The sequence below is a fragment of a genome, unplaced genomic scaffold (genome assembly GCF_019419815.1).
Source record: "Pyrus x bretschneideri cultivar Hongxiangsu unplaced genomic scaffold, Pyrus_bretschneideri_v1 Contig29, whole genome shotgun sequence".
Classification (NCBI taxonomy): Eukaryota; Viridiplantae; Streptophyta; class Magnoliopsida; order Rosales; family Rosaceae; genus Pyrus; species Pyrus x bretschneideri.
Window position 1 is genome coordinate 366,496 of NW_025999601.1, and position 69,523 is coordinate 436,018.

At 38.1% G+C, this 69,523-nt stretch overlaps 10 protein-coding genes and 1 pseudogene across 13 annotated transcripts; 6 read left to right on the top strand and 5 right to left on the bottom strand.

Moving 5' to 3' along the window:
• Positions 1-1,117: 1,117 nt before the first annotated feature.
• On the top strand, positions 1,118-4,209 carry LOC103945660 (laccase-17). Its single transcript, XM_009356253.3, has 6 exons — positions 1,118-1,294; positions 1,504-1,655; positions 1,792-2,036; positions 2,200-2,328; positions 2,541-3,509; positions 3,846-4,209. The coding sequence occupies exons 1-6, from the start codon at positions 1,175-1,177 to the stop codon at positions 3,974-3,976; spliced, it is 1,746 nt and encodes a 581-aa protein (XP_009354528.2). The 5' UTR covers positions 1,118-1,174; the 3' UTR covers positions 3,977-4,209.
• A 3,250-nt stretch (positions 4,210-7,459) lies between these two features.
• Positions 7,460-8,227, top strand: LOC103945701 (calcium load-activated calcium channel-like; the record flags this gene model as incomplete). The annotated part of the gene is made up of 1 exon (XM_018647069.2): positions 7,460-8,227. A coding segment is annotated over one exon (510 nt), but the record flags the coding sequence as incomplete, so codon positions are not given.
• A 15,108-nt stretch (positions 8,228-23,335) lies between these two features.
• Positions 23,336-25,991, top strand: LOC103945657 (laccase-17-like). Its single transcript, XM_048588792.1, has 6 exons — positions 23,336-23,535; positions 23,658-23,809; positions 23,941-24,185; positions 24,302-24,430; positions 24,524-25,498; positions 25,626-25,991. The coding sequence occupies exons 1-6, from the start codon at positions 23,416-23,418 to the stop codon at positions 25,754-25,756; spliced, it is 1,752 nt and encodes a 583-aa protein (XP_048444749.1). The 5' UTR covers positions 23,336-23,415; the 3' UTR covers positions 25,757-25,991.
• Positions 25,992-27,773: 1,782 nt separating this feature from the next.
• LOC103945698 (laccase-17) lies at positions 27,774-31,001 on the top strand. Its single transcript, XM_048588793.1, has 6 exons — positions 27,774-27,953; positions 28,163-28,314; positions 28,451-28,695; positions 28,824-28,952; positions 29,146-30,114; positions 30,475-31,001. Exons 1-6 carry the CDS (start codon positions 27,834-27,836, stop codon positions 30,603-30,605), a joined length of 1,746 nt encoding a protein of 581 aa, XP_048444750.1. The 5' UTR covers positions 27,774-27,833; the 3' UTR covers positions 30,606-31,001.
• Positions 31,002-31,303: 302 nt separating this feature from the next.
• On the top strand, positions 31,304-35,232 carry LOC103945658 (chitinase 2-like). The gene has a single exon (XM_009356252.3). The coding sequence runs from the start codon at positions 31,974-31,976 to the stop codon at positions 32,889-32,891; it is 918 nt and encodes a 305-aa protein (XP_009354527.1). The 5' UTR covers positions 31,304-31,973; the 3' UTR covers positions 32,892-35,232.
• LOC103945656 (neurofilament medium polypeptide) lies at positions 32,955-36,177 on the bottom strand. 2 transcript variants are annotated; one of them, XM_009356249.3, is made up of 2 exons: positions 35,179-36,177; positions 32,955-34,571 (listed from the first exon to the last, which is right to left on the bottom strand). In XM_009356249.3, the coding sequence occupies exon 1, from the start codon at positions 36,098-36,100 to the stop codon at positions 35,279-35,281; it is 822 nt and encodes a 273-aa protein (XP_009354524.1). In that variant the 5' UTR covers positions 36,101-36,177; the 3' UTR covers positions 32,955-34,571; positions 35,179-35,278. The 2 variants fall into 2 exon arrangements, with proteins under 2 accessions (XP_009354524.1, XP_048444751.1); XM_048588794.1 differs by lacking the exon at positions 32,955-34,571 and adding an exon at positions 34,840-34,968 and having other exon boundaries at positions 35,179-36,176.
• Positions 36,178-36,782: 605 nt separating this feature from the next.
• Positions 36,783-38,057, bottom strand: LOC125479434 (annotated as a pseudogene).
• Positions 38,058-40,953: 2,896 nt separating this feature from the next.
• LOC103945654 (BTB/POZ domain-containing protein At5g60050) lies at positions 40,954-43,395 on the bottom strand. The gene is made up of 2 exons (XM_009356246.3): positions 42,567-43,395; positions 40,954-42,081 (listed from the first exon to the last, which is right to left on the bottom strand). Exons 1-2 carry the CDS (start codon positions 43,179-43,181, stop codon positions 41,125-41,127), a joined length of 1,572 nt encoding a protein of 523 aa, XP_009354521.1. The 5' UTR covers positions 43,182-43,395; the 3' UTR covers positions 40,954-41,124.
• Positions 43,396-46,709: 3,314 nt separating this feature from the next.
• Positions 46,710-58,924, bottom strand: LOC103945655 (phototropin-1). 3 transcript variants are annotated; one of them, XM_048588820.1, is made up of 24 exons: positions 58,643-58,924; positions 55,051-55,819; positions 53,788-53,970; positions 52,524-52,615; positions 51,610-51,889; positions 51,304-51,511; positions 51,132-51,202; positions 50,879-50,985; positions 50,743-50,792; positions 50,545-50,649; positions 50,373-50,432; positions 50,202-50,291; positions 49,668-49,744; positions 49,369-49,453; positions 49,155-49,235; positions 48,860-48,963; positions 48,604-48,653; positions 48,393-48,499; positions 48,178-48,300; positions 48,023-48,074; positions 47,727-47,839; positions 47,286-47,426; positions 47,086-47,193; positions 46,710-46,994 (listed from the first exon to the last, which is right to left on the bottom strand). In XM_048588820.1, exons 2-23 carry the CDS (start codon positions 55,815-55,817, stop codon positions 47,089-47,091), a joined length of 3,051 nt encoding a protein of 1,016 aa, XP_048444777.1. In that variant the 5' UTR covers positions 55,818-55,819; positions 58,643-58,924; the 3' UTR covers positions 46,710-46,994; positions 47,086-47,088. The 3 variants fall into 3 exon arrangements, with proteins under 3 accessions (XP_048444777.1, XP_048444778.1, XP_048444776.1); XM_048588821.1 differs by lacking the exon at positions 58,643-58,924 and adding an exon at positions 58,204-58,476; XM_048588819.1 differs by lacking the exon at positions 58,643-58,924 and adding an exon at positions 55,919-56,066.
• Positions 58,925-62,508: 3,584 nt separating this feature from the next.
• On the top strand, positions 62,509-64,555 carry LOC103945695. The gene is made up of 2 exons (XM_048588707.1): positions 62,509-63,441; positions 63,816-64,555. The coding sequence occupies exons 1-2, from the start codon at positions 62,509-62,511 to the stop codon at positions 64,392-64,394; spliced, it is 1,512 nt and encodes a 503-aa protein (XP_048444664.1). The 3' UTR covers positions 64,395-64,555.
• A 307-nt stretch (positions 64,556-64,862) lies between these two features.
• LOC103945694 lies at positions 64,863-66,394 on the bottom strand. The gene is made up of 2 exons (XM_009356293.3): positions 66,032-66,394; positions 64,863-65,290 (listed from the first exon to the last, which is right to left on the bottom strand). Exons 1-2 carry the CDS (start codon positions 66,309-66,311, stop codon positions 65,106-65,108), a joined length of 465 nt encoding a protein of 154 aa, XP_009354568.2. The 5' UTR covers positions 66,312-66,394; the 3' UTR covers positions 64,863-65,105.
• Positions 66,395-69,523: the final 3,129 nt, after the last annotated feature.

Genomic DNA, 69,523 nt, shown 5'->3' on the forward strand with positions numbered 1-69,523 from the left:
ATTTCGCCACACGTGAAGGGGCGAGTTGAGATTATGAATCCCACATAGGAGAGAGAAGAGACGTTGCATGTACTTATAAGTAATTAGGCTAATCTCCATTTTCCAAATACTAAAGATGCATTACAAAGACACTAAATAAATTAAGAACATTCAAAATGACACCTTGAAAGTTCTCAATCCAATGTATTGTATCTAGTTATTTTCAAGTCTATCTAATTTTTAAAGTGAATTCCTAACAAATTTAGCCTAAATTCCATGAAATTCAGAAGCCCCTCGTCTAAAAGAATGGTTAAAGTCATTTTATGAATAATATAAAGGTTATTAAGAGTTCATGACATTTAGTTTATACTTTATAGACAAAGAAAGATGGCCAAATCAGGATATATAATTGGTGCAACAGAAGTAAGCTCAATCTTTAATTGCATCCTTACGATATGAAATACTCAAAAGTGTAATCACAGTTACTAGCACTACAGTTTAGTTATATATTTTTCTTTTACTTTTAAGTAGAATGTCTTTAGTTTTCGTTTACTTATCCGGATGATTCACGCGATCACTTTGTTTATCAACCCTGAACCCTTCTTACTATAATAAGAATCCCGGACACAAATTGCTGACACTTAAAGCGACATGCAAGTTGCCAATAAATTTCACATAACATATATTCATCATTAGTTCCCTTACGACTTGTGTGTACATGCATGCAAAGAAGAGTTGTTTATGCGTGTTACCTTTCGTGACAGAATCATAGTTGTTGCTAAGCCTGGAAAGTAATTAATATTAAGTTGGTCAAAATCACGTCCATTTATGCAGAGGGACGTGGAAATACTTAGGAAAGGTTAGACTTGAAAACAAAGGAGAGAGGTCAACAGAAATATTTGATTGTCTTTGACACCACTCTAAAGTTGTTCTAACAACCGTATATGCATATCCCTGTAATATAATAGCTAATTCATCAAGCTCTTCTGCTACAATTTCCTGTATCCTCCAGAAAAGTAATATACTATATTTCTAATTTCTATGACCACACACCTACTCGACCAAACACTACTCTTCCCTCTCCTCTATATATACACACCCAAAATCTTTCCTTGAACACGCACTCGATTGTAGCAGCTTCTCACTTTCTTGCAGAAAAAGGAGAGAGAGATCTAGAGAGAGAGAGAGAGAGTGAATGGGTGTTCATCTTCTTTCAACACCACCATTTCTTAGGCTCTTTCTCTTCTCCTTCATAACGTTTTGTGTTATTCCTCAGCAAGCTCTTGCTGGCATAACCAGAAACTACAAGTTTCAAGTATGTGGAAATGCATATATATGTCATAACATATATACTAGCTAGTTGTACATATATATGTGAACACACGCACCCACAAGGGAGTATACTCTTGTCAAACATGTTAAGCTTGTCACATACATGAAGTTAGAGTCCTTGCATGCATGCATGCAACCATTTCTTCCTTTCCTTTTATGTTCTTATGTTTATCCTTTTAAATGATTTTACAGATCAAACTACGAAACGTGACAAGATTGTGTCACACAAAGACCATAATAACAGTGAACGGGCAATTTCCTGGCCCTAGAATCATTGCTAGAGAGGGTGATCAACTCCTAATTAAAGTGGTTAACCACGTCCAAAACAACATCTCTATCCACTGGTAATCATCAACTACAACTTCATAAGCAATATAGAAACTAATCATTTTTTGTTTAAAATTTACACCCAATCACCATGCATAATTAATCTAAATAAATATTGACTAATAATGTTAATTAATTTCTTTAAATTGCCAGGCATGGTATTCGACAACTTCGATCGGGGTGGGCCGATGGCCCTGCATATGTGACCCAATGTCCCATACAAACGGGCAACAGTTATGTCTACAATTTCACCATTACTGGGCAAAGAGGCACTCTTTTTTGGCATGCTCACATTTCATGGCTCAGATCAACTGTTTATGGTCCCTTGATCATACTTCCCAAGCGCGGTGTGCCTTACCCTTTCACTAAACCCTACAAGGAGGTTCCAATTATTTTTGGTAGTTAACATTTAACTATATGTGTGTGTGTGTGTGTGTGTGTGTGTATTTACGTAACAGAAGTCTACCAGTTGGTACTAATTCTAATTTCAAATATATTTTCTGCCTATAATATTGCATATAATTGCCAATAAAAGCTATATAATTTATACCTAAAATACAGGTGAGTGGTGGAATGCAGACCCTGAAGCCATAATTAGCCAGGCCTTGCAAACAGGTGGAGGTCCAAATGTCTCTGATGCTTATACCATCAATGGACTCCCAGGGCCCCTATACAATTGTTCTGCCAAAGGTATCAAAATATGGAGCGGAAGTCATATAAATTGTTGATTGTCGTTGATAATGTGTCAATATCAATGTAACCAACAAAAAATATCAACATGTTATCGATATAGTATCAAAAGTATCCAGGGTGCTTCCATTCAATAGTATAGAACATGTCATGCACGGAAAATTTATGTTACTTTCATCTCAATTGTTTTGTACTGTGGCTCTTTTCTACAGACGCATTCAAGCTGAAGGTTCAACCCGGCAAGACCTATCTTCTCCGGCTAATCAACGCAGCACTCAACGATGAGCTTTTCTTCAGTATTGCAAATCACACCCTCAAAGTAGTAGAAGCCGACGCTGTTTATGTCAAACCCTTTGAGACTAGCACAATTCTCATTGCCCCCGGCCAAACCACAAATGTTCTTCTCAAGACCAAACCCAACTTCCCAAACGCCACATTTTTCATGACTGCTAGGCCATATGTGACTGGCCAAGGCACATTTGACAACTCTACAGTTGCTGGCATTCTAGAGTACGAATCGCCCTCCAAAACCAAAAACCTAACAACGAAGAGACTTCCGCTCTTCAAACCAAAGCTCCCCGCCCTGAATGACACATCATTCGCAACCAAATTCGGCAACAAACTCCGTAGCTTGAACACCCAACAATTCCCAGCTAATGTCCCCCAAAAAGTTGATAAGAACTTTTTCTTCACCATAGGCCTTGGAACCAACCCTTGTAGCCAAAACAACCAAACATGCCAAGGACCCAATGGGACAATGTTTGCAGCCTCAATTAACAACATTTCTTTTGCAATGCCAAACACTGCCTTACTCCAATCCCACTTTTCTGGCCAATCAAGTGGAGTCTACAGTCCTGACTTCCCAGCCAATCCCATAGTCCCATTTAACTATACAGGGATCCCACCAAATGATACTATGGTGAGCAATGGGACAAAGCTGGTAGTGCTGCCATTTAATTCTAGGGTGGAGCTGGTGATGCAGGACACTAGCATTCTTGGTGCTGAGAGCCATCCTCTGCACCTTCATGGGTTCAATTTCTTTGTTGTGGGTCAAGGGTTTGGGAACTTTGACCGCAATAAGGACCCTAAAATGTTCAACTTGGTTGACCCTGTTGAGAGGAACACTGTGGGTGTGCCCTCTGGTGGGTGGGTTGCTATCCGTTTTCTTGCCGATAATCCAGGTAACTAATTGAAATGACAAAAAAAGTAATTATTAAAATCAATAACTATGTACTATCACAGTAATAATCACATCTCTCTTATGAGAGAAATTCATGTGTCCAACACTCTGGACTACAAGACAGTCCAATCAAGTAACCTCTAAAGATTTTACACCGTTCACTTTGGTGCCCTAATCGGGCATCTAGGAACAAGAATTTTCTCATGGTCATAGAAGTAAGACTTACGTAAAGACAGAAATATAGTTACTAATGTGATTAGTAACGGTGATAAATCATATTTTCCTATTGTTGATTTTGTTGATTATGATTGTTAATGTATCGTGTGTCAATACACAGGTGTGTGGTTTATGCATTGCCACCTGGAGATCCACACAAGCTGGGGCTTGAAGATGGGCTGGGTAGTCTTGGATGGCAAGCTTCCCAATCAAAAACTGCTCCCTCCCCCTGCAGATCTTCCCAAATGCTGAATATTTTCAACCCATTCTTCTGACCGAAACTTGCCCAAATAATTTTGTGACCCATTAATATTTGTTTATTCTTTGGTACCTTTTTGCATTTTAATTACTTTCCCAAATCAAATTGTTTGAGTGTGATTGCATTTTTCCTAAGAATAGCTGAAGGGAGCAAAAGAGTGAGACAATTACTTGAACACTCTAATTATATTATTAATGTACAATGCCTCTCAATGTTCAATAGTATTTACCAGCAGATTCTTGCTGTTCTTTTTCATTTCTTGGAATATAAGAAACAAAAACAGAAAAGGACTGGCCTGCATTATTTTAAATCCACACTTTTGGTAACAAACAAGGAGTGTTGAATTGTTCGGCTAAGGCGTGTCGTTGCACAAAGTTCAGATTTCCTAGTATACAGAAGAAACCAACCAAACCGAGATAAAGCATACCTATGCACGCAGCCGCAGGGAAAAAGAAACCCGAAAGTTACATAGCCGCCCAAGAAGACGGGATCCTATCTTTAGCTTAAGCGTCTGGAAGTTAATCCACTCTAATGAAAACAAGAACAGCATGGTTTTCTTCTAGGTGTGCAGTAGCATGTCACCATGGAATACTGATCGCGGATTGAATGGATGGCATGTTACGTCTGCATATTCAAATTCCAGCACCCAATCAACAGCTGTATTCACAATTTGACATCGTAACACCTACGATTAACGAGAAAAAAAACTAATTTTTTTCAAGTTAATGGAGCCCTGCAAATGAAGTAGAACTTATTGTTTCACATAATTGATTAACAAGGGTTTCCACTTTCCAGTTAATGGAGCTAGCCCTACAAATGATTGATCAGAAGCAGACAAGCAATTGTGTCGAAATCGCTTTCATAAGGGTTTCATGTTAATGGAGCCCTACAATTAACTAATCGATCAGCAGTAGACATGCACTCACGTCAAATAGATGATAGCTCTATGCAATAAGCAGTGTCACTATATTCCTTACCAAATATATACCTAAGAATCCAAACACTAGGATATGTTTGTAATACGACATTCCGCATAGGTTCTTAATTACTTAATTAACCAATTCAACACTTTGTATCCAAATGATACAAGTTGAATTCTTAATAAACAAAAATGATATCTATGACGTATCTGTTGGTTCGTGACATCCGCCAAGAAATCATATATTCTTGTCAACATACTTGATGGGGAATCAAATGAATTTGCGAAGCAGTAACATTATCCTTCAAAAGGTGGCTAGCATGTCAATTTGCTACCTCTTTGTCTTTTCCAGATTCTTTAGTTGCTTTTTGGGATGCCTACGTACATAAGCCCTTTTCCCAACAGTTGCACAACACAATCTCTGGATATTTGAGGGTCTCTCTACTATTTTGACTATTTGGAAAGCTCGAAATAAGTTTATTTTTGAGGGTCACCCAATCTATTTCTATCGTCTATGCATGCCTATCAATTTTGGGATCATTCATGGTGGGAAGTTTATTCCTGGTTATTATCAAGGTTTTGACACTCGTATAATTTCTTCTTTGAGGATCCAGCCTATTCCCCCTTGCAAGGCGCCAACTATTCTTCCTCTACTTTGGTCTTCTCCTTAGTTTCCTTGGATTAAACTTAATACAGATGATTTGTCCAAAGGAAATCCCGGTCGTATAGCTTGTGGAGGAGTTTTAAAGGATTGTCATAGTCAATTTCTTGGTGGCTTCTGCCAAGGGATTGGTCATCGCAACTCTTTCTTTGCAGAATTATCAGCAATTATTTTTAGTGTAGAGTTTGCATATCAGTGAGGTTAGCATTGCCTTTGGTTGAAAAGTGACTCTTCTAGTGTTCTTTTTGCTCTCCAATCAATTGATTTTGATCCTCCTTGGCATCTTCGTACGCAATGGTCTATTTGTTTGGATCGCATTCGGAAGATGACTTTCTACGCCTCTCACATATATTCTGGAGGAAATGTTGTTGCGGACAATTTTGCTAACATGGGCTTGTCTTCTCCAACTTTAGTATGGCATGATTCCCCTCCATTGGTGGCTCGTGCTTCTTTGTTTTTAGACTATGCTAGCTTTCTTGACTACCGCTTCTCAAATTAATCTACATATCGTGGTATAGGTTTAACTCATTTTTTTTTTTCTTAACCTTGTGATGTTGCTTAATCTTTTTTGCAGGTTTAGACTTTTACGTTTGGTTTTAGAGGGGTTAGGTTTCATGTCCCCCCCTTCTTTTCCTTGTATCTTTATTGTTTACGTTTCTAGAAGGGTAAGGTTTATGTCCCCCCCTTCTTTTTCATGTACTTTTTATCCATTTTTTTCTTGTATTATGAGGGGTTAGGTTTATGTCCTCCTTGACTAGGTGTAACTTCTTTTTTGTTATCAATAAAATTCCCCTCGTACCGTCGAGGTTTCATAAAAAAAAAAATTCTAAATAGGAATTTGAGCGCCAAGTATTTTACTTTTTGCGTTTTTTGTACTTAGTGACAATTATAACTATGTGCAGACGTGTTTCCTTAAGATGGGACCAAGAAAAATTCTAACTTATTACAATATGGAGTTTATTCAAATACATAACTGTTCCCAAGTTGAGACCAAAACTTTTATGACTTTAAGAAGGTTATTTCATTATTTATAATAAATTGTTACTTCAAAAGAGGTTTTCCTGTATTTCTTTACCACCAAAAGAAGAATTTAATGAGATACATAAGAATTGATCCATCCTTTTTACCTTTTAGTACATAGACAAAATCAATACGTTGTATTGGTATTCAAGATCACTGCATCGCTTCTTTGTCTTGATCAAAAGTTGCACACAGCTCTAGACTTTCTGAGTTCTGACATAAATTGCAAGTCTGAGTAGTTCTATTCATTTCTACTTTGTGGCTTTCAAAAAGAGAAACTAAAGGCAAAAGTAATTCGATTCACTTGCATGTGGTGTACTAGGATTAAACTCATGAATTTTATCGGACTTAAACAGAATTTTCTAGTACATATATGAATATGATTCACACGTACTCTTGGATTTTTCACAGCTTGATCGGGCAAAAAGAAGTCCCATGAGTACTTTTATCTTGATTAGCATGCATGCGTGTAAATCTTGGTCCAGCATTGATTATCGAGGACTAAATGTAAGAGATGCTTCAAAATAAATCACAGCATATACTACCTGACCTAGAACTAGTTGCTAAAACTTAAAAGCCAAATAATGTGTGATTGTTACTTCTGTTCTACTTGTGTAAAATTGAAAGGAAATTTCTAGTATGTTCCAGCCTCCAGGATATTCTATATTTTAAAAATTTTAACCGTTAAAATTTTGATGAAAAAATATAGAACAAAAGCAGGTTAAAAAAATCAGCTTATTTGAAAAATATCTCAAATCAGTTTTATTTCAAAATTTAAAATGAAAAAAAAGCCAAAAATCTGAAGCCGAAAAAAGCAACTTAAAAAAACCAGCTTATTTGAAAAACAGAGATGAACGGTAAATTCTCTCACTCTCGCAAGTCCCTCCGCTCCAGGCGATCTCATGGGTTCTCATCTACCGCACCAACTCCTACAAGTCCCTCCGCTCCTCCATCGACAAAGCCGCCAAGAAGCTCGAGACCATGAAGACCGACTCCTCCTCCGCCGCCAAAATTACCAAAAAGTCCAAGACCAAGAAGATCGACCGCGTCGGGAGCAGCCTCAAGGAATCCAGCTGCGATTTGTCGCTCTTCAAGTTCAAGTCCGGCACCGTCGTTGCCCTCGTCCTCTTCGTCGTCTTCGGACTGCTTAACTCGCTGTTCGAGGGGAAGGCGGTGGCGAAATTACCCTTCAAACCCTTTGGGTTGGTGATGAAGATGAGCCACAGAGGGCTGCAAGGGGAGGATGCGACAGACTGTTCAATGGTGTTTTTGTATTTTCTGTGCTCGACCAGTATTCGGACCAATTTGCAGAAGTTCTTGGGCTTTTCGCCGTCGAGAGGCACCAGTTCCGGGTTGTTCCCCATACCGGACCCGAAAACCAATTGACAGGTTCACTGCTCAGTACTCCACTCACTGCCTACTGGGTTTGTTCTAAATTTTAGTTTTTTTTTTTTTTTTTTTTTTAAATTATTGTTAGGCTGTGATTTGTTATTGTTGTTCTTTAATTAGTGTTCTAATTCTCTAATGACAATTAAGATTTGCTTTTGTAATCATCATTGGGTCTCCAAAAGGGGACGAATTTTACTCTTTGTTATCAATTATCGTGTATTATTTACCAAAATAATCAAACTTTTTGTTTAGTAATTCAGTTGTGAACAATTGTATGCACTCGAAGATGCTTAAAATGCCACAACATTGAACTGAATTATTATTATTTTTTTTTCTGAACTATGTGGCAATGGTGGAAAAGGCTTTGTTGTTGTTGTTGTTTGTATGTGGCAATGGTTATGAGTAATCAAACTAAGTAATGTCAATGGTTTGATCATGCCGAAGTTGCGGTAATGCAATTTATTTGAGTCTCCGTCTGTTTCTTTCTGCTGTTAGCTTTCTCTTAGGCTCAGCTTCTGCGAGTTCTGTTCTAGTACTGCCTTGTATGCTAAATAAGTTGTTTTGTTGAACTTTTATCAACAATTCATTTCATATATACTGACATCAAAACCTCTGCAGCATTGTAACCAATGACCATTACAGTAGTTTTGTTTTTCGAATAACCAAGTTATTCAAAGAGATACAGAGACACACACAAACACACATATGCATGTCTTTGTAAATTGTATATGTTTGTGTACCATTGTGCATAAAGTGTGGGTTGTTGGTTAAGGTTGGTTCTATTTGCACCCTGTCTAGATATTTATGAAAGCAGAATGTTGGTGTGAGTTTGAATCTATGTAGTGTCATATATGCTATTTTGTTTTACTTTGCATAAAACCATGTATATGTTGCGAAAAGTCGCGTTTGTCTTTAGAAGTAAACTAATCAAACCTTGTTATCGAGTTAAAGGACTCTTCTGTTCCTTATAAACAGAAGTGCTTTATCACAGTCTCATTGTTGATAAGAGTTTCACGGCAGGATAATTACTTTTCTTTTTCTTTTTCCGGTTAATACTATGGTGCTGTTGGGATATTAACCTTGTTATCGAGTTAAGGGAACATATAAAGGTAAAGGTGAAAGATATCATTTTCCAAATTTTTGTAGGGATGCCGAACCAACGGGTCATAAAGAGGTATTCAACCACATGCATTATTCTCTTAGGAGCATCATTGAACGAACTTTTGGGGTATGGAAGAAAAGATGGGCAGTTTTAAGGGATACGCCTAATTACCCATTCAATAAGCAAGTGAAGATTGTCATTGCTTCAATGGCTCTTCATAACTACATACGGAGGTATTCTGAACGTGATCGTCATTATGATGAACCTAGGGACTTTTGTGAAGAGAGCAATAGTAGTGATGATGATGAAGAATACCAAAATTATCAAGTTGAAGGATCACATAAGATAGAAGCATTAAGAAATAAAATAGCGGCAAGTTTGATGAATGCATCTAATTAGACTACTTTCAAGTACATTAACAATATTGTACTAATGAATCCTAGATATTCAGTCTAAAATATTTCAATTGAAGTAGTTTGGTATACTAATTAATATTTAAGATAAAGTTTATAAATATTTTTCTTTTAAAAATAAAGTATATTTAGTAATTCACCTTTATTTGTTAAGAAAATTAAATTAATGACATATCTAGTATTATATCCTTTTTGGTTATTTCACATAATCACAGTTGTTTTACATAAAAGTTTACCAAACATTATAATACTGTTTTTTTTTCTTTTTCCAAAAGCACTTTTACAAAATAAAAAGTTTACTAAACACTTTGCTGTTTATTCTCACAGCATAGCAGAAATAGTTGTTTTCCAAAGCACATCAATATCAAACCAGCCCTTAAATTAGTGTCATGTAAGCCATTTCGTTACTATTTAAAATCAGTATATCACTATTTTATCCTTATTTTGAAAACTATTGTTTATGATAAGGGGATAACAAAGTAAAAAGCAAAGACATGATTGGTATTTTCAGAGAGAGATTAGCAAGCTATCTACTCTTAATAATATTGTTAATCGTTATCTAATTACTTATACTCTAATGCATTGAAGTAGTTAACTATGCTTTTAAAATGGGATCAGACAATGGAGATTAAAATGTAAAGTTGGTTGTCGGTTGAAACTGTGTTCGTGGTTAGGGCCGATCCATGCCTAAGACGAGCAAGGCCTGGTAATTGAGCTACACTCTATTAAAGGGCCTCATGTTCTAATATTACCAGTGTTGGTAAACAATGACTAGTTCTATCATTCTAAAACATTCTAAAATAATTTGCAATATATGTTTGGTACTAAGTTAAATGGTGAAGATTTTTTTGGTTTCATTAAACAAAACGAAAAAAAAAAAAAAAACCGATTTCAAATTGGGTTAATTTTGCTCCCTGCGAGGAAATATAGAGGGTATAGCCAGGAACATTTTCTCTTTGAAACTCATCTTTTGCAGGGAATTACACTTTCTTCATCAAATTGTTAAGATTTTTAGGTTTTTTGTAAGGCCATCTCCAACGATGGCTGGCTAGAGGGCTCGTTTTAGCCCTCTAGTCCTCCAAGATATTAATATTTTAATGAACAATATATGGCCATATTTGTTTCCGTCCCCAACCGAGGGCCAAAGGGCCAGAGGGCTCATTTTAGCTCTATCACAAAAAACCGTCTCCAACCGAGGGCCATAGGGCCAAACATAATTTATTATTTAAAAACTACAACTTAAATGTTGTTTAAGTTTCATGTTGTTAAATGTTTTTTTTAACAAATATGAAAAACTAGAAATATTTTTAATAATTTGTTAAATGTTGTTAAAAACTACAAATTTTGTAAAATAAAAGTTATAGGAAAAAATAGAATTAAAAAAAATGAAAAAATAGAAGTTATAGGAAAATTTTCATAAATAAAAAATAATAATAAAACTGTAAAAAAAAAATTCAAATCAATCCTGTCGGTTAAAACCGACATAAATACATTCATATTATTTAGTATAACCGACAGTAATACATTTATACTAAATATGTATTCCTGTCAGTTTTAACCGACAGGATTGATTTGAATTCTGGCCAGCCTCGGGCTGGCTGGCTGGCTACATGCAGCCATCCCTCCAGCCCTCTTCGATTCCGTGGGGCCTTCTCAGATTCCACAGCCCTCTGGCCTAGTCCTCAGTTGGAGACAATTTTCGGGCTATTTTCAGCCTTCTGGATCCTTCAGTTGGAGATGGCCTAATATCCAGAATCAACTTTTGGTGAGAAAATAGTGAACTTTAAGCGAGGAAATATTTGACGCAAAAAGTTTCCACCAACGAGGAAGTTATTTCTCGCATTAGACTTTTCCTGACGGGCTTACTACTAGGACCTGACGAGAAAAATTATGTAATTTCTTAGTAAAAATGTTTAGGGACGAAATGGGGAGCGAGGAATTTCTTTCTTGTTGCACAGTTATTTTGTTGTTGTTGCAAATAAAATTATTTATATTAGTGGCAATTGACCCTAATGTCAATGCTATACATTATACCCAACTTCTTTTATCTCACAAATATGGGTTAATTCTTCAACTTTGTTGATATAGTATAAGAACAAAAAAGTTGGGGGAAAAAGTTTGATATACATGTAACTAATGATTAATTATATCATGGCATTCGTCCCAATTTTTTCATCACTGGCTTTTTTGGAAACTTTTTGCAAACACTTTCCTCTTGTGCTTGATCCCAAATGGAGTGACCTCTTTATCATCACACACATCCAAACCATGCCAAACATGGCGTGGCAAGTACTTGTGGAAGTAGAAGTAATTCGAGCTGAGATGGGAGTGAGACCCCTCCAAAACATGGATTTGTGCAAAACCAGGTCTCCAATCATCAGTTCCGGACAGTTTTAGATAGAGGTAGCAGACGGGCGAATCGACGCATCGACCCTTCACTTGGAACTCATCCACCACGCAGGCTTGAAATGGTTTTCTAGGGACATCGTCAAGGAGGTCAGGCTCTATTGGATCCAGCCTTCTTATGTGCTTGGGGTTTAGGTAGTGGTGAACCACAATGTCGTTAGAGTTTGTGTCGCCAAATCTCAGGCTTATGTGGTTTGAGGTTCCGGCACCTTTTATGCATGTTGTTTCAATAGTAATTATAACTGCGTACGTACAGTTTTCCTATATAATGTCAAAAGTGAGATTTTTATTTCATCTAGCTAGGTGTTATCAATTAAATGTGGTACAAATATTTTTGAGAAATTGGCTAAAATGATAATCACAAATCAAATAAATTATTAAACTGATCAAAATTAAATATCGACGATATAAAAATTAAATATTGACGACGTATCAAAAAATTGATCATATCAGCAATTAAGAATCGAACATAGATCATTTTCCCAATTTCTGATGTAATTTATTGTATGCAAAATAGTAATTAGAATGCAAACTGATTGACTAGCAAGTTTTCAATGTTAACATACTAGAAAAACAATTGCATTTGATGGGTTAAGAAATAGCCTATATGTCCAGCAAGTGCAAAACAATAATTAGAATCCAATGCTAATCACAAAAAATAATAACAAACCAATTTTACATTAATTTTCAATTCTAAGCTTGTGCGTGTGTGTGTGTATATGCATGCATGTTGCATCTTCATCACCTTGTTTATTCTCGGCGCGACACTTTCACCTCCGGCCAATAAAGCAATCAGAAGCACACAGCATATTAAGAACGATGGTCTGCAATTCTTTGTTGCCATATGTTGTCCTTCTAGTATGCTAAAACAAATTAAATCATTGGCTAGTAAACGTATTAATATCAGCTCTCTTAATGTATATGTATGCAATTTATAGAGACCACTCCAACGCTTCGTATTATTTGATTGGCAAGCTAAGAAAGGCATATTCTTAAGCCGTATGTGTGATCCACTATACCATATTTCATGTTTATGTGTACATTTAGACGTATGAATCAGGTTTCCTTGACTTCTACTTATACTATTTGCTTTTTTATCGAGGTTGATTACCTGGCTATTAGAGGAAAGCTTCTTTCTATTAGTGCTAATCTCCTTTGTGTATAGGATTTTTTGGACAGACATTGTTAGGGCCCACTCCATAATGTATATTTACAATTCAACTTCAACGTCTATTTTTTAGGTATTTTCTCAAATGTCATCTCTACCAAAAAAAACTCAAATCCGAAATTATATGACTGTTAGGTTAAATAGTACTCATTTTAATTTTTTTTTTTTTTTGTACAACCGTATCCATCTATTTTCTTCACTACAAATGAATGTTGTAGTAGTTTTGGATTTGTTTAACTTTTTGTAGAAGAAATCCATGAATGATGAATTGAAATATAAATGTTCAGATCTTCGAAAAAAAGTCACAAAATGAGAACCACAAGAAAGCTTGTCAAAAAATGTGTATCCCCCATCCTAATTACCCTTGATTCCATACTTGATTAACCTAGGATGCCTTTTATTTTATTTTATTTTTTTTTTTTTTTTTACTTCCTCGATTGCTTTCTTTAATGCATGTAATGGAGCCTTAATTTCTAAACTCAACTTCTATTCACAACCAACTTTTATCTCCTCACATAACAAAATTGAAGAATTTTAACCAAGAGCAGAGTCACCCTTGGGCTAGGTGGGCTTCATCGCTAAGTGAAAATTATCCCACCCCACCGAACTAAAAGTCCACCGAACTAAAAGTTGTCTACTCTACCTTTACAACTCCTTACACTACAAGAAAAGTGAGCAACAATTAGCCTAATCAGTAAGTATTTTCGTATCTATTATTGGGGTGACAATATTGTTGCCAATGGAAAAAAATTGACAAAAAGCCAAAAAGTAGGAAAGAGCTATGCAACAATGATGACTAATATATTACCATATATATTTAACGTTTATTACCATTTTTTCATTGGCAACATCATTGCTACCCAAGAAACAACTACTAAAATATTTACTCTTCTCACCAAGCCATGTTTTCAAAATTACCCCTTATATAATAAACTCAATTTTAACCTTCTATTATCCTTCATCTCACAATAAATTCGAAATCAAACTTAGCATCCATCACCCAACAATGACGAAACCTTCAACAATCATCACCATGCATCTAAGCTCATCAAGAAATAACATTATTTAATCCATACTCTTAGGTTTTGAGATTGGATTATGTTGTGACTAAAATTAAATATCTGAATGGTTATATAACATTTGGGGTTGAAATATTGAAATTTTCTAGTTTCGAATTAGAAACCCATGACTGGTTGCTCAAAATCTTCAGCCAATGTCTGCCGAACGTTCTTCTTGATCTTTGTTAGGGTCTTTAGGGAGCAATGTCTTCCAAAAACAAATTGAAAATATATGTTCGGTAATTTATATGAAACCTTCCTATATGTGCTCGTAGGCTGGTTTGCGAACAAAACACTAACCCATAAATTTTTAGAAGTGCAAAAGAACATATAATACTTGGAATTTTTTTGGGTATACCTCCTTTGGAGCTCCCCAAACGACGTCTTAGTTATTCATTCTTTGAAAGTTTTCATTAATACAAAAAGTGAGGTGGTAGAGGAAGCTGTGTTTAAGGATTTGAAGAGAAGTCTTCTCTCAAAAATTATCTCCCTCTGGTAAGAGTCTTTCTCTCAGACTGAGAGTGTTTCTCATCCTTGTGTGAGTGACTGGATCTTTCTTCTCCGTTTAGTCGTTGGCCCTAGCAGGGCCTAGGTCAGTGGCAGTACTCCCTTTTTCTTCCTTTTTTCTCTTCTTTTTCTTCCTTTTTCCGTGTTGCCGTCTGTTTCCGACCTTCGTTTCTTCCTCCTCTTGCCTTGGATCTAACGGAACCTTGGCCTTCGTTAGGCGTTCTAGGTGGCGGAGCCCCGACTCGATTTCAAGCAAAACGTTCACTTAAGGCAGGGAGGATTTAGGCGGCCGCCTAGGCACTCGTTAGGCGTTCTAGGCGGTGCTAGGCGGCAATCAAGGCGGCTGCAAATCCCAAACTCACTGCAACTCTCGCAACATATCTATAACTTCCGATGTCATAAGTAGAAGCAGAGCCTCGACGAGCTTTTGTAGCTTGCCGTCTATAAGCAGATGAGGGAAGAGAGAGTGTTAGAACCAGGTGTAAAAGCAAAGAGCTTGACAGAAACAAAGCATGACAACTTCAATATGCAGGGAGAATATTTCTTATTAAATCAGAAAGCAATCACAGCTATTAAATAGCTTTACAAAAACGAATTGAATGGGAAATAACAACCACGACTTTACAGCCCTAGAATCGTGGGAAAGACTAAGTCCACAAAATAAAAGATAACATGTCCCTTAAAGCTAGGGATTATTATGCATGGCCTTCAACCACTACGACCTCGAAACAAGGAAAACCTAACCCTATCAGCTAGGAGATCTTAACAACTTTAACATCCTCCCTTAAACTGAATGCTATCAGAATTCAGTTTATCCCTGGACATTCACAGATACCCATGAGATCACGCATCTTCACGAACACTTCGAGTCTTAGTGGCTTTGTCAGGATATCTGCAATTTGCTCCTGAGTTGAACACTGCACTAATTCAACAACTTCATTTTTGACGAGATTTCGAAGAAAATGAAATCGTACATCAATATGTTTGCTTCGCCCATGCATGACTAGATTCTTTGACAATTTAATTGCTGAAACATTATCACAATGAATCACCGTTGGTTTGTACTGACCATGATTGAGCTGCTCCAAGATTCTTCTTAACCAAACAGCTTGACAAGCACTAGATGCTGTAGCAATGAACTCAGCCTCGGTAGTTGAGAGAGTGACTACTGGTTGTTTCTTTGAAGACCAAGAAACTGCTCCTGAACTCAGAGTGAAAACATAACCAGATGTGCTCTTTCTATCATCTTGATCATCGGCATAATCGCTATCTGTGTAGCCAACTAGTTCTTCAGTTCCTCCCTTTTTGTAGAACACTCCAAAACCAAATGTACCCTTCACATATCGTAGTACCCTTTTCGCTGTTTGCAGATGTGTTTCTGTAGGTTGTTCCATATATCTGCTGATCAAACTCACGACAAACATTAGATCAGGACGAGTGGCAGTCAAATACATGAGACTTCCTACTATTTGTTTGTAGTATGTCCCATCCACTCTTACTCCATCTTTATCCTTGGTTAATTTGGAACCAGGGACAATCGGGTTGTACACCGAATTGCATTGATCCATACTGAACCTCTCCAGAACCTCCTGAGCATACCTCCGTTGATTGATAAAGATACCATCCTCCCTTTGCAAAACTTCAATTCCAAGGAAATACCTCATCTTTCCAAGATCAGTCATATCAAATTCATCCATCATGGATTGTTTAAAGCTTTCAAACATGGTTTTATCATTACCAGTGAATATAAGGTCATCAACATAAAGGCATATAATCAATAATTTACCTTCATCGCCCCTTTTAATGAACAAGGTGTGCTCATAAGGGCATTTCTCAAAGCCTTCCCGATCAAAGTAAGCTTCTATTCGGCTGTACCAAGCTCGAGGGGCTTGTTTGAGCCCATACAGCGCCTTCTTCAGTCGATATACCTTAGCTTCATGTCCCTGTTGTTCATAGCCCGGAGGTTGATCCACGAACACTTCCTCATCTATTTCCCCATGCAGAAATGCGGATTTAACGTCTAGTTGGTAGATGTTCCAGCTCTTGCATGCAGCAAGTGATATGACTGCTCGAATGGTATCCAAACGAGCTACTGGTGTAAACACCTCGGCATAATCTACTCCATACTTTTGACTATACCCTTTCGCGACCAGTCGAGCCTTATATTTGTCTACTTCACCTTTTTCATTGAGCTTCGTTTTGAAAACCCATTTGACTCCGATCGTTTTCACTCCAGGTGGAAGTTCAACGAGTTCCCATGTGTTGTTCTTCACGATAGCTTTGATTTCTACATCCATGGCCTGTCTTCATTTGTCACTCTTTACTGCTTCCTCATACGTTATGGGAGCACTATCAGAAAATAGGGCAAGATGCACCATATCGCCAAGTTCTTCATCAGAGAGACCCTGACCACTTTCATAATCCTGCATCCATGTTGGTGGTCTTCGACTTCGTCTAGCATGAAGAGGATTCCCATCAACTGAAGGCTCTCCTTCTTCGAATGAGTCACTTAGAACCGACCTCATGCTTCCTTGTTCATCACTTTCTTCGTCAAGGCTTGCATTTGTACCGTGTTCTTCTTCTTCCTCCCATTCCAGATCCGCTAAGATAGTTTCCTTGTGACTGTCATCCCAGTTCCACCTTTGATCTTCTTCAAACACCACGTCTCGACTTACAATTATTTTTTGAGCAACGGGATCAAATAATATGTAGGCTTTAGACTCTTCACTTACTCCAAGTAGTATACATTTCAAGCTTTTGGCATCAAGCTTGACTCTCTTGCTATCAGGTATATGGATATAGGAAATGCATCCAAAAACCCTAAAGTGACTTACTGAAGGCTTGTGACCACTCCAGGCTTCTTCGGGAGTCTTGCTCCTTACAGCAAGTGTTGGACTTCTATTCAAAACGTGCACTGTCCAGTTCACTGCTTCAGGCCAGAATTTCTTTAGAATTTGTTTCTCTGACAGCATGCTACGCACCAAATTCATAATGGTACGATTCTTTCTCTCCGCGACCCCGTTCTGTTGGGGGTGTATATGCAGCTGTTAGTTGCCGTTGAATGCCATTCTTATCACAAAAGTGAGTGAATTCTTGTGAAGTAAACTCCCCTCCGCGATCAGTTCGAAGGTTCCTTACGAATGCACCAGTTTCTTTCTCAACCCTAGCTTTGTAAGACTTAAAGCTTGCAAATGCTTCTGATTTTTCAACCAAGAAATAAACCCAAATTTTTCTGCTAAAATCATCGATAAAGGTTATGAGATACCTTTTTTTGCTGTTTGATATTGGATTTATCGGCCCACATATGTCTGCATGTACAAGTTGAAGTACTCCGGATGCCCTCCATATGCTTTCCTTTGGAAAAGGATCGCGATGTTGTTTTCCAATTAAACAGTCTTCACAAACATTCAAGGGAGCCTTCAACTGAGGCAATCCATGCACCATATTCTTCTGTTGAATTACCTTGAGACCAGTCCAACTGAGATGACCATAACGACGATGCCAGAGTTGCGTTTAATCTACAGTGATCGTGGAGAAACAGCTTTCCTCCTTTGGTGGACATCGACCAATCACAGGAAACATTCTATTGCATGCCATCTCGGTCTCCATTAGTAAGCCTCTTTCAGGATGGTAGATCTTGCATTTCTTGTGTTGCATGACGACCGCGAGACCCTTCTCTTGAAACTGTCTGATGCTCAGTAGGTTGCTCTTCAACTCGGGTACAAAGAAAACTTCAGTAATCACCTGCACGATCCCACCATTCACCTCCATGCGAATGTTGCCCTTTCCTTGCACAGAGAGACTTGTATCATTACCCAGCTTCACTGTTTCCCTGAAGTTATTGTCGAACTGGGAAAATAACTCTCTTTTCCCACACATGTGATTGCTACATCCCGAGTCAAGAAACCACAAGTATTCCCTTCCAACATCAGTGCCATCTACATACGCCATTAAAAGCATCTCTTCACTGGTCTCGACAAAGTTGGCTTTTGTATCTCTTGCTCCTTTGGGACACTCCCACTGAAAATGACCTAACTCGTGACAATTGTAACATTCTAGGGTAGATTTATCAAACCTACCCCTTCCTCTTCCTCTTCCTTGGTACGAACCTCTTCCATCACTTCTTCCTCCTTGCTGTGGGCCGTGAGTGATCTGAAGGGCTTGTTCTTCCACAGTGTGGCGACTGATCCGTTGTTCGTGCACCAACAGACTACTTTGAAGCTCATCTATGGATAAGGTATCCACATCATTCGATTCTTCGATCGAACACACCACATAGTCATACTTGGAAGTCATGGATCGCAGAATCTTCTCAATAATCACCACATCTTCCATCTTTTCGCCATGAATTCTCATCATATTGGCTGTGGTGAGGGTTCTCCCAAAGTAATCATTCACTGATTCCCCGTCTTTCATGTGCAGCACTTCAAACTCTTTGCGAAGAGCTTGAAGTTGTGCACGCTTGACTCGTGCTGTCCCTTGATACTTCTGCTTCAAGGAATCCCAGATATCCTTCGCTGTATCCTTTTTAAGTATCGTCTCCAGAATGGCGCGATCAATGGCTTGGAACAGATAGTTTTTGGCCTTCAGATCCTTCAGCCTTTGGTCTTCAATCCCCTTCTTCTGTCCCTCAGTGAGATTTGTCCCATCTGTTACTGCAGAGATCCCAGTTTCTATCAAATTCCAGTATTCTTTTGAACGCTGAAAATTCTCCATAAGCATACTTCAGTGATCGTAATGACCATCAAATCGTGGGATTGCCGGCTGCACAAAACTGCTCTCGCTTGTCATGTTTTTCCTTCTTGCTGATTGCTGTGGTACAAACTAATGGTCAGGCCCCGTGATGGGGCTCTGATACCAAATGTTAGAACCAGGTGTAAAAGCAAAGAGCTTGACAGAAACAAAGCACGACAACTTCAATATGCAGGGAGAATATTTCTTATTAAATCAGAAAGCAATCACAGCTATTAAATAGCTTTACAAAAACGAATTGAATGGGAAATAACAACCACGACTTTACAGCCCTAGAATCGTGGGAAAGACAGTCCACAAAATAAAAGATAACACGTCCCTTAAAGCTAGGGATTATTATGCATGGCCTTCAACCACTACGACCTCGAAACAAGGAAAACCTAACCTATCAGCTAGGAGATCTTAACAACTTTAACAGAGAGTACGGATAGAGAGAGAGAGCCTCGACGGCGCGAGTTGCAGTCTTGCAAATTTAGTTTTGAGCTTTTGAAAGGCTAATGAAGAAGAAGAAATGAAAGGATTTAATGGGAATGGTATTTTCACTTTCCAATGGGTCAAAACGTGGTTTTGATTGGGCCCCACCTTGGGGAATGTGAGAGAGGTGGAGTGGAACCCGGTTTTGAAACCACCCACTGGCACAGTGCATGGTCTTGTTATTTGTTGGGGAGTGTGGGAAAGGTGGAGTGGAACCGGTTTCTAATTTTGAAACCACCCATTGGCACACTGCATGGTCTTGTTCTCTTTTAAAATGTTGAAGATATAAATAAATACATATCTATACTATATATTATGTTATATATAAATGTTATGTGAATTATTTAAATAATGGCTTTTTTTCTTTAGACTATCATATTATATACATAAAATAAGTAATTATATAGTCATATAATATATAATAAATCTAAATCAGTCTAGTCTGCCTAGGCGTTAGGCTCTAGCTCACTACCTAGCTAGCGCCTAATATTTTTTAAAACCATGATCTACACTAAGAGGGAGGAGGTGGGTTTAGCCTAACAATGGGCTAGAATCGAACCTAATATCTCTCACTTACAAGTGAAGAGGAATACCACTAGATCGTGGTATTAAATGGCAATTGCTATATTTTAATATAGTTGGTTAATTGTAGTGATAATGAGATCAAGAAACTAATTAGTTAAGAACAAAAGCCCCTGTCTAATGGTATGTGTCTTGATAATGTTAGGTCTGACTCATAAGACATAAGCCTTATGAGCTTATTTTTTCTATTAGTTAGGTGTGGGTTTCCCATGATTGAGTAATCGTACCTCTGAAAAGTTTATTTTCTGTTGTGTCGTCTTTTTGTTTTGTTGTGGTACGTTGTTTATTTGCCTAGCAAAGGATTATGAGGACATCTTCGTGATGTCTCATAGCAGAGCTTCTTTGTCGAAGGAGTATCAGAAAGTGATGCAAGGTTTTGTCCTCATGAGAATTACTTTCCGTTTGGTTAAATGTGGTTATATGAGGTAGATTTTGTATTGCTTTTATGTTGTGTTTATAATCATAAAATTGTATTCTAAATAGATGATGTTTTTCATTTTATATGATTAATAAAATACTTATTACCTTGAAATTAAGAACAAATTAAATATCTGGATAAATAAACCTAAAACCTTTAGTAGGTGCAACAGCAGGCGGTTAGCTCTAGTCACGACGATATATATCAACAGGAGCAGTATATACAATGAAATCTTACCATCCACTTTCGAATTCGATCACGACATGCAGTGCATGCGTAGATAGCTTTGCTTAAGACAAATCACGTCAAATGAGGTTTCCGTATTGATACTATTCATCCATGAGATAATGATTTAAAGAACGAATATTAAGAACGACAGCTTCATATAGCAATGTTTTAATCTGCTTAATTTGTCATTACGATTAAGCAGTCTAAGTGAGAAAGTTGCATTGCATGTGGAATACATGAGGTCTAAAACTTGCTTTTGAATAAATTAACCTATAGAATATTGTCCACGATATAACAAAGTTATTTATGTCACATCCTGGTCCGGGTTCTTACCACATTTCAGGTTCGACTCTACCGTAGCACTATATTGTTCCACTTTGGGTCTCGACCACGTTCTCACGGTTTTGTTTCTGGGAACTTACACGAGAACTTCTTAATGAGTCACCCATTCTGTGATTGCTCTCACGCGAACTCGCTTAACTTTGGAGTTCCGATGAACTCCGAAGCAAGTAAGTTCCCAAATAACCTCGTGCTAGGTAAATATGAGAATATACATATCAAGCTTATAGGATATATTCCCCTGAACGATGTGGATGTTACAATTTAGACTACGAAATTCTAAAAAGTAAATGACAAAAATTACCCCGGGAGAATAAAGAGGGAGAAGAGGGGGGCGTGGGGGTGGTTGGATTTTTTTTTTATTTTTTATTATTCTACTCTCTCTCTCTCTCTCTCTCTCTCTCTCTCTACTCTTCTGTGTTTCTCACTGGTTTATTTTTCGTCAAGCTCCTTGGAACTCAACTTTAGGGTCACTTCTGACATATTAGGGGGCATATGCGAATTTAGCAAAAAGATCCTTCTTATTTAGAAAACATAATTTTTTGAACAATATATTCATACAAAATTCAACAATCAAAATTTAAATTTAATTGAAATCTGCATCTCACTCTTACTAATTGAATCTAATTGCTATGATTTAGGGTCCATCCATGAAAAAAAGGAGCACAATTGAAAGAGAGATGCAGAAATACATTTGTGTTTGTGGAAAAAAAAAAGTAAGACACAAGTTAGTTTTTTTTGCTAGAGAAAAGTGGAAGAAACTAATATACAAGTTCTTTTGTTGCTAGAGAAAAGTGGAAAATTAATATATTAAGTATAGACTCCACTTAACCAATTGTAATATAGATAAAAATTATAATGATGATTTTTCTTTTCAGTCAAAAAGTTTTTTTATTAGAAAATTCACACATATGTAATATATAGAAGGATAAAAAATTTTGGGGGCCCTCATAAATTCAAGTCCCTATGCCACATCACCTTTTACACATCCCAACGCCGCCTCTCGACTTCAATCCCACTTTCTCTCATAAAACTAGATTTTTACCAATTTGCCCCATAAAATTCAATATTCGTTTTACTTTGGTAGGATTTTGTCTATTCCGTTAAGTATCTTTTAAGTTTGCTTAGGTGGCTTCGACACTGCTTATGGGCATTGCACATCTTTTCTTTGCTAGAAAATTCTCCTATGGTGTAATGTAAATAAAAACCGAAATTAACTTTTTTGCTATGTCTTTTGGTGATGGATACCACTAACCAAAAGGAAAAAATTAAGTAGGATCCATGTTGTAAATGTAAAATGAGATGTAAATATGGTTTTGCATCTCAAATTTGCCATTCCCTATTGAAGATGCTGAATATATATAATACAAAAGAATTTACATAATGTGCGAACTCATAATACAGTAGCTCACAATCATTATATGAATATGTGTCATTCAAGCTCACGTAAACTTAAGAAAACTCGATGAAAAATTAGGAGAACCCGTATTTGAAATTGGAAATATCTACTTTTTTGTTTTCTCCTAGGACAGTTTCACTATTTAGCCAAACTTGCAAATTAAGTAAACTTATTTCTGTATGGCTTATTGCATCTGCAAGTACAGATGCCATCTGCTAATTAATAGATGCATCAATCGCCAAAATAATAATATATTTGTTGGTAAGCTTAATAATATTTTAGTAGATAAAAATCACGTCCATTTTTGAGTTCATCAGAAGATGAAGAGACGTGGAATACTTGGGAAAGAATCGACTTAAAAGGAAAGGAGGTCAACAGAAATTGATTGTCTTTGACACCACTCTATATATAAAGTTGTTCTAGCAATTGCATCCTACAAATATTAAAATATATACCAAAACTCATGAAGCTCTTCACCTCTCTATTTATAAACAACCCTAAACCTTCATTCAACACACACTCCATTGCAGCAGCTTCAGTTTCATCCAAACCCTACATATCTCTCACTTTCTTCCGCCCAAAAAAGGAGAGAGCAAAATGGGTGTTTCTCTTTTGTCATCACCAGCATTTCTTAGACTCTTTCTCTTATCTCTCATTACGTTGTGTCTCATTCCTCAGCATGTTTTTGCAAGCATAACGAGGCACTACAAGTTTGATGTATGTCTATACGTACAAGATATTCTTTTGTCAAACAATTTGACAATTATAGGTTCTTGTTTGAATGTGTTTACACACACCCCTCGGGATTCTTATTGTCTGTCCTTTGTATGATTTTATAGATCAAGCAGAAGAATGTGACAAGACTCTGCCACACAAAGAGCATTGTAACGGTAAACGGGCAGTTTCCGGGGCCTCAAATTGTTGCTCGGGAAGGTGATCGCGTCCTTATTAAAGTCGTTAATCATGTTCAGAACAACGTCTCTATCCACTGGTATTTAATAGTACGGCTATAATTAACTTAGAACAAGTTCGGAAAGAAAGTATATGTGCTAGCTTAAATTTGTTGCCATGCATTTTGAATTTTGATAAAAATGGAGGTTACTTAACCATTTAAACCACCAGGCACGGCATTCGCCAACTTCGATCGGGGTGGGCTGACGGGCCTGCATATGTGACCCAATGTCCCATACAATCAGGCAACAGCTATGTCTACAACTTCACCGTCACAGGGCAAAGAGGCACTCTTTTCTGGCATGCTCATATTTCATGGCTTAGATCAACTGTTTATGGTCCCTTGATCATACTTCCCAAGCGCGGTGTACCTTACCCATTCGCCAAGCCCTACAAGGAGGTTCCAATCATCTTCGGTAATGCTTCATATCTGCATAAGACTACTCACCAAATGTAACGTACTAATAAGCATATATAAAAATTTATGTCTTATCAATTATATGCTAACAAAAGCTATACAATGTGAATACAGGAGAGTGGTGGAATGCAGACCCTGAGGCAGTTATTAGCCAGGCCTTGCAAACAGGTGGAGGACCAAATGTCTCCGATGCTTATACTTTCAATGGACTCCCAGGGCCCTTGTACAACTGTTCTGCCAAAGGTATCAAATTAAGGAAAACTGAAATTATATGATAATTTCGTGATTTATAACTTGCATAAATAACTTTGTATATATATGGCGGTCTTTATGCAGATGCGTTCAAGCTAAAGGTTCAATCTGGGAAGACCTACCTTCTCCGGCTAATCAATGCGGCACTCAATGACGAGCTCTTCTTCAGCATAGCGAACCACACCCTCAAAGTGGTAGAAGCCGACGCCATTTATGTCAAGCCCTTTGACACTGATACGGTTCTGATTGCCCCAGGGCAGACTACAAATGTTCTGCTCAAGACCAAACCCCATTTCCCCAGTGCCACATTTTTTATGACTGCCAGGCCGTACGTGACTGGACTAGGAACCTTTGACAACTCTACTGTTGCTGGTATTTTAGAGTATGAATCAACCTCTAAAGCCCTCCACACTCAACTCCCAATGAAGAAGCTTCCGCTCTTCAAACCCATTCTTCCTGCTCTAAACGACACATCGTTTGCAACAAAGTTCAGCAACAAACTCCGTAGCTTAGCCAACGCAGAATTCCCTGCTAATGTCCCCCAAAAGGTTGACAGACACTTTTTCTTCACAATAGGCCTTGGAACCAGCCCCTGCAGCAGCAATAACCAAACCTGCCAGGGACCTAATGGAACAATGTTTGCGGCTTCAGTTAATAACGTTTCTTTTGCAATGCCAACCACTGCTCTACTTCAAGCCCACTTCTCCGGGCAATCAAATGGGGTTTACAGCCCTGACTTCCCAAGCAGTCCTATAATCCCATTTAACTATACAGGCACCCCACCTAATGATACTATGGTGGGCAATGGTACAAAGCTAATGGTACTTCCATATAACACTAGTGTGGAGGTGGTCATGCAGGACACAAGCATTCTGGGCGCCGAAAGCCACCCTCTTCATCTGCATGGATTTAATTTCTTTGTTGTTGGCCAAGGGTTCGGGAACTTTGACCGGAATAAAGACCCTGCAAACTTCAATTTGGTTGACCCTGTTGAAAGAAATACCGTGGGTGTGCCCTCTGGTGGATGGGTTGCCGTACGACTCCTAGCAGATAACCCCGGTGAGTAAATTAATAAAGTGCAGTAGTTGAATTTAGCGTTGCAACTCTGACTATAAGATGTAACATATAGAATTTAATCAAAGCTATTTCGCCTAATATACTTATGTGATAAAAAATGTACTTGCAGGTGTATGGTTCATGCATTGCCATTTGGAGATCCACACTAGTTGGGGCTTGAAGATGGCTTGGCTGGTCCTAGATGGAAAGCTTCCCAACCAAAAGTTGCTTCCTCCCCCGGCGGATCTTCCCACATGTTAATGTTTGACTCATTCCAAGCTACATTTTTTGGACGAGAAACTGCTGTCATTATTTGTAACCCTTCTTTTATTACTGACAACTTTAATTTTTTCATGTATTATCTGATCAATTATGTTTCAATAATTCTTGTACTGATTCCTATGGAGTTGAGGGGAGAAAAAGGTTGAGGGGACACACTGTAAAAGTATCAAATATTCTAATGTGAGAGGCTGAATATGAAAGTATTGATTCTGTATGATTTTCGCGTCTTAGATGGTAATTGTGTTTAATTTTTCCGTCTTTATATTTCAACCAAGTAGACAACCAATTAAACTAAGGGTTGAAGTTTCATCCGACAAAAATCTGCAAACAAAGGGTTTATATTTTCGTAATAACAACCCCGAATTTATAGAAAACAAAATTAACTCATTTTCGTGCTGTATCTCTAGCATGCACTACAATGTAGGTGTCTAACCAAAGAAAGAACAGAAGAAATGAAGCACCAATCCACCAGAAACAATGGCGCTGCCAAACTAAATCGTTCCTAATATATTTAAAGTAAACGCATTTACATTGAATTCAATTTGTTGGCAGAAGAACTTAAATATTTTTATAGACCAATTTAATTAATGTATAGATAGTGCACAAGATTACAGAAACAAAATCATTGAGAATTCTTGTAAACGAAGAAATCGGTCAAGCATACCTAGGCATCAAGTGTTGAGATTATAAACCCCACATTGGGAAAAAGAGAATTTGCATGTGCTTATAATTAATTAGACTATTTCCCATATTGCCAATTGGTTTTTATGGTGGAACCTCAACTTTCTTCATGGTATCATAGCAAGTTGTTATATGTGTGAAGCCCAACGGCCACATATGCTCCATGTCATCTAATTTGTGTTGTTCACGTGTTAGACTTAAAATTTCGCCAAACGTGAGGGGGCGAGTTGAGATTATGAATCCCACATAGGAAAGAGAAAAGATGTTGCATGTACTTATAAGTAATTAGACTAATCTCCATTTTCCAAATACTAAAGATGCATTACAAAGACACTAAATAAATTAAGAACATTCAAAATGACACCTTGAAAGTTCTCAATCCAATGTATTGTATCTAGTTATTTTCAAGTCTATCTAATTTTTATAGTGAATTCCTAACAAATTTAGCCTAAATTCCATGAAATTCAGAAGCCCCTCATCTAAAACAATGGTTAAAGTTATTTTATGAATAATATAAAGGTTATTAAGAGTTCATGACATTTAGTTTATACTTTATAGACAAAGAAAGATGGTCAAATAAGGATATATAACCCGTGCAATAGAAGTAAGCTCAATCTTTAATCACATCCTTATGATATGAAACATTCAAAAGTGTAATCACAGTTACTAGCACAGTTATATATTTTTCTTTTACTTTTAAGTAGAATGTCTTTAGTTTTCGTTTGCTTATCCGGATGATTCACGCGATCACTTTGTTTATCAACCCTAAACCCTTCTTACTATAATAAGAAGCCCGGACACAAATTGCTGACACTTAAAGCGACATGCAAGTTGCCAATAAATTTCACATAACATATATTCATCATTAGTTCCCTTACGACTTGTGTATACATGCATGCAAAGAAGAGTTGTTTATGCGTGTTACCTTTCGTGACAGACTCGTAGTTGTTGCTAAGCCTGGAAAGTAATATTAAGTAGGTCAAAATCACGTCCATTTATGCAGAGGGACGTGGAAATACTTAGGAAAGGTTGGACTTGAAAAGAAAGGAGAGAGGTCAACAGAAATATTTGATTGTCTTTGACACCACTCTAAAGTTGTTCTAACAACCGTATACGCATATCCCTGTAATATAATAGCTAATTCATCAAGCTCTTCAGCTACAATTTCCTGTATCCTACAGAAAAGTAATATACTATATTTCTAATTTCTATGACCATGCACCTACTCGACCAAACACTACTCATCCCTCTCCTCTATATATACACACCCAAAATCTTTCCTTGAACACGCACTCGATTGTAGCAGCTTCTCACTTTCTTGCAGAAAAAGGAGAGAGAGAGAGAGAGAGAGAGAGAGAGAGAGAAAGAGTGTAAAATGGGTGTTCATCTTCTTTCAACACCACCATTTCTTAGGCTCTTTCTCTTCTCCTTCATAACGTTTTGTGTTATTCCTCAACATGCTCTTGCTGGCATAACCAGACACTACAAGTTTCAAGTATGTGCAAATGCATATATATGTCATAACAAATATACTAGCTAGTTGTACATATATATGTAAACACACGCACCCACAAGGGAGTATACTCTTGTCAAACATGTTAAGCTTGTCACATACATGAAGTTTGAGTCCTTGCATGCACGCATGCAACCATTTCTTCCTTTCCTTTTATGTTCTTATGTTTATCCTTTTAAATGATTTTACAGATCAAACTGCGGAACGTGACAAGATTGTGTCACACAAAGAGCATAATAACAGTGAATGGGCAGTTTCCTGGCCCTAGAATCATTGCTAGAGAGGGTGATCAACTCCTAATTAAAGTGGCTAACCACGTCCAAAACAACATTTCTATCCACTGGTAGTCATCAACTACAACTTCATAAGCAATATAGAAACTAATCATTTTTTGTTCATATTTTACACCCAATTACCATGCATAATTAATCTAAATAAATACTGATTAATAATGTTAATTAATTTCTTTAAATTGCTAGGCATGGTATTCGACAACTTCGATCAGGGTGGGCCGATGGCCCTGCATATGTGACCCAATGTCCCATACAAACAGGCAACAGTTACGTCTACAATTTCACCATTACTGGGCAAAGAGGCACTCTTTTCTGGCATGCTCACATTTCATGGCTCAGATCAACTGTTTATGGTCCCTTGATCATACTTCCCAAGCGCGGTGTGCCTTACCCTTTCACTAAACCCTACAAGGAGGTTCCAATTATTTTTGGTAATTAACATTTAACTATATGTGTGTGTGTGTGTGTTGGTACTAATTCTAATTTCAAATATATTTTCTGCCTATAATATTGCATATAATTGCCAATAAAAGCTATATAATTTATATCTGAAATACAGGTGAGTGGTGGAATGCAGACCCTGAAGCCATAATTAGCCAGGCCTTGCAAACAGGTGGAGGTCCAAATGTCTCTGATGCTTATACCATCAATGGACTCCCAGGGCCCCTTTACAATTGTTCTGCCAAAGGTATCAAAATATGGAACGGAAGTCATATAAATCGTTGATTGTCGTTGATAATGTGTCAATATCAATGTAACCAACAAAAAGTATCAACATGTTATCGATATAGTATCAAAAGTATCCATGGTGCATCCATTCAATATTATAGAACATGTTACTTTCATCTCAATTGTTTTGTACGTGTGGCTCTTTTCTACAGATGCATTCAAGCTGAAGGTTCATCCCGGCAAGACCTACCTTCTCCGGCTAATCAACGCAGCACTCAACGATGAGCTTTTCTTCAGTATTGCAAATCACACCCTCAAAGTAGTAGAAGCCGACGCTGTTTATGTCAAACCCTTTGAGACTCACACAATTCTCATTGCCCCCGGCCAAACCACAAATGTTCTTCTCAAGACCAAACCCAACTTCCCAAACGCCACATTTTTCATGACTGCTAGGCCATATGTGACTGGCCAAGGCACATTTGACAACTCTACAGTTGCTGGCATTCTAGAGTACGAATCGCCCTCCAAAACCAAAAACCTAACAACGAAGAGACTTCCGCTCTTCAAACCAAACCTCCCCGCCCTGAACGACACATCATTCGCAACCAAATTCGCCAACAAACTCCGTAGCTTGAACACCCAACAATTCCCAGCTAATGTCCCCCAAAAAGTTGATAAGAACTTTTTCTTCACCATAGGCCTTGGAACCAACCCTTGTAGCCCAAACAACCAAACATGCCAAGGACCCAATGGGACAATGTTTGCAGCCTCAATTAACAACATTTCTTTTGCAATGCCAAACACTGCCTTACTCCAATCCCACTTTTCTGGCCAATCAAGTGGAGTCTACAGTCCTGACTTCCCAGCCAATCCCATAGTCCCATTTAACTATACAGGGACCCCACCAAATGATACTATGGTGAGCAATGGGACAAAGCTGGTAGTGCTACCATTTAATTCTAGGGTGGAGCTGGTGATGCAGGACACTAGCATTCTTGGTGCTGAGAGCCATCCTCTGCACCTTCATGGGTTCAATTTCTTTGTTGTGGGTCAAGGGTTTGGGAACTTTGACCGGAATAAGGACCCTAAAATGTTCAACCTGGTTGACCCTGTTGAGAGGAACACTGTGGGTGTGCCCTCTGGTGGGTGGGTTGCTATCCGTTTTCTTGCCGATAATCCAGGTAACTAATTGAAATGACCTAAAAAGTAATTATCAAAATCAATAACTATGTACTATCACACTAATGATCACATCTCTCTTATGAGAGAAATTCATGTGTCCGACACTCTGGACTACAAGGCAGTCCGATCAACTAACCCCTAAGATTTTACACCATTTACTTCGGTGTCCTAATCGGGCATCTAGGAACAAGAATTTTCTCATGGTCATGGAAGTAAGACTTACGTAAAGACGAAAATATAGTTACTAATGTGATTAGTAATGGTGAATGTGCCAATAACAACTCGCAAAGACATATCATATTTTCCTATTGTTGATTTTGTTGATTATGATTGTTAATGTATCATGTGTCAATACACAGGTGTGTGGTTTATGCATTGCCACCTGGAGATCCACACAAGCTGGGGCTTGAAGATGGGCTGGGTAGTCTTGGATGGCAAGCTTCCCAATCAAAAACTGCTCCCTCCCCCTGCAGATCTTCCCAAATGCTGAATATTTTCAACCCATTCTTCTGACCGTAACTTGCCCGAATAGTTTTGCGACCCATTAATATTTGTTTATTCTTTGGTACCTTTTTGCATTTTAATTACTTGCCCAAATTAAATTGTTTGAGCGTGATTGCATTTTTCTTAAGAATAGCTGAAGGGAGCAAAAGAGTGAGACAATTACAACACTCTAATTATATTATTAATGTACAATGCCTCTCAATATTCAATAATATTTAACAGCAGATTCTTGCTGTTCCTTTTCATTTCTTGGAATATAAGAAACAAACACAGAAAAGGACTGGCCTGCATTATTTTAAATCCACACTTTTGGTAACAAACAAGAAGTGTAATTGAATTGTTCGGCTAAGGCGTGTCGTTGCACAATGTTCAGATTTCCTAGTATACAGAAGAAACCAACCAAACCCGGATAAATCATACCTATGCACGCAGCCGCGGGGGAAAAGACACCTGAAAGTTACGTAGCCGCCCAAGAAGACGGGATCCTATCTTTAGCTTAAGCGTCTGGAAGTTACTCCACTCTAATGAAAACAAGAACAGCATGGTTTTCTTCTAGGTGTGCAGTAGCAGGTCACGATAGAAGACTGATCGTGGATTGAATGGATGGCATGTTACGTCTGCATATTCAAATTCCAGCACATAATCAACAGCTGTATTCACAATTTGACATCATAACACCTACGATTAACGAGAAAAAAACTAATTTTGTCAAGTTAATGGAGCCCTGCAAATGAAGTAGAACTTATTGTTTCACATAGTTGATTAACAAGGGTTTCCACTTTCCAGTTAATGGAGCCCTGCAAATGATTGATCAGAAGTAGACAAGCAATTGTGTCGAAATAGCCTTCATAAGGGTTTCATGTTAATGGAGGCCTACAATTAACTAATCGATCAGTAGTAGACATGCATTCACGTCAAATAGATGATAGCTCTATGCAATAAGCAGTCTCACTATATTCCTTACCAAGTATATACCTAAGAATCCAAACACTAGGATATGTTTGTAATACGACATTCCGCATAGGTTCTTAATTACTTAATGAACCAATTCAACACTTTGTATCCAAATGATACAAGTTGAATTCTTAATAAACAAAAATGATATCTATTATGTATCTGTTGTTTCGTGACATCCGCCAAGAAATCATATATTCTTGTCAACATACTGGATGGGGAATCAAATGAATTTGCGATGCAGTAACATTATCCTTCAAAATAATGAGACACCAACACCAAAACAAAAATATTGTAAACATAAGTAATTCCATCTGAGGCTCACCTGTATAAGTACCTCCAAACGAGGCCGCACAATTGGCCCCAGAAGTACAAAACTTTCACAGTTCCACTTGTAGCCATGATTTCACTTAAGCTCCTACCGTTCCTTTTTCTTCAAATGTTTCTCACAGCAGCGTCAATGATCAAAGCAGCCCCAGCAAACCCAAAGCTCTTCAGAGAATACATAGGAGCTGAGAACAAAGGTGTCACTTTCACAGAAGTACCCGTTGATTCCAAAGTTGAGTTTCACTTCATCCTCTCCTTTGCTATTGATTATACAACACAATCCATTAATCCTTCTCCCACCAACGGAGACTTCAATGTCTTCTGGGACACAGAGAACCTCACCCCTGCCAATGTTTCCGCCATTAAGGCCCGTCATCCAAATGCTAAAGTAGCTCTGAGTCTTGGAGGTGATACCGCTGGCAACAAAAATGCGTCCTTCAATCCTAAATCAATCAATTCTTGGGTTAGAAATGCTGTCTACTCACTAACTCAGATAATCAGAAAATATCATTTGGATGGAATTGATATTGACTACGAACACTTCCAGACAGATCCCAATACATTTGCCGAATGCATTGGGCGACTGTTGTTCTCCCTTAAGCAAAACAATATTGTGTCCTTCACATCAATAGCACCATATGATGATGACTCGGTGCAGCGAAATTACCTGGCATTGTGGAGGAAGTACGGGCATCTCATTGACTACGTTAACTTTCAGTTCTATGCCTACGACAATCGCACGACTACAACTCAGTTTTTGAAATATTTCGAGATGCAGAGCTCAAATTACAAAGGTGGCAAGATTCTAGTGAGCTTTGGAACAGATAATAGCGGGGGTTTGTCACCTGAACACGGCTTCTTTGCGGCTTGTACTAAGCTTAACAGCGAGGGCAAACTTCATGGCATTTTCATTTGGTCTGCAGATGACTCCAAGAAGGATCATTTTCGTTATGAGAAGCAATCACAAGCCTTTCTATCTGGTGTAAATTGATCTGTACTTTTTTTTTTCTTTCCCTTGTATTTGTTGTTATTTTATTCCTAATTGGAAAGAAGAAAATAAAGAGTCCCTCTTTATTAAGGTTGTTGCCCAGTCAATCCCTCTCTATACGATGAATGTTTCCTCCTACCAAAGTTTTTCTGCGACGATTTGAACCGGCTTGTGGCCAAATTTTGGTGAACAAGCTTGTGGCCAAATGTTTCCTCCTACCAAAGTTTTTCTTTCCCTTAATCCCTCTTTATTAAGGGGAGATAAAGTGAGAATTTGGGAAGATAGATGGCTCCCAATTCCCTCTCGGTCCCAGATTTTTTCCCCGAAACCGCCTCACTGTGACTTAATTCTTGTAGAAGACCTTATTGATGAGTCTAAAAATCGGAACATTCCGCTCCTGAGCCATCTCTTCTCGGATGTGGACGTTCAAAGCATTCTGTCCCTTTCCCTGAGCTTCCGCTTGCCGAATGACAAATTCATATGGCACTATGACAGGAAAGGTATCTTCTCAGTCAAGAGTGCGTATCATGTCACCCGGGACTGGATTCAATCTTGAAGGGAGGCGCTTCATCCTCCTCTGCTAATTCTTCCGGTGAGGCTTGGAAGAAACTATGGGCTGCTAGGGTGCCTCCTAAGGTTAAGACTGGGGTTTGGAGGATTGGATTGGATATCATCCCGACATGAATCAATCTCCATAGAAAGAGGATTCAAAACGGATATGGTATGTGTTCTCTGTGGAGCGTATGGCGAATCCACGAACCATCTAATGTGGGATTGCATTTTCAAAATGTATGATATCCCCCGTGTACTTCGTGATCTTCCTCTGTTTTAGATTGCTCAGCTCTCTGGGCTGTCGAACATAATCAATCAAATTTTGAGATTTGTTTGATGTTCATGTGAGCTATTTGGAATGCAAGGAACGACCATTTGTGGAACGATGTAGTGACTCCACCTGACCTTGTCACTCCCGATGTCATTGTTGGTGGCAGGAATTAAACAGAGTGGCTTTTACCCCCACCCAAAGAACCGGGGCTCATACACAGTTGCATTTTCGTTGGTCTCGTCCTTCTACTTCCTTCCTCAAGGTTAATGTTGATGGTGCATGGAATGAACAACTCAAACAGGGGGGTGTTGGGAGTATTATCAGGGATGATCAGGGCTCTTTTGTGGCAGCTGCTGCGAAAAGCTTGAACATGTGTATTCTCCTCTTCAGGCTGAGGCGTTGGCTGCCAGAGATGGCCTCTTGCTGGCGACACAAAGGGGTCTTCAAAATTTTATTTTGTGGCAACCCTGTTGATACTATCTTAATGAAGCTATTGATCTTTTCTCAAGAAAAAAAAAAATCAGAAACAGAGGGAATTCAAATATACATGGTATACCAAAAATACATATACATCTAAAGAGTCATTACCGAGGAGTAAGGATTCTACAGTTTCTGCAGCATTTAGTGTTGAACTGGTACTGTGTACCCTTCTTTTTTGTTTTCAATTACATGAATAAACATTGATATATTAAGGCAAATAGGAAGAACGAAATCTTGGCAAAGGAGAAAGCAAGATGGTGGGGGCGATATTGTTAAATAAGAGGAAACACGAACACGGAAGAGTTGATACACAGATATCATACCTGGTAGTGCTCTTATATAACGGGTTACCACGGTATCTGATAGGATTATGCGTTATTCTGTTCAAACTTCAAAAAGTTATAAGCCTTGAGGAAACAAGTTGACAGACTATTATAAATGAACTGATCCAAGAAGAATAAAAAGATGCCCAACATTAGAATATGCTGGTGGAGAACCGTATGCATATGCAGGGCCTTGGATCATTATATACAAGAGCAAAGGAAATACCAAATACCCATCAAAGAAAAAAAGAACAGGGATAAAAAAAAACATAAATGGAAAACGTGTATTTATGCAAAGAATGTAATGTATGGAATCCCCAACAAGTGAAAGAAGCATCCTTTATTTGTTGGAAATATGAGTAACCACAGTTTTCCCAATTGATTAAAACATCATCCAACGGCGCTTTCTAGGCCTTTTTTTTTCACCTTCGAAGGCCAGTATTTAATTAGCCATCTACAAAATTGCAAGTGATAGAATCAGTGTTCTTTGAAATAATCATAACGCTTGACATACAAAACCGAATGCAGAAAACACAAACGGAGATAACACCCGTATTAAGAATCAAAATCGATATGGCATTATCAAAGTTTTCATTGCAATCAATAATATCACCTGGCATTGGTAATTAGCACTACATAGAAAACAGTATCCCCACAAAATTACCCTGAACGTGCAGAGCAGCAGACCCTCATGGAATTGAAATCTCCACCGAATCCCAGAAAACTCAAAACCGACAGCAATGAACAATTGTGTCATTGTCTTCTCAAATTTTCCTCCTCTTCTTCTTTTTCTTATCCCCTTGTTCTTCCGAAGCATCAGAACCTCCATCTTCTAATACCCCACTCTTCCGCTTCTTACTCTCCTCCTTCTTTGCCTCTCCGCTCCCCGTTTTAGCCCCGCCGTGTCCCTTCTTAATTTGAACCCTGTTTTCACCGGAATTGCTAACATTGTCCCTCTTTTTCTTCTTCCTATTTTGTGTATCAACTGAATCAGCCGGCTCTCTCCTTTCAACACCCCCATTTGCCCTCTCTGCAATTTTAGCCCCAGCATCTCCCTTGTCAATCTGCCCTCCATTTTCATTAGAATTACCATCAGTGTCCTTCTTCTTCTTCTTCTTCCTAGGCACCTCTACTGAATCAGATGCCTCTTTCTTTTCACCACCGTCCCCTCCCCTCTCTGCAATTCCACCTCCATCTTCCCCAAAATTACGAACTTCACCCTTCTTCCTCTCCTCCTTCTTCCCCTCGGCATCCACTACCTGTCGCTGCGTTTTCGGCTTGAACTCGAGCCCATGACTCACTTCACTCACACCGGCACTCTGAGCTGGATTCTCTCCGACGGTCTCTGCGTCGTCGTTTTCGGTCTCCGACCTGTGCCGCCGCGATTTCTTCCGTTCCGACCTCGGCGATTTGAGCTCCTTGTGCAGCTGCTTCAGCTCCTTGAACGATGTCAAGGTGCGTCGGAGGTAGACGCTAAACTCTTGCGACGCGCCGGTGTCGCTGGTGACGAAGGAGGACAGAGTGGAGGTCGCCTTGGAGAGAGAGATTGACTTCGACGAGACGACGATCCCTGAGACCGTTTTCATGGTTAGGATTTCTAGGGTTTTAGGGAGAAAGGGGGCGAGGTTTTATCCAGGGTTTTCAATTTAGGGACGCATGGTTTAAATAAAACACGTTTATTTATTTATTTGCCTTGAAAATTTTGAAATGCTTATATTAATCACTTCAAGCTAGCAAGTGTCCATTTACGACACTGATAGAAAAATTTTGTGTCCTTACATGATACCGTGGGTTCAAACGCTGTCGGTTCATTTCATTATAATAAAAAATTAAAAAATTCACTTCTAGTTTTTTACAAGAATTCCACATACTATTTTTGCTTTTATTGTTATATCAGAAGTTACACCACATATTACTTGACATAAAATGGATAGGGAGCTTTAGATACAGAGATAAAAAAAATTTACTATATTTAAGGAACTCCATTAGTTTTTAAACATTTCAATGAGAAATAAAAACATAAAAACAACTAAAGTTCAGCACAAAAACATGAAAATAATGTTTTAAAATACTAACAATACCCCTAAGGCTTTAGGGCTATTAATATAACCCAGTCTTCACAACTCGTACAAAATTAACATGTGTCATAAGCTCAACTTATTCTCGACTATTTATGCATAATCAGTTCAACCCTTCATTGACTATTTTGCAGAATCAATTCAATCAATTCTCGATCATTTTTGCAAAATCAGTTCAACCCGTCCTCGACTATTTCTGCAGAATCAGTTCAACATGCCCTTAACTATTTTGCAAAATCAGTTCAATCAATTCTCGATCATTTTTACAGAATTCGTTCAACTAGTCTTTGACTATTTTTGCAAAATCAGTTCAATCAGTCCTCGATCATTTTTGTAGCTCAGTTCAACCCGTCTTCGACCATTTTTACTGAATCAGTTTAACCCGTCTTCGACCATTTTTGCAAAATCATTTCAATCCGTCTTCTACAATTTTTGCAGTATTAGTTCAATTCGTCCTCGACTATTTTTGCAGAATCAGTTCAACCCGTCTTCGACTATTTTTGTAGAATCAGTTCAACTCGTCTTTGACCATTTTTGCAAAATCTGTTCCATTAATCCTTCATCATTTTTGTAGAATCAGTTTAACTCGTCGTCGACCATTTTTGCAAAATCAATTCAACCCGTCCTCGACATTTTTTGCAAAATCAGTTTTACCCGTCCTCGACCATTTTTGAAGAATCAATTCAACCCGTCTTCGATCATCTTCTAATACCCCACTCTTCCTCTTCCTCTTCTTACTATCTTCTTTCTTTGCTTCTTCGCTCCCCGTTTTAGCCCCGCCATGTCCCTTCTTAATTTGAACCCTATTTTCACTGGAATTGCTAACATTGTCCCTCTTTTTCTTCTTCTTATTTTGCGTATCAACTGAATCAGCCAGCTCTCTCCTTTCAACACCCACATTTGCCCTCCCTGCAATTTTAACCCAACATCTCCTTTGTCAATTCGCCATCCATTTTCATTAGAATTACCATCATTGTCCCTCTTCTTCTTCTTCTTCTTCCTAGGCACCTTTACTGAATCAGATGCCTCTTTCTTTTCACCACCGTCCCATCCCTCTCGCAATTCCACCTCCATCTTCCCCAAAATTACGAACCTCACCCTTCTTCCTCTCCTTCTTCTTCCTTTCGACATCCACTACCTGTCGCTGCGTTTTCGGCTTAAACTCGAGCCCATGACTCACTTCACTCTCACCGGCACTCTGCGCTGGATTCTCTCCAACAGTCTCTGCATCGTTGTTTTCGGTCTCCGACCTGTGCCGCCGCAATTGCTTCCGTTTCAACCTCGACGATTTGAGCTCCTTGTGCAGTAACTTCAGCTCCTTGAACGATGTCAAGGTGCGTCAGAGGTAGACGTTGAACTTTTGCAACGCGTCGGTGTCGCTAGTGATGAAGGAGGACAAAATGGAGGTCGCTTTGGAGAGAGATATTGGCTTCGATGAGACAACGATCCCTGAGACCGTTTTCATGGTTAGGATTTCTAGGGTTAGGGAGAAAGAGGGCGAGGTTTGATCTAGGGTTTAGCACTTTAGGGACGCATGGTTTAAATAAAACACGTTTATTTATTGATTTGCCATGAAATTTTTGAAATTCTTATATTAATCACTTCAAGTTTGCAAGGGCCATTCAAGTTAGCAAGTGGTCATTTATCATAGTGGTGGAAATGTGTTGTGCCCTTAAATGACAGCGTGGGTTGTAACCCCGTCTATGGGTAAGTTAACATTTAACTTACTAACGTTATAGTTTCACTAAAAAAAAAATCACTTAGAGTTCTTTACAAGAATTCCGCATACTATTTTTGCTTTTACTGTTATATCGGGAGTTATGTGTCATAAGCTCAACTCATCCTCAATTATTTCTACAGAATCAGTTTAACCCGTCTTTGACTATTTTGCAAAATCAATTCAATCAGTTCTCGATCATTTTTGCAGAATTAGTTCTACTCGTCCTCGACTATTTCTGCAGAATCAGTTCAACCCGTCCTTCACTATTTTGCAAAATCAGTTCAATCAATTCTCGACCATTTTTGCATAATCAATTCAACACTCTTTGACTATTTTTGCAGAATCAGTTCAATTAGTCATTGATCATTTTTGTAGCTCAATTTAACTCGTCTTCGACCATTTTTGCAAAATCAGTTTAACCCGTCTTTGACCATTTTTGCAAAATCAATTCAATTTGTCTACTACAATTTTTGCAGTATCAGTTCAATCCATCCTTGACTATTTTTGCAGAATCAATTCAACCCGTCTTCGACCATTTTTGTGGAATTAGTTCAATCAGTCATCGACCATTTTTGTAGAATCTGTTCAATCAGTCATTCATCATTTTTGTAGAATTAGTTTAACTCTTCGTCGACCATTTTTGCAAAATTAGTTCAACCCGTCGTCAACCTTTTTTGTAGAATCAGTTCAACTTGTCATCGACCATTTTTGTAAATCAGTTTAACCCACCCTTAACTTTTTTTTTTTTTTTTTTTTTTGCATAATCAGTTCAACCCGTCTTTGACCATTATTTTTCTAGATTTTCCTAGCCTGAGTCGATGGACTTGGCTTTTCCATTATTTTTTTTTTAAAGATTTTCCTAGCCTAAGGGAAGAACAATTCTTCACGAATTAACTGAAGGCGCAATCACACATTACACGATCTCGCAAACAATATTATACATATTATTCCAAAATTAACACATTATATACAAATCAAAATTTAATACTATATTTGAAAATGCGAAGGCAGATGGGTTTCATACTACATCAGAAGCTACAAACAGAATCAATCTAATCGAAACATAAAGGCAACAAGTATACACGAGAATTAATTCAAAATTACAAAAAGGATAAGTAACTTGCTAAAAATGTGTGTGGGAGAGGGAGATCAATAGGCAATAGACTTGGGCCACCAGTTAGCAGATGATCAAGAGATGTGGCATGTTACGGCCAATGTGATCAACAAATCATTGGGCTGCCAGCTGACAGATTTATTGTATTAAGAAACCAACAAAACCAAGAGACCCTGAAACGCGCTCGTTTGAGATCTTTAGTTATATCCCGCAGAGCCACAAGAGTTGTATAAATACCTGGCTCATATTGTTCAATCCATTCTGCCTCAACTGTATTATCATTAGCAGGCAATGGAAAATTCTTAGATCTCGCAAAATTATCTCCATCTTGAAATGGCCAGAATTCCTTACCATCAAAATTTTCAGACACACTACTTTTGTCCTTCTAAAATGATCCACCACCATTAGGTAATTTATCTGGGGATTTTATCATCCCATTGGAGGTCAGAAGCTCCGACTCTGCTACACATTTGTTTCATTCGTTCCAAGTGGATCCTTGGGTGAATGAGTGGGCCCTGATTTCCATTTGTTGTGGAAGAATTAATTCCCAAGGATGAGATCGAGTAAGAATTAACCCTTGGAGCAAGTCTTAAATTTTGGCTCCTAAACTTACCTTATTTCACTCCAACTCTTGCCCTAAAATTTGATTTTGGATTAAAACTCAAAATTGGCCCAAATATCAACCAACTTTTAGGTTCTAACCCCACTGATGCGACTGAACGCGAGAGGCCACCCACATGAGATTTAATGCGCCTATTTGAGTCTCACGCCCCCATCTTTTTCAAACCAAACATGCTGGATCCCATGCACATGGGCATGTCTACAAAATAAAAGGGTTTGTCGGCAAGAATTGAGAGCCTAACAACTCTTTGATTTAATCCAATGGTTTGGATCTTTGGACCGTTGACTAATCCAACGGTCCAAATTCAACTTTAATTTTTTTTAGTTTTATATTTATAAATTTATTGAATCCAACGGTTGAGATCTAATATGATCAAATTCAATGATTAAAAAAAAAATATTTTAAGACCCCAATTTAAATCCAACAATTAAAATAATTTTAAAATTTTATTTAATTCAAACTTCATTAAAAAACTCTACAAATACTTATATATTTGTTCAAACATCCATCCAAAATTCACTTTTTTCGTACAATTCTTCCAATTTTTCTCTCTACCATCTTACAAAAACATTTGTATCATGTGTTTCATATTCTTTTATGCATTTCATATTCTTTCATAGTGTCTAATGAGTTTCATAGTGTCGGTTTAGTGGTTTTTCAATATTTATCGAAATTTAAATATTTTTAGGTTAAAATGTTCATAAAATTAATTTAGGATAGTCTACATAATTTATTTATTTAAAAAAAAAATTAATTGAAAAAATAGTTTAAATTCATTCTTTAATAATCTGGAGCATGAACTTTGCCTACCAGAGATGGGTACCTGTATAATTTGTATGTAACATTTCCATAGCATTGATCTTCAAAATTGACATCTCTCTGTAAATTCTAGCTGCTCAGAGAAATAATGTTGAGAAACCGTAAAAAAATGTTTCCATATCAGACATTTGCAGGTCACAGTGCCTAGAGTTGTGTAGTTTTCGTTCGTGAGCGCCAACAAAAACTATGCGATAAAAACTGGTACGGAATACAAAAGTATTGCTTTTATGTACGTGTACATTGTATGTCGATTTTATTCAGCTTGGATAGTCACAAACAGTTATTTGCAACTGAGTATTTTCCTGCTCCGATACGTGTTTGATAAAAGCTCTTCTCCACCAAACCTCGAATGCCTTCTGAATGTTGGGGCAATCGTCTCCCTTGTTTAGAAACCGATCGAACCAATTAAGCAAAATTGTCTGCTGCTGCTGCAATGGCAGTGTGAGAATTGTCTGGCTTATTCCCTCTTCAACCAGTTTCTTATCAATAGATCTCGAAGAAGCCCTCCTCATCCATCCGAAATCTTCATACAGAGCTTCCAGCCATGTCGATAGCAACAAGTATCTTGTTTCTTTCGGCACAAGCAAATTCCTGCTCCCAATTGCAACGCATAGCTGAGCAGTGATCTTGCTGATTTCGTGCCTGTACATGGTTGGAATCTTCGAATGCAGGTCCACAAGCTCCTTCTGATCCGCCCATAACTTGACAAACTCCTCGGCCATTTTCTTGTCCACCAGAATACCAACAATCCACTGCATGTTATCAGCCTCTCTCGCTATCTCTGCCATCAAAACCCCACGGTCCCGCCTGCCGTCATCCGCAGATGTAGCTTCAGATAAGCACAGGACAAGAGAACTCAGACATCTGTGGCAAAGATGATAAAGAGTTTCTTTAGAGACATCAATCCTATTGCTGTCACTGCCTGCATCCTCTCTGAGCAACCGAGAAATGAGCGTCTTCATTTCCCTCCGAGCTCTATCATCTTTTGCTTGAAGAACGCCGGTCAGCAGTCTCATGAAAATGCCATCAGCTCTTGCAGAAGTGGACAATTCAGACGAAACTCTGAGCAGAACTTCACTGGCTAAGTCTTCATGAAGCTGGAGCTCACTGAGTTGCGATACAACTTTCTCCTCTTCTTCCTCGGACCACGGAACAGCTTCCAAATACTCCAAGCATGAGGCAATCCCCTCATCATACATTATAGCAGCAGATACCTGCAACAAACAAAAATTTCACAAATATTCATCGTCACAAACTCGACAAACGATAAACAAATACAGAGACCGTGACTCCTAGTTATTGAATATTCGATTCTTTTTTCAAATTTTCATATAGATTTTAGAAAATACAGATTCGGGCTGTTGATTTTAAAAGATAAACAACTAGGAAAACAAAAATGCAGCTTTGCACAAGAAATTGCAAATTTAAAATGGGATTTCTGGAATTAAAAAAATAATTAACGACACATCAAAGACGTGTACAATACAAGAATTAGGATTCCTAATTTCGATAAGTTTTTATTTGCGCTATTTTAATAATTTTAACAGTACATCAATTCCGTGTATTGACTATCCCAAAAGTGCACAGATTTCCAAAACTCATAATCCTAATCCAAAATTTTCTTACCAACCAAACAGAGCATAAGACAGAGAGAAACAAAACAGAGAAAATGCTAAAAGCAAAAGCCAAAAGCACATACCTTTAGCAAACCCAAAACCCTAGAGACCTCCTCACCCATCAACCTCCTCTTCAGATCATCAGAGTACATGAGCACCACAGCCTCCACATACACCTCCACGTCATCGCAGTCCGAAATCTCCACGCAGTGCGAAACCCCCCGCTCCTTTCGGAGCTTTTCGGCAAAGAACCGGCTTTTCGCCGCCAGCACGCTCTTGTGCACGTCCATCGACACCCTGAACCCGTCCTTGGCCACCACCGTCAGCCTGACGTCGCCGGACACCAGCCCTCCCCAATTGGGGTTCCGAAACGGCGCGTTTTGGAGAAGCCTGTGGACTTTCTCATGGATTTTCCGGTCCGGGAGGAGCTTGGAGTCCCGGTTCTGGTCGTCGGACATCATCTCGTAGAGGGTTTGGGACGGGGTCGGTCGAGTCAGAGAGTGATTTGACCCGGCGAGTTGCGGCGGCGGCGGTTGGGGAGAAGGAGGGGAGGAGAGGGGCTTGGAGGGCGAGGAGGTGGGAGAATAGAGCTTGGAGAGGGATCTTGACGGCGAGAAGGAGAGGGTTTGATCGGAGATGAAGCCCTGTTTGATCATGGCGGAGACCTCCCTCGATTTGAGCGCGTTCTCGGCCGCCATTGGAGCTCTGAGAGCTCGGTGGGGGAATTAAGTGAATGGGAAAGAAAACCCAGAAGTGGGATTTTCGTGGGGATGCAAGGATTGAAAGAAAGATGGGTTCTTGGAGGATTGGAGTGAGAGAAAATGAGTAATCAATCAATCAAAGAAAGAAGTGAACTTTTCTAGGAAAGTAGAGAGAGCGAGGGGGAAGTAATAAAGAATGTTTTCTCGGGAAGTAGACAGTCAAATATTTTCCTGGAAAATGAAGAAAGTAGGAATCCAAGAAATAGAGAGAGAGAGAGGGGTAATGGTGTGGATGATTATAACGAACCTGAGTAAAAGGGTTTGTTTAAGGAAGGAAGAAGGTAAATATTTATATGAACAGCTGAGCTGCCCACCCACTATCACTCACTCACTCCAGGTCGTACAATTTTGTTTGGTTTGCTGTAAAATTATGCTTTATAGGTATGGAGGAAAGGAGTTCATGTGGACCATCTGCGTATTATTATGTATAAATTATAATAATTAGAATATTAATCAGCTTTTAATTAGTTTATCAAATGGATCTAACTTTTGTTTAATTAGTTTAATATTTTGGATGTTTGGATGATAATGCTTGGAGATTCTACCTGTTTGCTGCAGAGTGCAGAGAACCCGAATCCAGATTTAATAATCTAATCATAATTAGTAAAATGGAATAGTTTTTTATTTTTTTTTTATACAAAGAAAGTTTTTTTAGTTGCAGAGGAGGACCTAGAAGTGGGATCTGAACTCTGCATTCTGTGCAGTGGTGACACAGTCATATGTAGTGGTTGAGCAATGGGGCATAGCATGTCTCCAACTTCAACCTAATGATTCTCCCTTTCTCATTATCCAAATAACTTTCATGCGACGGATGAATCATATCACGTGAGAAGCAAGATAGTCGGATAAATAGTGTGTTTCACCCACAACACTGAGGGCGTTCGAGATGATAAACTGGTATTTGGGTACAAAACGATCAACTTTTCTCAAGTTTGCTTTTGTTGTTGCACAAAATGATTTATAAGATTATGTTACGGTCTGTTGTTCAAACGCAAGGGTGAGTGATTATTCTTGAGACACTGTGGTTGAGTGGATGTTCATCTATCTATCTATCTATATTATCTTCTATATTATTAAGGGAACATACCTTGCCAACCCTTTTGCCCGCTTTTTTCAATTTTGTCCCCCACTTTTGAATACACAGAGTTGAGATAATGAGGGCAAAATAGTAATTTTGTATCTTTTGACAAAATGACAATTATATCCCTTTTTTTCTATTTTGCCCTCATTTTTTATGCACAATATTTACATAAAAAGGGTAAAATAGTAATGTTGTATCAACATATTTACATAAAATATGCACTTATGAAGAGAAATTGTCTCACCATCATTTTTTCATACAAGTAAGTGAAATCATAATATTTTTTGAATTGTTTGAATGAACTGAAGTTGTTGTGCTTGAGGAGAATGTAGAAAGAGGTGGATGGTTGTTTACACACACAAATTGTGTGCTCTATGTCAGTACAAGGATAAAGATAATTCATAACAGAATCAACTCAAGTGCCACGTGGGTGGACCAAATGATATTTAAGACAACCACACCAGCAAAGCTGCTCCATTGCCCTTGTAATATTTGTGCAAAGTCAATAATAGAGCGACTGTGAACCTGAAATTATCGGCCCAATAAATGCGTGAAAAATGAGTTGAGATGCAACATACGAAAATTCCAGCATGATTCGATGTATAGCAGTAACGTTAAGAAGATTAAATTTAGAGATTAAATTTATAAATTAAATAATGTGTCACTAATAGATATGAGTATGTTTATCAACGCTTAAGTAATAAACTAATCATCAACTTCCATGTAATTTAGTCTCTAAAATTTTGTTTACAAATTTAGTTTTCCTAACATTACTCATAAGAAAATCTTGGTTTATATAAGATAATACTCGTGTTTCATCACGTGGGAATGTACATATCTCACTTCTTTTGAATAATGTATATTTATCTTATGAATTTCATAATCGGACCTGTTCAATTTATAATATTCATTGGAAGATGATCCCTACAAAAAAAAAAAAAAATCAAATGGAGTTTGTTTAGTCATCAAAATGTATGAAACAAATCAACGGTGTGAATACCAAGTAATATGTTCATAATGAACCGTCTATTTATTTGATACATTTGGTTGACTAAAAGATTTCTAATTCAAATAATTTTTCCCTAGGATGATCTTCAAATGAGATTAAAAAAACTGAACGATATTGACTATAGAGTTTATATGATGAAAATACACTTATCGCAAAAGGTAGAATATGTGCATTCTTCCAGTGAAAAAAATGCAAGTATTATTCAATTAGGTAAAACACAAGTATTATACCATAGAAATAAACTTCATATAAGATTAAAAAACTGAACGATTCTGATTATAGAAAGAAAAAAGAAAGTTCGTATGGAGGTTTTTTAATAATTTGTTATGGCTTTCTTGTTTTTAACACTCACTGTGGTTTCAGTTTGGTTAAAAAATAAGGAAAATTTGAAATAGGTCCAATTTTATAGACTACCTTTTGAAATATGTCTAATTTTTAGTAACTTTTGACTTTTAAAATAGGTCTAATTTTTAGTTACTTTGGACCCATTTCAAAAAACCCCTAAAAAATAAGGACTTGGCATCAAGTACACAAAGCCACTCTGTTGTCATTTCGAGTGAATTGGTCAAAAAGTTTGCTTAAATTTTGAGTTTTAAACAAACCATGTGCGTTTAAATTTTGCGGAGGATGAGTTGTCGCTTCCACAAGTGAATGCCGGCAGGGCAGTACACTCTCACATCACAACTTTGGCATTTTGTAATATTCTTGACACTCATGATCCATTGGAAGAATCGTTCATATGATAGGAGTACATAGAGAAATTATGTACGCCCCCAATAATTTTGTGGACTCACCAAATGACAAAAGACCTGCCAAAGTGAAAGGACAAGGACATGATGTGATATTTCAGCTAAAACTTGATTTGAAAATTGCTGAATGAACCGGCTCATAACATTAATCGACATACATGGTCTAGTAATTAAGGATATAATGGTTGTGGATTTCTATTCATGTTCTGAGCCGGTCTATGCTAGACAAACTCAACTTGATTCTCACCCTCTTCATGAGTCATGTCTGAGTTTGTAAATGGTCGGCATGATTAGTCAGTTTAATATACATTATTTGCTTATTTTCTAACAGCTTATAAGTTATTTAGGTTCTCACCTTTTTCCGATGTGATACTATTAGAGCTCGATTGGCAAGATGTCTAGGTTAACACAGGATAATACTTGCGTTTATTTATGGGAGAACGAACATATTCACTTCTTTCAAATAATGTATATGTGCACCATATGAATTTCATAACCAAAACTGTTCAATTTTTTTATCTTCTTTAGAAGATCACCCTTAAAAAATCATTTAGGCCGGAGAGCAATTAGACCATCTTCAATGGAAAAAGGCTAAACGGCAATGGAGTAATAAAGACAGACAGAAAAACAGGTTAAATGAATTAATTAAATTTCAAATTTTTGGAGTACAAACCAACATAGATAACAGAAACATCACACTTTGCAGACATCGTACGAACAATTATTAAAAACCTTAAAGTTCTATCAACAAACTGCAACATCCTCCAGGACCAGCCCGTTTTGAAATTTGCTAACAATAACACACAAGCAAATCAACGACACCGGAATGTTTGAACGAAACGATGAGCTTTTCTTCGCAATTTCCCGAATGAGATACAGTTCAAGTACTCAAAATGTGCACCAGAAAATTCCTGACCAAGAAAGCAAAGTGTTAATCTACTAATAATGCTAGCAACATTCAGAATTCTTCGAAACCGGGTGGAGAAGATATATTACATATACCTCTTAGAATATGTTTGTTTGTAAATCTTGCATCTCAGGATCTACAGCATCTTCTCCCTTTTCGGCTTCAGTTTTTCCAAAGAGAGGAGCATCGAGTTGAGGAGGGTTCTGCAAATTTAAAAACTTTTCAGTATGAACTCCTTGAACTTTCTAAATTTTAATGCTTCAGGCATTGCAATTTGTAAGCCCTTTGGTGTTACCATGCAGCGAACAAGAGCCCAGTTGATGCCCTTGAAGAACGGATGGCGCTTAATTTCATCTGCTCCTTCCTGTGAGCCCAATCTGTTTTTGGGATCACGGTGCAACAACCGATACATTAACTGCTTTGCTTGGAGACTTGCCTGCATCAGGACACAACTCCATTAGCATCCAAACCAGAGAGGAACATTTTCACTTTGTAATTTCTAACTTCATGCATATTATATTTGTAACTCAGAGTTGCAGTTTGTGAATGAAGAAAAATGTCTGTGCTCGTCTGCATAATGCTCTCTCTATAGATCCTAATGTCTCCGCCAAAGCACATCAAACAAGCGATCATAAACGCATTGTGAGACGCATGTGAACCTACAGAATTATTGGTGCAAGAATATACACATTTCATATAGGTATGTGTATCTATACACGCAAACAGTAAATCTTACCGATATACTTCCTGGAAATTTAAGATCCTTGTGAAGAATATTGGCGAATGTCTTTTGCCTTGTTTTCCCCCTGAACGGTGTATATCCATAGAGCATTTCATACAGAAGAATACCTGAAAAAAAATGCAGTTGATCAGTAGAGTTGGCAGATGGTAGACGAATGATTTAATTTCTTGAAGAGGTAAGACACTCCCGTCATGAGGCGATGAAGACAGTTTCTTATCATTCTCATGCACAGATGACATACTAAAAGCCGAAAAAAATAATTGAAATACGAAATTGAATAAATTGCGTACCAAGAGCCCACCAGTCCACTGCACTAGTATGACCTGCTCCAGTTATGATTTCCTGCAAAAGTAGTTGGAACACAAAGCAGTAAATATGAAGAGTCCTGAAGTTTGACATATCTTGGAAGACAAGAATAAAAAAGAGCGTGCTCTAAGTGTCACACCGGAGCTATGTACTCTTCAGTTCCAACGAAGGAATTTGATGCTCTCATTGGTTCAGCCATGAAGATCATATTCTGCTGAGGTTTGCGTTGTTTTTTCTTTTCGTTGATGCTTGGAAGTAGAAGCTGAAAGGAAGCATAATTATTACTTGAGAACGAAAGGGACTTTTTCTTTTAGTTCCAAAGTAAGATATGGTTTGTAAGATGTGGTTGGATACCTGTGGTTTGCAAGATGTTAAACACGATAGATCGAAATCTGTCAGCGACACATGCCCATTGCTCTGAAGTAAAACATTTTCTGGCTTCAAATCCCTGTATATTATCCCTGTGAAAACAACAGAAGGCTCAATACATTAACTTGAAGATACTGGGAAGGACAAACATCATTGCAACGCAGAGAAAGACATGTGAATGATGCACACAACTTACCCTGACAGTGAAGATACTCCAGTGCAACAACTACCTCTGCAACGTAAAATCTACAGTTGTCCACAGAAAACAGCACTCAGTCGTTTGTTTACAATTCGGTAAAACCTTCGATCGCAATCAAAATTTGAATATTATATGACTAGAAATATTGAAATATTCAACTGCAATAGTAGTTAAACCAATTATTTCTGCTCAAACTTAACAAACTTTCAATTGCCTGTAACCTATTGCATCATTATCATTTCTCGTGATTTACCTTGCAGAATCCTCCTTAAGAACCTTCGTCGGTTGTCTGTCCAAAAGCACGAAGAGTTCTCCACCCGGGTAGTAATCAGTAATGAGGCAGACATGTGTTTTGGTCTGCAAAATTTATAGATGTTGAAGTTTGAAAAGAAATCCATATGTAAGTAAGCGATGTCTAACACATATAAATGATAGTTTTAATCTTAAGTCAGGTGTTGCCTTGTGGCAAAATGAATGAGGCAAAAGCAAGAGTGTGAAAGAAACAAAAAGATGAGTTCTGCAGAGAGAAATCATCCATTCTTGCTAACCTGAAATGAAGCATACAATGCAGGAAGAAAAGGGTGATCCAATATGTCGAGGATCTCTCTCTCTGCGCAAGCTCTGTGCACCTGCAAGAAAGGAACGAAAGGAGTCCTGTAAAGAGATACGGAAGTGGCAGTACCATAACGTTCCTAAAAACTTGACTCCAAATAAAGCGTAAGGCAAGGTAATCAAGATGCATAAAATCATGGATTTCAGTACCTTGTTGCGATTGAGCATGACACCTTTATCCATAGCCTTCATGGCGAAGTAGTGACCAGTTCCACACAGTTCAACCAAATGCACACTGACATAAGAACATATAATGTTGAATGATTCGTATGAGTTTGCAACTAAAAGACTTCTCCTAAATATCGACAAGTAAAAACGAATGTATACTACAGATCTATAGTTTTATTCAATGGATTTCGATCAGAGCCACCAAGTAATTAACATTCCTCAAGTTCATTATATTAATAGTGAAAACCGGAGGTAAAAATGCGAAGATAGAAAATACTAACTTGCCAGTATCACCAGATCCCAAGGGTTTTATAGGCCTAAAATGTTTCAATCCGATCGGCTCTCCACTGTCTATAATCTGCAGAATCAAGGGTTCCTTCAGCAATCTACCGTAATATAAAGGGTGAAGATATTCAAGAAAGTCAAAAGAAGAAAGCCCTAACACTTAATAGACCAAATATATCTTTATGTATGAGATAAATCTGCATTATTAATCAAAACTTCCATGCATAGTGCATACATAAATCCACAAAATGTAAGTGATTTCCTATACCACAAAAATGAATGCTAACCCGAAAAACAAAAAAGAAATTGCCAAAGTTAGAGCTTCTACTCTAAATTTTAGTGGATAATAAAGGGGCTAAAGTACATTCACATAAACCACATCATTGAAAAGAAGCATTACTTCGCTCAATTTTCGTTGCTTGCAACTCAAGGTTCTTAAAATAAATCCTGAATTCTGAAAATCGAGAGAGGTTTTCTTTTCCCACTACGCGAAATCCATGAACCATGCACAACTGAATGATGATCAGTACCTTTTGGATAGCTACCCAAGAGGGGGTATATTTTCTATGAGGCTTTGGGTGAACAACCTTCGAATGGTTCATCCATAGATCTTCTGGTTTCTGCAGTAGAAAAGGATGCTGTCAAATTCGTAAACATATAAAAAAAATTTAAGATGACGAGGATTTAAATCAAGACATTACCAAATTGGCATCAGGAAGTTCTCTCGCTGCCTCATCGACATTTTCAGCAGTTTCTCTGATCTAAAAGTAGAAATCATATACCGTATAAATAAGCTTAATTCTGAACAGAAATTCAAGAGCAGAATACAGGAACAGAAAACAAAAAAGAGAAAAATGTGAAGAAAGTTGAGACCAGTATTTCGCTCTCTTTTACGGTGTCTTCAGGAATAGCGTTCTTAAGAGGCTCAATATGCTCGCTGCCATCTAGTTGTACCCCAATAAAATACTGCACCTCCCCCTGTTTACCGAAACAAGTAAAATATCATATGTCATTCAGTTCCAGAGTCTTTTCTATCGCATTGTTTTCGTTCAATATCTGTGTAGATCGTACCTTTTGATCACGCATAGGCTGCAGATGAAATACATTCCAGAACTTTTTACCTGGATCGAGTGCAAATGGATTTTAGTTTATTTGTTAAGTGTAGTTAAATGATGTGCCTTGAGTAAAATGGAAAAAGGAAACGTACCGCTTTTCGAATAATTGATGAGCTGCACGGTAACTTCAGTCTGGTTGTTGATTGCATCTCTTATTTTCTTCACAGTTTCCGGATCAGTTTCAGGTCCTTGCAGGAACCTAAAGACATCCAAACAACAAAACAAATTAGAACCCTCTTCTAAGTGCTGAACATTTTGGGATGATCAGATCCCGAATGAGGATCATTGAGCTTCTTAAAGCAACTCGCCAGACAACAAAATCAGTTTATTTGTATTGAAGTACACCTGCAATTTCTTCCCAATATTTCTTCGCGGCTGTACTCTGTAAGCTCTAAGAAACTGTCGGACGCAAATATCTGAAATGCAAACGCTCATAAATATCACATGCTTAAATCTTGCGTTATTTAAATCTCGATTGTGAAAATTTAATGACAAAGTTTGAGTGAAATTAACTTACGATGGGATTATCAGGCAGCCTTGGATCAGTAATGACAAAGTTTTTCTCAATACGTTCGAGTGTTGTAGCAAGATCAATACCCTTCCTCATTTCCTTCTGTCTTACTTTGTCATCAAGACTGTCCGGTCTCTCCTCGTCACTCTCATAGCTATCCGCAGGGACTCCGGTGTCAAAGCTTTCCTCAATAGTTTGGCTTTTCCTAATCCTCCTAAAGTTGTGAAGTAAAATAGTAGAGGAAAGTATTAAGTCTATGCATGCCTTAACATTTCTCAGTAGTTATATTCATATGAACAGATGAAATTATACCCCATGAAAGAAAGCCGGCTAGTTTTTTTCGGTTTCTTTTCAGGCAACTCGTTGATACGCTGCATTGAGATTTTAGGATGATCCCCGCGTGAGTTTCGCCTAGGTGGACCAACACTCTCGGAGTTTCTCCTCCCTGGAGGTTGATCTGTTCTCTCCTCTGCCCTGCCACCTTCTGACTTTCTAAAGAAGGGACGATTTGCTGATTCGCTAAGTGATCTTGGTCTTTTCACTGCCTGTACCAGTTCAGATACTGAGTTTGAAGCCATCTCTTTCTGACGAGCTGCAACAAATCCAATTATCAGTTAGCTCAAAACCTAAGACAATGTGACAATCATTTGCATGTTTCAGTTTTAGTCATCAAGTCGCTATCTCAAAAACGCCGGTAGTACTTCATACTCGGAAAAAACAGCTAGAGTTTGATGACAGTTTAGTACAAATTTGACTGGTTGCACAACAATGCTAGTGAACTTTTGGTTTGAGAGAAAGCATATAAATTTTAGATAAGTCACTGGGTGTTCATCTTCCATGAGAACTCGAAAACAATGACAGATGCTTTTCATATGCAGATTTCGCAATCTATCTCTAGCTAGCTAGTACTACATTTTAATTGGAAAGAAAAGGTATTTTCTAAGTAGTATCAGTGATTTCTGGGAAGCAACTTTCCTGCATCACTCTCACGTACTATGTCGATTTTTCGTTAGTCTTCAAATTGCTTATGTCACAACAAACACCTTCGATTTTCGTTTTGGTTTATTGAGCAAATTCTTTTTACTCGAACTTATGATATTTTGTTAGTCACTTGTTGAGCTATGAAATCGTTGTAGTTCATGGCTGGTACTGGTTCAATCATGTCACCAAAAAAAAAATCTGGAAAAAAAAAACAATTGAATTAGAGAAAGAATTAGAATATATACCATCATATCGAATCAAGGATTCGGGCAATCCATTCGGACGCAGCATCTTATCCTTGGACCCCTCTGTATGCTTGCTCACTTCCACTTGCATTCTGCCACGTCAAGAAAGTAGTAAACAAAAGCATGCATGGATAATTAGCATCGCATGCATTCCCATGCAATGCATATCTATAGTTGCTAAAATGTCCGTATCCCCAACATTCTTGTCTCTCTAGGCCATGTCCATCCATCTCCCTCCCAACCCATCAAGTATCCGATCGATGTCGGCTAGTGCATGCATGCATGGGAAATAGCTTACTGGATACTGTACCCTGTATTGTGTCTGTTTTTTTTCTCACGTGATGTGTAACGTGAGGAGAGAGACTTGAATACAATACACGGTGCAGATGTGGTCTATGACAGGAAGGTCCACACACACACGACACTCCATCACAATCAAGTCCTATATAGGCTAATTGAATCTGGCAAGATTATAGAGACTAGAGAGGAGCAAGGCAGCCCCAGCTGGAGAAAAAGTAGAACAATTATTGGAACTTTACATGTGTGTCTATACCCACTCTGCTAGACAGTCAATAATGGACTCGATCATATTTCTACTACCCGAGAGATTTTTTATTAGGACAAGAATTTTCTGCTCTTCAACTTTCAATGTCCTTTCGTGCTATCCTGTTTTGTGTGGTCACGGTTAAATCACGTCAACATTTTATATTGCTTTTTATAGAGATAATAAGACAAAAATAAATAGTAATATAAAATGTTGACGTAAATTAACCGTGACCACACAAACAGAAGGGCACGGAAGGGCATCGGAAGTGGGAGGGCAGACAATTCTTGTCCTTTTCATTATGCCTAGAACACTGGATGGTACATCTTATGTCATTATCCAGAGAAAAGTTTTTTTTTTTTTTTCCAACTATTCCCTCCACTTGTATAATGACATATAACGTATGTACCTGTGCTTCAAACACACTGAAAAATCTCCTATACCCAACGCATACATATGATTACAAAACTATGGAGTTAGATGAACAAGAAATTTGTCACATCAAACAATCTAAAATGTTATATCATTCATGACATCAGGCGACATGATATGTTATGTATTTATTCTATGAAATCTAAATTCTACTTCTTATAGATTATTACTGTAATGTAATATAAACTCTCTGCGTCTGTGAAACTGACCCATAAATATTATGAGATTGATAGTATGACAACTCACACTTCCAATACGAAAGTATTCACCATGAAGAAAGAAAAATACCCAATGAATTTGAGAACTTTCCCGCTCTCGTCCTTGATGGGAGCAATAGTAAGTAAATTCCAAAATGGGGTCCCATCTTTCTTATAATTCAGCAACCTCCCACAGTAACTCTTGTTCCCTTGCAAAGCCTCCCTTATCTGTGCAACATCTTGCGGGTCCGTACCCGCCCCCTGCAAAAACCGGCTGCAAAAAAACCCCAACAAAACCCCGAAATTATCAAAACTACCCTCCTCACACTACATACCGTTATTTCCGTTACCATAAATATAGCAAAAAGTTGAAAATAAAATTAAGGATACCACCCTTCAACTCTTTCTCCAAATGTATAAGTAGGACCATTCATTTTCTCTATCATTATCTAAATATTATCTATAGAAAAATTTATTCAATTTATAGACCATTCAGTTATACTAGATGAAGTCCACACACTATGTATGTGTAAATATAAAAGATTTAAAAAGAAAAAAAATATATATATGGAAAAGAGGGAAGTTGGAGAAAAATGTGAAAGAGAGAGGAGAAACTTTTCAGCGTTGCAGGAACAAAGTTCGATACACCAAGTGTCTTAATACAGGTTGTTGGATATTTCAAAAAAAAAAAAAAAAAAAAAACTTCTAACCACTTGTACCAAGACACTTGGTGTACCAGGCCGTGTTCTCAGCATACTGAAAAATTTCTCAAGAAAAAGGGGAAGACAAAACTTGGGATTTAAGGTTTTTATTTTTATTTTTATTTTTTGAAATTAGAGATATGTTTTGATAATATGTGGGGTGATAGAATAAAAAATATAGCAAAAATTGTTCTGTGTGAAACTACTTTAATGCGCATGAATTTTTTTGTATCAAGTACGCATGAAAGGGTATAATAGTATTTTCTTGATATTTAGTTGACAAAAAGTGTTCTATTAATAAGTAGTATTCAATTATAAGTTTAATAGTATTTTTCTTAATTTTTAGTTAAGGAAGAGTGTTCTATTAAAATTTGTATAGACATATAAAGAAAAAATTGTCGGTTTCTTATGAGAATGCTAATTATTATCATAACGGTCTACTTATTTGATACATGCAATATAATTATGTAATTGACTTAATGGTCACTAAATTGACTGAATTCTAAAATTTGATCTTTAGATGGCAATGTAAAATAAAATAAGTTGTTCCAATGACAACGATTATATGGTGAAATGATGAGAGGGGTAACTGAACGAGGGGTGTGTTAATAAAATTAATAAAACGGTAAAGAGTAAAAAAGTTAAATAATTACCAGTTCCTGCCGATGACCTCCTTGGAGGTGTACCCGGTCATTTTAAAGAACCCGGCGCTGGCGTAAAGAATCGGGTAATCGGGTTTGGTGGCGTCCGAAACGACGAACGTCTGCTGAAACGTCGACAGCGCGTCCTTCAAGTCGTTTGAAACTCTTGGAATCCCTCTCTCTTTCCCTCCACCGAACACGTCGTCCGACGACAACTCGCCGGAGCTCCGAGCAGAGTTGTTCGAGTTCCTTCTCGAGGTCTCAGTTCCTCCGCCAAGACTCGGTTTGGAAGTCGAGTCTTCGGGTCCGCCCGAGGTCCGGACGCCAACTCCCTGCGGCTTCCCGGTCTCCTCGTCCGTCTTCAGCACCAGACCCCACTCGGCAGCCCTCTGCGCGGCGTCGTCGGACGGCTTGTCGTTTGCGTCGACAGAGGAGGAGGAGATTGTCTGCTGAATATTGGACAGCGGAGATGGGGTTGGGGAGTGGTGGGCGACGTCCTTGAGGGCCATCCATGAGGTTGTGATGTCGGCGGCGCGGGTGGACTTGGAGGCGAGGTTGGGTAATGGGTCGGGTTCCGGGGTGGTGACAAGTGGGTCTATCCAGCTCTGCCACGTCTGCTCGGAGCGGAAGGCTGGTGAACCGGTTGTAGTTTTTGTTGGTTTGGCGGCGGAGGAGAAGGTGGAGGGGTTGAAGACTTCGAGAGAGCCGCGGGAGTCTCTGGGGAATGGCGGGATGAGGGAGGCGGGTGGCGTTGTGTCTGAGAACTGTTCGTCTTCCATCTCTGCATGGATATTTTGTGACCAGATAATTAAAAATTAAAATATGAAGCCTTATTATATTATACAATCTAAAAAATAAAAATAAAAAAATCATGCGTCACCATGAAAATGTTCTTGTTGATATTTGCAGAAGAACATAACAAAATTGAGGACCACATTACGCTGCAACGATACGTGGTTTCATAATTTTAACCGTCTATTTGTTAACTATTACATATTATTTTGAGAAATATTTATGTAAAAAGTGTTGGAGAACTCAAAAATTGTGTAGCAATTTTGTTAGAATCATGCTAATTTCAACGTCCACTGGAAGCACTATGTGTGTATGTATGACTCACTCCACATTGGATTTTTATGATTCGAATCATTTATTTTTCAATTTGTACTTTATGGATAATCCTTGCAAAATATTAATCAAAAATAAAAAAATATTTGAGGTATCTAATTGAGTTCATAGAATTGACGAACACTATTTTTTGAGAAACATTCAAATTTTATCATGAAAATCAACGAGTAAATGGTTTCAGATTGATTTGATTTTTTGCAAAAATTATCTATGAATGAAGACTAAAAAAATAAACGGTTCAAATCGTTGAAGTCTGATGTATAAATGGGCCCCACAATTCGTTCCCATTTACAAAAAAAAAACAAATCCTTTAGATAAAGGCTCTGTTTAAAAAAGTCATTAATTATATACCTGCTAAGGATAAATTTTGACTTTATTTTATTTTGTTTTATTATGCCTGATTCATGATAATTATTTATGGTGCAGCTCCTCCTTATTCCAGAACTGCCTTCTAAATTTGAACAGGTAAATCTTTTTAATAAAGTGAAAACTGATTGTCGTTAGACTAAATTAATAGACATAGAATATTATAGCAAAAATAATGCATAAAATGGGAAGAAGAAAAAGATAAATGGTTCGAAACAAGGACACCACATTGCAAGTAGGACATAGTGCACAAAACTTTGGAAGATATTATTGAAGATATTACAAAAAATAGGAGTGAAAGAGAATAAGCCATGTCGTGACATAAGTGATAGAAATAAGATGTGGACTAATGCAATGTTAAGCGTGTTGTTTTCCTTGCACCAATGCCTACACTGACCATAGCTCTTGTGGGGCTGTGAGAGTTGGGGATTGGCCAAATTTCAGACTAGAGGGACATGGACGGTGATGTGTAAACTTTTGGATTGATGTGAAATCACAAATTTTGAAAGTAAATAAAAAGGATTGTCTTAGGTTTCATGCACAAGTAGTTAAGTTCAGACAATCTCGTTCGAATTAATAAAAAGCCACTAATTCAGTTGATAAATCTTGACATAAATCACGCATATATCCAACTAAACATATGTGTTAGGTATAGGGTTTTAGTCCTCATTGAAACTTTGAAAAGGTCCTGAGGACTGATGGAGTGATGAGCACCTCATGTTTCAACTGCAATTCTTTGTGCTGTACCGACTTATGTAGTACTTTGAACAAGAGGTCAGGGTGGGAACTAGGTGAGTGTGCTATTTAATTAAAAAGGACACTACAGCAACATGCTTGCTCCCATTTCTTTCTCATGATCGATTGTGATATATATAATTCACAGTAGACATGCATGGCCAAGGTCATTAGTTGAAAAATATGCAACATTAATGATATAGAAAGCAATAACTTAGGCAACAAATTGAACAAAAGCATAGTTGGAGAGGAGAATCATACATATGATTGTTATAACCTAAGGTGAATGAATTGATGAAGTAGGAATTATTAGAGTTCAAATAAACATGTTGTGAGAGCATCTCCAGCAAAGCTAGCTATACTATTCACTTGATTAAATTTGATTCGTGGATAGCTAGCTAGTTTCTTGGAGAAGTGTCTTTGAGTTCATTGGCTGAAAATGACTTAATTAAAAGTGAGTTTAACTAGTTTGTTGGAGCTGTTCTAACTCTAAGTTTGGCATATCATTTGGCTTCTACATAAACTCAAAAAACAAAAATATGATTCAAAATCTTGCAATTAGAGTAATATTTAAGGATCACATAGAAGTAGGAAGTGATCAACTGATCATGCATATTGAACTCAAATTTACCAAGCTGGATGTATAGTTGAATTTGAACTTTCAGAACTGCAAGAATCAGTGGACCCAAAAAGTTTGTTTAAGTAGTTCAATTTTCTGTCATCATGCATCTTCCTAAAAACCCATTAACCAATAGAGTGTTGTAGAAAATTTTTATTCACCCACACAAGACTGGTAGCTCAGTAGCTGGAATGGTTGGAGAGAGAGAGAGAGAGAGAGAGAGAGAGAGAGAGAGAGAGAGAGAGAGAGAGAGAGAGAGAGAGAGAGAGAGAGAGAGAGAGAGAGAACATTCAAAGATTTTGCATATACAGAAGAAGTACCTGATCAGGTGAACTCGTGTACTGCTAAACAAGGCAATTGGGAAATAAATGAGTTTCAATTCTTAGCAAATTGAAGAAGCTCATTTTTATGGCTTTTGTTTCAAGAAAATAATTGGTGAGAGAGAGAAGAGAAGATAGCACAATATGGGTGAGGGAGCAGTTTTTAGTGGGCAAATTAAAAGATTGAGAGAGAAAAACAAGAAAGATAAAATGATTGTGAGAAAACAAATGGTTTGGCCTCCCATCCCTCCATACCAAATACTCACATGCCCTCTTCCACATCTTGCTATACCAATCCCACACTCTATGTATTTTTCTTAAAGACACCATAGAGAGCGCAACGGAGGATCAGGCTAGAAAAACTACAGACGCTCCAAGATATGATTAAGATCAAAATTATAAATTTATTTTGTGCTTCCATTATTAATATCTTTCTTACCTTGCCCCCAATATATGATTGAGCTTCTGGTATCTTTCTTTACAGACTGGAAATTGGCTGGCAGCAGCTAAAACAACAAAGGCAGTCACAGAAGCAGAAGCAATAGTAGATCTAGGAGCCCTTCATCCAACCCGTATAGCTCGATCAGCAATGCTTCTTGTGTTTTTCTGCCGTACTAGATAGAAAGTAAGATTTCTATATTTTGCATTGGAAAAGAGAGAAATGATGAAGACCATATATCTATATATATACATTTATACATATATATGTGCGCGCGCACACGAACAACTTGTGGCGGTGAAACTTTCTTGAATGTTATGATTAGATTTGTGAATTTGTCAGCATTATTTTTTTCGTTTAATTAGGGCAAAGATTTATCCTTTTTGGGGATATCAAACTGCTTGTGGCTTTAAAAGTTTACCTGGGTTTTGGGATAAACTTTCCGAAATTAGTAAGATAAACTATAGAAGCATAATATTTTGTCCTGAGGTGGAGTGGTCATGGGTAAGAACTCTGATGTAAGAGGAGTGCACATGCACATGGCAATGTTGGGAGGGTTAAAAAGCATTTACCTAGGTTTGTTGAAGTTACCAAATTTACTCATGCTCATGGAACAATGGAACATGGAACATGGAAGGGTTTGTTCAAAGGAGCAGGATTCTCTTCCTTCTTTTTTTCCCTCCTCTTCCCTCTTCTCAATTGGCGGAGAGAGAACCCTACTTGATCAAATTAGTTCTTCAAGTACACGTTACTATATATGTTAAGAGGATTGGATGGGTTGAACTAAAAAAAATTGACAGTGAATTTCTTAAAGGAAAAAAAATCAAGTGTAAGTGCTGTGGTTATACCAAAGCATAAGGAACTTGAAGGAAACTATACAAGTGTTACCCTATCCTACAAGGTATTGTGTGTTTTGGTTTTTAACACAATCGATATTAGTGGAGGGAGATGAATGCTAACATTTAGGTTACAATTGTGATATAATTCGATGCTATGAAGTGCAAGGTATTGAGTTTTACTTCAATATACGAGTTGATCATCACTAGGGTTTTGTTATCGATTGAAAAATATTGCCCTCACTCACCATTTTTACTAACCTTGGAGTTTCCAAACACTGCAGTTGGGTATACTTGTCATGAGGCAAGGTATCAACAGTAGCGAAAATAAGCAGTGTGTGTAGAGACTTGGCTAATTATAAATTACAAACTAGAATTTGTGGTAAATGTTATATGGAAAAATTTGAAATAGGTCCAATTTTATAGACTACCTTTTTAAATAGGTCCAATTTTTAGTGACTTTTGACTTTTGAAATAGGTCCAATTTTTAGTTACTTTGGATCCATATAAAAAAAACCCCATGTTATATATAGAACTTGATTCTTGGGGAATAGAGAGAGATGTTTTTGGTTTGAAATCCATTGCCAAAACGTGAGTTACAAACCTTGGCAGATCCGAACAAGAAGTGGCTAGCTGCATACATTTCTCTTCAATAAGCACAACCTTTTAAGTTATCAATTTTTGGCTTATTTTTAGTTACGCTCCTGTAACTCTATTTTGATTTCACTGTGCCCGTTATAATTGAAAAGTTATCACTTTACTCTCTGAAACTCAAAATTCGTACTACTTTGATATGTGAACTCACTTTTCTCCCGAAAACTTATAAGTAACCTCCTAAAACATAAGTGGGACCTAACACCCAATAAGACTATGCCACAGTTCAAACAATCAGAGAATGTTAAGTTTAAAAGAAATTGAAGAGATGAAAAAGATAAAATATAAATAAATTGATTAGCATGGCGCACTCAAATCCAACCCACATAAAAAATTAATAGATCTAAGGTAATATGGAGCGAATTTTAAGTTTTATAAAGACGATTTTCAAGTTTCAGAGAGCAAAATGTGATCAAAATCGAGTGCTAAAGGACAAAGGGACAAAGTAAAGTGAATTTTAAATTTCAAAAAATAAAATGATAATCTTTAAATTACAAAAAGTAAAATAAAATTGAAATCGAATTCTAAGAAGTGTAGCTAAAAATAAGCGTAAGTTTTTGTTAACTTAATATCAAATTTAAGCTGGGGTGAGATTTCTGCTTTTTCCAGGGAAGTATATGATACTCACCTTTAATTCTGTGGTACTCACACATGTGGTAGGCCCTAGAACCACGTGAACAAACTTTTCACACAGAGACATCTTATCCGTTCACGGCCTGATGGGATCACATCAGACGACACAACCTCCCCTCATGCTCAAGTGCTGACCCTTTCCTTGGTTGGCCCCAACCCCTAGTCTCTCTGGCAGATAGAAAAATCAGCCCCAGAACATGGTCCCTCCCAACGATTGTGATTGCCTCAGAGAGAGAGAGAGAGAGCATGGGAGTCATGCCGCCATGTGTTGCTATAACGTTGTAAAGAGAAGTTACACAGCTACGAACCAACTTGGGTTGTCTGATGTCACACTGGGATTGCAGCTTCAAAATATTTTAGGTGCTCCGGAGTATCCTGTATTTTATGTCTTTCACGAAACTTCCTTCTTAGGTTTTTTCTCGCAGCCTTGTCACTTTTTGAATTCTTCTTTCAGATCGCCTTTTGAAAAGCGGAAATGTAGGGGTCATGATAATCTAATGAGAGGGATCTTTTCACAAAGCCAGAAAGAGTTTGACATTTTTAAATAAAGATTTAACGGTTAAAACGTAAAAAACACTAGATACACCAAAAAAAGTCTCTCAGCTATTTCTTTTATCTCTGTGTCACTTTCCCGTCATTATATGGGATTGTTGGGTGATGGCCCAAACTAAAAAATGGGCTTTTTTCAACTTTTTGGCACAGTGATAGCTCAAGGACTTGAGGTGATTTTGGGGGGCTCTAGATTGCTTCATAACCAAAAGAACAAAAGGTCCAAAAGGCAAAGAAAAGAGATTTCTGAGTTCTTGTGGGCTCAAGGCGGACCATGCCCATCTATCAGTCACTTTTCCTGTAATAATAACATGCAAAATGGAACGTTCTCTGTTTATATTGCCACAATATATGACTAAAATGAATATGTTCAAACAAGATTCAACCTGATCAATTGTTCAAAATCACAATACGATAATACAAACATTTTACATCTTCAAGCAATACGGAAAGCAAAGTTGTGTGGTTGGTGGCTTCTGGGTTTTCTCTCTGGTATTGAGATTTGGGAGAGAAGACTCAGACGAGGGGGAGAGACAGAGACAAAGAGGAAGAAATAGGAAGAGGGAGGAAAAGAAAGTGGAAGAAGAAGGGAAATAAATTAAATCAAAATCCGACCGCAAGATCTGAATCAAACAGCTAATATGACTTGGTCCTCAGTATCTGGAGCCACGGATCCGGAGAGGACCTGAATCCTACAATTCTATTGAAGAAGACTGGAGTGGAGAGTGCCATTTTCACCTAGCACACCAAGTGGTAGGTCCAATTCAGTTCACAAGTTACAAAATTTGAGTTATTAAAACACAAAATACTTATAACACGTGACAACATTTGTCACTTAACATGCCATGCCCACCCAAATTTTGCTAATCATATGACCAATGTTTTTCTTTTCGGTTACAAATCATAAGACCAAAATCTTCATGAGAAAGAGGTTGGTGTCCAAAAATATTTCTCATTAAAACTGCCTGCTCTCCCACAAACCATACAATTTTTCCTTCTCCTAGCAATTTAGACATGATCAATATGTGTCATTTAGGCAGAAGGGTCAATAAACTTCCAACTTCCTCGCAGTCAATTTCGTTCATTCCATAACAAACTCTAGGACACAACACACAGCCCCCTCCCTCCCTCTCTCTCTCTCTCTCTCTCTCTCTCTCTCTCTCACCTCCTTTCTTGAAACCAAACTCAACAGAAATGGGAGGTAGCAGCACCAACAGCAACCACAAACTCCAAGACTCCGAAAAGAAATCGTCACCAGCACTAGTGGCTCCTCTAATGATAGGCTTCAGAGCCACCCTCACTTGGGTTCTCCTCACCGTTTCTGTTCTCTACGTCCTCTACTACTCCAACCGCCTTCTCTACGACCACCAAGATTGTCCAACCACCGCCGTAGATCCCTCCACCGAACGGAACCTGGAATCCATCTCCAATGTCACTACTTCAGCTGATCTCAAACTCGGGAAGGACCACAAAGAAGGCGACGAAGAATCCCCACAAGTGGCTGCACTTTATCAAAAGCCTCAGGGATACGACACGGAGCTTAAACACATTATGTTCGGGATAGCTGCTTCGTCAAATTTGTGGCAGAAGAGGAAGGAATACATCAAAGTTTGGTGGAGGCCTAACGAGACTAGAGGGGTAGTTTGGTTGGACAAAAGGGTAAGGGCTAGAAGAAGTGAGGGGCTACCCGAGATTCGGATTTCAGGAGACACAAGCGGATTTAAGTACGTGAATCGTCAGGGGCGGCGATCTGCATTGAGGATTTCAAGGGTGGTTTCGGAGACATTGAGGCTTGGAGTGAAGGATGTGAGATGGTTTGTGATGGGGGATGATGACACGGTTTTCATCGTGGAAAATGTGGTGAGGATTCTCAACAAGTATGACCACACGCAATTTTATTACGTGGGAAGCTCGTCGGAGAGTCATATTCAGAACATATTTTTCTCGTATTCTATGGCGTATGGTGGAGGAGGTTTTGCTATAAGTTATCCCTTGGCAGTGGAATTGGAAAAGATGCAGGACCGGTGCATTCAGCGCTATCCCGCATTATATGGCAGTGATGATCGAATGCAGGCTTGTATGGCTGAACTAGGCGTGCCACTTACCAAGGAAACTGGATTTCATCAGGTAAGAGGGAAACAAAACATGAAAAATGTTTGAAAATTGGCAACTGATCTGTGTTTTTCTCCTTTTTTTCTGAGTATTGCTTGAATCCGAAAACTTTGGATCCCGAATGACGAGGAAATGTTTCATTTGTTTATTTACGACTGTGTCATCTGCTACATTTGGTGACCAGAATTTTGTGATTCTAGTACTAGTGTGTTACATTCTTATCAAGTATTTTGCATCAGCCATTTTCTGGCTTCATTTTTGTGGATTTTTCATCAATGAAATTGAATGTGATGGAGTTTCAGATGTCATTTTACATTTCTTGGTATGCAAGAATTGTTGAAATAACTTGCAAATACAAACTATGAACTCTGTTTCTTGTGCTTGTGCAGTACGATGTGTATGGAGACCTACTAGGCCTTCTGAGTGCACATCCTGTGACTCCTATGGTGTCACTTCACCACCTTGATGTAGTTGAACCAGTTTTCCCGCACATGAGTCGAGGGAAAGCGCTTCATCATCTATTCCAATCCGTCAAGCTCGACTCGGCTAGTATAATGCAGCAATCAATCTGCTACGATAAAGATCGATACTGGTCCATCTCTGTTTCATGGGGCTATGTAGTTCAAATCATTAGGGGAATCATGTCTCCGAGAGAACTAGAGACGCCCTCAAGAACCTTTCTGAATTGGTATAGAAGAGCTGATTACACAGCATATGCATTCAACACAAGGCCTGTGCCCAAGCACCCATGTCAGAAACCCTTCATTTTTTACTTGAGCTCAACGCAGTATGATCAGGGTGGAAAGAAAATTATTGGCTACTACACTCGTCACAAATCTCCCATTCCTCACTGCCGATGGAAAATGGCGTCACCAGAGGTAGTTGATTCCATCGTAGTCTTAAAAAGGCCGGATCCTCTTCGTTGGGAAAAGGTACGATTTTTCCAGCACATGAAATTTGACCCATAACTCCAACGCATCGTTTCTTTTACAACACATAAAAGCATGTATCAAGCAAAATTATGAATTAGGGTTACTGGTTTTACCGCACTCACATTGATCCTAATACTATCCTCATATATTTCGTTCATAATTCCATTTCTAACTGAAAGAAACTTCCTTTTGCAGTCACCGAGGAGAGATTGTTGTAGAATTCTTCCATCGCAGAAGAACTCGACCATGTACTTATTGATCGACAACTGCAGAGTAGGTGAGGTTAGTGAGTTGTAGAGGCTTGTAGGAATAGGGAAACATCTCTCCTTGATCTATTTTTGTATCTGGTTCTGCTTCCCGTGGTCCGAGACTTTAGAGGGTTATAGGAATAAAATCAAATGGCAAGTTTTGATGGGAATAGAATACGAAAAGGTCCCTTGTTAAATTTAGCTTCAATAGAAAGTTCATAAAATATCATCAATGGTGAAATCAGACAGCTACGAATTGGAAATTCATTGTTCTTACTTTTTATGTAAATTTGAACCGAGTACACTATTCACCGTTGTTATCTCTGTAAAGCCTAACTACGACAAGTTCCTTGCCAGTGCATTCAGCGTATCAAGCAGATACATCTATGAACGTCTTCTCCTAGCTTCGCATGAATCGCAGTTCTAAGTTGTTTACAAGATTGACAAAAATAGATTCGTGAAGCTGTTTTACTGTAGTGAAAAGAAAATTGGTCATCATTCAGTTTTGCTCACCACTTGGAACTTCAGTTGCATTGTTGACCGTGAGATTCTGAGGAACTGTGGCGACTGGTGACATGGCCAAGGCTGCCAGGATTGCAATATCAATTCGAGTCTCATTGAGAAGGAGCGGTATCTCAGTTTCGACTACAGATGTAATTCTTCCGTCAATGCTCGCCACTTTTACTGTTTTCGAATAAAGGCAACAGATAGTTGATCAGAAAAGATTAAATTCCTCTCACTTACACAAACAACCACATAATCATATTCGGAGGTATCATTTTCTTAAAGAATCAAAGAAATAACTCAATTTTCTTTCCCGATAAACCAGTTTAGAGCAAATGAACGATACCCCATTTCCCCAAATGGTAATTTATATTCACAAACGTAATGAACAAGAAATCGAAACAAGCAAAACCAATAAAGACCAAGAGATTGAAACTTTGTCCAAATTTTCAAGCCAGAACAACCACCCCATAGTCATATACAAAAGTAGCGATTTCAAAAGAATCGAAGCAATTTCTCAAAATTTCCTCCCAAGAAACGAAGTTCGGAGCAATAAAGTACCCTTTTCCCCAAATGGTAACTTGTTTTCACAAACAGAATGAATTATGAAGTAGACATCAAATAAGCATTTATCAAGAAACAATAACATAAACCCATCAAAGAAATCAGGCAGAGAACCTGAAGAGATCGAAATTTTTGACCCCGTTACAGAAATCACATGTCTAGCAAAAAACTCATAATTCATATACAGAAAGGACCAATTCCCCAAAGAAATAAATTTCAGATTAAACAGAAAGTTCCCATCTAACTAAACAGAACTACAGAAATTTATCTTCAGAAACAGAATTAATAAGGAACCCATCAAAGAAATCAAGCAGATAAAACCAAGAAACCCAAATTTCGTGTCGGAATTTGCAATACCTGAGACGGAGAACCACCAGAGCACGAAGAGGCAGAAGAACACGATCACCGGAATGGCATGGACCCACTTCTCCACCGATCTTGAAGAACCCTCTTTCTTTCCCGTGCTGGATCGCGGGTAGTAGACGGGGAGTTCATCCGCGCTGGCTCTTGGAGTGCTGTTGTGGTGGTGCTTCAGCTGTGGCTGCTGCTGCTGCGAAGGTGCGCCGCCGCTGACAGTCGCAAAAGCTTGATCTTCGGGTACCCGAGAGGAGTAAGGCAACCAAAATCTCTGCTGCATTTTGGGTTGTGAAAATTGTGACCGAGAATTTGTGGGACTCTGAATTTCTGAGGGTCGCGATTTGGGTTTCTTGGGACTGAGGATTTTCAACGACTTTGGGCGGGAATGAAGTCTTCATCACGTGCGTTGCACGTGAGTTAATAGGTCGGCGACTTCTAGGAGTTTTCTTTTCTTTGTTTGGGGCAATTGGGCCAAGGGCCCAATATAAGATGAACACAGACACGCCCCACTTTCATTTCTAATTTTCTATGGACACCCAAATTCTTTGCCCTTTCCCACTATTTCCTGTTCTGCGTCAAATGAAATTTTAAGTTTGTTAAAGAGATGAACCTTATTGTGATGATGGGTTAGTACTAACTTTATCTTACTGTATATTGGAGGGAGTCAAATTTGGATTTTGTCAAAATTCTAATATGTATATCACCTTCCTTCACCACTTGAGCTAACCTAAACCAAAAAGTCTAAAGCGAAGAACAAGCAAGAATAATCCAATCAACATAAAGTAGAGTTGCACCAGGCCGAGCCAAGCTAGGCGAATGACAGTTATTTATGAAAACTCAAAAATACGTTCAATCGACAAGCTAAGCGCTTAAATGTATTTCTTCTAAAATCGGATGACTCTTTCTCCGCCGGACAGTGGTGCTCCATATCTAGTCCCTACAATCGTACAAGCCTAGTTTAGGAGGTACAAGCTTTCCTAAGTGTATGAGACAAGACACTATAGTAAAGGGCTCCAAAATGTGTATAAAAATTTTGAGCCTGCCACATGAAAGCTGCAAAGCATCTGTGATGAACGCGCAGACCACTCACAGCTAAGCATTACTCTCGCATCGTCAGCTGTGGGCCCCTTGCACACATGTTGCCCTCTCTCTTTGTTTTATTATTGCAAAATTTACCGCAACTTCATCACTTATCCTCAATTCTCTCATTTTACATAATTCGTTTTGCTTAGTTTCTTGATTTATTTTATCCCTTGATGGAGGGTTCAAGTCAGGCTCCAACCAAAGGTGGAATTACTGAATTGAAGAAGATGTTGCTCTATGTCATGCTTAAGATAAGAAAATCTAATCTAATTATTGCAGAGTTAAAATCTTTTCTGAATCAGAAATAATTGATCATGACTAATCCCATAATGGAGCCATTTTAGTCACGTTATTGTGAAGAAAAAAGTTTGGTGTCAAAATTTGAATTTTTGTTTGTCTAAATGTGCACAAATTTTTTTTACGACAATGTAGTTTTTAATTAATTCAAAAAAGTTAACACAACCAAAAAATTGCACCTAATCAAATTATCACATAAAAATGTAAACACCTTAGATTTATGGTCTAAGGACTCTCACATTGGAGGCAAATTTCTTTAGGAATAGAAAGATTCCCTTTAAGTCCCTAATGAGTCTTCAAAGGTAATGATGGGAGTTCTGATTTGATTGTGTTGAAGATGGCTAAGTTGGAAAATAGTGACTTAAGGCCATAAAGTGCTTTTAGAACACCGAAAGCGCTTATGACCATGTTTGCTATATATCGCTTTTTAAACACTAAACATAATTGGGTTACTATCCATATAGACAATTGTTTGCTTCTTTGATAGATTCAAGAAAAAAAAGTACTTGAAGTGCTTCAGAAAAAAAAAAGAATTTATTGTTTGCCTTTTTCTAGAAACGCTTGTATTTTTATTAAAGTTTTTTATGTGCTTGTAATGGAAGCGTACGAGTGTTTTTTTGGGAAAAAAAAAAAAAGAAAGAAAAAAGACATATTCAAATGGGTTGTATACTTTCATAAAAGCACTTCTAACAAAAATCCTTAGATGAGTTTCGTATAGACTATAGACACACTCCCAAACGCAAAATCGTACCTTCCACGACTAGAACTCGTAACCAATTATAACTCTATGAGAAAAATGAACATTGTTGATAGATTTGATGACTTCCAGAAAGAATCACTCTTCTTCTCACGCGGTTTCTCCTGTACTTGTCTTCCCTCTGCTTTTAGAAAAAATGAAACACTAATAGCCGCTGCTCCTTGCTTCGACTTAGGGTTTGCGACAACCCAACTCACCTCTTTCTACCATCCTTCCTTCTTTCTCTTCCTTCTCCACCCTCTGCTTCTTCCTCTTTCCCAATCTTTCCCCATCTTTCCACCTTTTTATAGCCCTTCTTCCCTCTTTCCCATCCATCTCCACTCTTTGCATCTTCCATTTCCCCTTCTTTCCTTTATCCTTCCCCCATCTTTCTACTCAATTAGTTTTTTATTTTCTGAAATTTTTCTCTTTTGATATTTGTTTTGACTTGACTTGAGCTTTGTTCGTTTGAATTTTGACTCAATTCCCATGAGCTGGTCTCAGATCTAGATCTTCATGGCCCTATCCGCTCCGATGCTACTTTATGTCACACGTCCTTTACCACCGGCCTCTGCCACTCGGCCCGCCTTGAGTGCTAAGTATGACATTCAGTAAGAAGTAAGCCAAGTTTAGTGATCCTCGAGAATTATGGGAGCCCTCACTGCGTGGGTGGCTCGCTCACCCCCATTTTCCATTGATCTAGTTGTTTTGTTGGTTCTTTCTCTTGGTCATGGTGGTGGCCTTGCGATGGAGGCGCATCTGGTGGTTGTTGTTGGTTTCCTTTCCAGTCTTAGGGTTTTCTTTGTTATTGTCCAGCTGGTCAATTTTGGGCCTATCTACTGTATTTTCTTTTTTGTTGTTGGGCTTGTATGTAAGTAGTGGGCTGCCTTTTCTTTGTACTTGCCTTTTTTAATTAATGGAAGTTTTTTAGTTTGATCAAAAAAAAGGAGAAAAATGAACACAATCAATTACATCAATTTTGGTACCACTCTTCCATAAGAGAGTTTGCACGAATCTCTCTCAATAATGTAATAATAAAGGATGGCCCTTTGGGATGATGAATGCCTTGGTTTTATTAGACAAAGCTTTGAATGTGGTATGCTTTCCCAATTCATTAACCCTTCGAACGATTCATGGTACTTGATCTTGTCACGTCTTGACACCAAATAAAGCACCAAGGCAATGCAAACGTCCTCTAAAACCATTTTCCCTCACTACCCCCTAACTCTTTGTGTTGAATGTGACATCAAGCGATATATCTCAAGTGGATGACCCACAACAAAAAAATGGCTTAACTTGTCCAAATTTATTTTTTCTTTTTAAATACTCTGTAGGATTAACTGATATGGATTATGAGCACATGAGACTGAAAATAA

Bases quoted from the DNA above. Each gene is read 5' to 3' on its own strand.
- LOC103945654 (XM_009356246.3), bottom strand. From the start codon at position 43,181: ATGGCGGCCGAGAACGCGCTCAAATCGAGGGAGGTCTCCGCCATGATC. The intron at 42,082-42,566 runs GTATGTGCTTTT...TGTTTGTTGCAG, and splicing joins GGGTTTTGGGTTTGCTAAAG to GTATCTGCTGCTATAATGTA.
- LOC103945698 (XM_048588793.1), top strand. From the start codon at position 27,834: ATGGGTGTTCATCTTCTTTCAACACCACCATTTCTTAGGCTCTTTCTC. The intron at 28,315-28,450 runs GTAGTCATCAAC...TTAAATTGCTAG, and splicing joins AACAACATTTCTATCCACTG to GCATGGTATTCGACAACTTC. The intron at 28,696-28,823 runs GTAATTAACATT...TCTGAAATACAG, and splicing joins GGAGGTTCCAATTATTTTTG to GTGAGTGGTGGAATGCAGAC.
- LOC103945658 (XM_009356252.3), top strand. From the start codon at position 31,974: ATGATTTCACTTAAGCTCCTACCGTTCCTTTTTCTTCAAATGTTTCTC.
- LOC103945657 (XM_048588792.1), top strand. From the start codon at position 23,416: ATGGGTGTTTCTCTTTTGTCATCACCAGCATTTCTTAGACTCTTTCTC. The intron at 23,810-23,940 runs GTATTTAATAGT...TTAAACCACCAG, and splicing joins AACAACGTCTCTATCCACTG to GCACGGCATTCGCCAACTTC. The intron at 24,431-24,523 runs GTATCAAATTAA...GTCTTTATGCAG, and splicing joins GTACAACTGTTCTGCCAAAG to ATGCGTTCAAGCTAAAGGTT.
- LOC103945655 (XM_048588819.1), bottom strand. From the start codon at position 55,955: ATGTTCTTCTGCAAATATCAACAAGAACATTTTCATG. The intron at 48,500-48,603 runs GTAAGTTGTGTG...TTGTTTTCACAG, and splicing joins GGAGTATCTTCACTGTCAGG to GGATAATATACAGGGATTTG. The intron at 47,427-47,726 runs GTAAGATTTACT...GTCCTGATGCAG, and splicing joins AATTTCCAGGAAGTATATCG to GCAAGTCTCCAAGCAAAGCA.
- LOC103945656 (XM_009356249.3), bottom strand. From the start codon at position 36,100: ATGAAAACGGTCTCAGGGATCGTCGTCTCGTCGAAGTCAATCTCTCTC.
- LOC103945660 (XM_009356253.3), top strand. From the start codon at position 1,175: ATGGGTGTTCATCTTCTTTCAACACCACCATTTCTTAGGCTCTTTCTC. The intron at 1,295-1,503 runs GTATGTGGAAAT...ATGATTTTACAG, and splicing joins CCAGAAACTACAAGTTTCAA to ATCAAACTACGAAACGTGAC. The intron at 2,329-2,540 runs GTATCAAAATAT...TCTTTTCTACAG, and splicing joins ATACAATTGTTCTGCCAAAG to ACGCATTCAAGCTGAAGGTT.
- LOC103945695 (XM_048588707.1), top strand. From the start codon at position 62,509: ATGGGAGGTAGCAGCACCAACAGCAACCACAAACTCCAAGACTCCGAA. The intron at 63,442-63,815 runs GTAAGAGGGAAA...GTGCTTGTGCAG, and splicing joins AGGAAACTGGATTTCATCAG to TACGATGTGTATGGAGACCT.
- LOC103945694 (XM_009356293.3), bottom strand. From the start codon at position 66,311: ATGCAGCAGAGATTTTGGTTGCCTTACTCCTCTCGGGTACCCGAAGAT. The intron at 65,291-66,031 runs GTATTGCAAATT...ATTCGAAAACAG, and splicing joins CTGGTGGTTCTCCGTCTCAG to TAAAAGTGGCGAGCATTGAC.